Source organism: Paroedura picta, chromosome 14 (assembly GCF_049243985.1).
Source record: "Paroedura picta isolate Pp20150507F chromosome 14, Ppicta_v3.0, whole genome shotgun sequence".
Taxonomy (NCBI): domain Eukaryota; kingdom Metazoa; phylum Chordata; class Lepidosauria; order Squamata; family Gekkonidae; genus Paroedura; species Paroedura picta.
In genome coordinates this window covers 37,322,318-37,393,032 of record NC_135382.1, presented here as the reverse complement: position 1 = coordinate 37,393,032, position 70,715 = coordinate 37,322,318, and the positions used below count along the sequence as shown (strand labels likewise).

Here is a 70,715-nt window from a genome sequence, read left to right as displayed (position 1 = left end):
ATTTCCAGACCACAGAGGTCAGTTCCTCCGGAGAAGCCTCCAGGGATTCCCCAACCCTGAGTTGGCAGCCCGAGTCTCTTCTGTGGCTTGTCACCCGAGTAGAAAGTTTGGAGTTACAAGGCCAGAGCAACCTGTTGCAGCCAGCAGGAATTATAAGTGGACGAGTCTTGCTACAGTTGGGTGCTTCTGCTGCCGTGAATCACAGACCAGTCCCATCTCTTCCTCTTCTGAAATTAAACTTCTGGTGAGACCTAAGAGATGGAGCCCAGAACATGGTAAAGGGCAGAGAATTCGTTGGCAATATTTTAACAAGGCAATGCAGAGTGTGACAACAAAATCAGAGTCCGGCAGCACCTTGAAGGCCAACAGAGATTTATTCAAGGCGTGAGCTTTCGAGGGCAAGCACCCTTCCTCAGACCCACTCGAATACAGAGCGTGGTTCATCAAGGGCAGGGTCCCAGACACTATAATGTTATTATATTTTGAGTCCACCTTTCTTGTCCATGATGGGAGGTTCGGTAGCGAAGCTTTATTGGCACATGGTAGAATTGCAACATTCCAGTCCAGTAGCACCTTAGAGACCGGGAAGATTGTCCAGGTATCAACTTGGAGAGACAAATGGAAGGAGCGTGGTGTAGCGGTTAAAGCAGGGATTCCCAAGCAAGGTTCTGGGGGATCTCCAGGTCCCACCAGGACGTTGGCATCCCTGAACCTCAGTGGGGTACAATACCCCATAGTCACCAAAGCGCCCCTTTTCTGCAGGGGAGCTGATCCCTGTAGTCTGGGGATGAACTGGAGGTAATCCCAGGAGACCTCCAGGTCCCACCGGGAGGTTGGCATCCTTGGTGCATTGGGTCTCAGAACAGCTCTTCGCACGGGCAATGTATGCTGCGCGAGGCCATCTTGCTGTACGACCCGCCCGCTTTCTCCGAACGGATCGAAAGCCGCGCCGTTCGGAAGCACCGCTCGTGAGCGGCGCCATCTTGTCGTACGGAACAGCATGCAGGCTGCCGGAGGACGCCATGTTGGTACTACGGAACCTCGCGCAGTCCAAACCTCATCCCGACCGCCGGTGCGCCGCCAAGCGTCTCATTTGCAAAAGGGGGCCAAGTGTTCCTAAGGGCGGAGCAGGCGTGGGGTGAGGGGGCGGGGCCGGCAGGTTGCAAAAAGCTGCGAGATTGACAGGTGAGAGTTAGGGGGCTGGAGGCGAGGGCGGGCGGGGGGAGAGGGCTGCTGTTTTGCAAACTGCATTTCCACCCTTGCGGTTTGTTTGCTTGTTTTCTCCAACCTCAGAATCTGTGCTAAGAGGGCAGTTGCAAACTCCAGATTGGTGAGCGGGAGGAAGGAGAGAGAACTCCGCAGACTAAAAGGCCACAGAGTTCATCCTCCAAAAGCACTCTTTCCCACCCCCAGGGGCGTTCATCCCTGTCGTCTGCAGACCAGTTGAAATGATGGGAGATCTCCAGGCCCCACCTGGAGGTTGGCAACCGGTGGAATCAACAGTGGCTTGCTTTAGAACTGCACTTTCTGGAGTTTTACCCAGAATTTGCCTTCCTTGCACCTGAGCTCAGCCATCCTGTGAACTTCACTAGGAAAACAGCACACCTGAGCATGTGCAGAGAGATTTCCTTTCACCATAATGTTTAAAAGGACTGAGCCACAGAACGTGGGATTGAGAGCCGGAGGTGGTGTGTCCTAGGCAGCTCTGACCCCTGGCACTTCCCCTTAGGAACTGAGCAGGGAAAAATGGTTGTTCCCATTCAGGTGATCCAGAATCCTGGGCTAGATGGATCTTGGCCTCGTCCATCCAGACGATTTGTGTGTGTGTGTGTGTGTGTGTGCGCGTGTATCTATCCCATGTTTATTTCATTATTTCTTATAATTGTATTTGTTACCCAGCCTTTTTCTTTGGATTCATTAATTTTATTGCTTCTGTTAGTGGGATTGGATGTCTTTATAGGGACATCTTTCATTTATTTTATATTTTTTGTAAACCTCCTTGGGAACAACTTTTTGTAGAAAGAAGAACTACGGGAAAATTTAAAAAACAACAACACTCAAAGCATGTTATGTTTGCTTGACAAGAGAGGGAACCTTAAAAACCACGTTATGAATAAATAAAACCATAATGGTTCCGTTATGCTTTCTTTCTTTCTTTCTTTCTTTTATTTATAGACCCATTCGCTTAAGATAGCAACGAGAAGCCAAACATGGAGGCGGGAAACACTCTCAAGGAAACGGTCCTCATTACAGGCGGAGGCGGTTATTTTGGTTTCCGGTTAGTGCCCGTTACGTCAAGGACCAACGTTACTTTGCGACCGATGGCACGATGAAGCGGCAGCTATCTTTAACGGCGGTGCGGTCTGGGGGAGAGAAGGGGGAGGGCGTTTCAATTATTTTCAATTATTTTGGTGACTCCAAATTCTATTTGTCATGCTCGAAGTCGCAAAAGGACCGCTACATCTCCGACTTCATGAGATCTTGATAAGGGCCTGGGTTTTTGTGTCTTTGCAGTGGGGTGATATGATTCCAAACCAATGGCTGTATGAACTCGGGTTCACGGAGGAGGGGGGGGGGGATCATGGCTCTATGGCTGTGGGTAGAGACCCCAGGTTCACTCTCCAGGGAGATGAAACAGCCTAGGGCAGAGGTAGTCAACCTGTGGTCCTCCAGATGTCCATGGACTACAGTTCCCATGAGCCCCTAACAGCGTTGGCTGGCAGTCTGAGCTGGCGATACTGACTTCGAGGGATTGAGGTTCTGATTCAATAGAAGAACAGAGTTTGAGTCCAGGGGCACCTTTAAGACCAACAAAGTTGTATTCAAGATGTAAGCCAGGCTCTCTCAACCAGGGTTTCATGAAATCTTGGAGCATCTTGAAGCCCCTGGAAGGATTTTCCGAATGGGTGGGAGTTAATTAATTTTTAATATATACATTTTAGATGAGTTAAACATTTATCGGTTGATATGGCCATAAATGGTCATGTCAACCCACCCACCCCCTCCCAAAATGGCCCATGGTGGGCCTGGAGGGGGTGGGAAGGGGGACGGGCCCCGGTTAGGTGTGTCCACAGCTCTGCCAACCATATTCTGCACCATCATGCCCCTTCTGGCCCCCTCCCCACAAGCGGCCGTCCCTCAGATATGCAGGACCACAAACGGCCTTGAAGGATATTACCAGCGCCTTGAACTTGACCTGGAATTCTGACCACAACCTGTGTGGCTGTTATAGGGAAATTCGAATACGTGCCTTCCAAGGGCTCGTCATAAGGACCCACACAGCCACGTTCTGCACCAACTGTAACTTCTGGGTCAAGACTAAAGATAGACCCACATTGAGCGAGTTACAGTAATCTAGTCTAGAGTTGACCATCGCATGGATCATTCGGGCTAGGTCTTCCGGGATCAGGTAGGATCCTAGTAGCTTTGCCTGATGGAGATCGTCTTGGAATCACCGTGATTTGGTTGTGTCTTGATAGCACACCGTTATTATTAATGCAATGAGAACCGTGTGTCAAATCACTTCCGATGCCCTTCGTCCCATCAGCCAGTTCCCTTCTGTTCTGTAGTCCTTTGCTGCTAAGCATGTTCCCTATCGTCCTCTAGTTTAGGTTGTGCCTTGTCCAAAAGAGGAGTGGATGTAATTCTCTTCGATGCCTCCTTACCCGTCCGGCAGCCACCGGAAGGGGTGACGTTTGTCCGGGGCGATGTCCGGCATCTCTCTGATTTGGAAAGAGCTCTCCGGGGCGCGTCTTGCGTCTTCCACGTCGCCTCCTACGGAATGTCCGGCTGGGAGCAGCTGAACTGCAAACGGATCCAAGACGTCAACGTGAGAGGGACCGAGAACGTCATCCGAGCTTGTCGGGAAAACGGTGTCTTGAAGTTGGTTTACACCAGCACGTACAATGTCGTGTTTGGGGGCCAAGTGATCGAAAACGGGGACGAGTCCTTGCCTTACCTGCCTCTCCACCTCCACCCAGACCACTATTCGAGAACCAAAGCTCTCGCGGAGATGAAGGTTCTGGAAGCAAACGGGGCTCTCTGTGCCGATGGACAAGGGGTACTGCACACCTGTGCTCTGAGGCCCGCTGGCATCTTCGGACCTGGAGAACAGAGACACCTCCCGAGAATTGTTAGCTACATTGAACGGGGGTGGTTTTGGTTTGTGTACGGGGATCCCGGTAGTTTGGTGGACTTTGTCCACGTTGACAATCTGGTTCGGGCGCACATTTTAGCGGCGGAGGCGCTAGGAGCCCCTGGGGGGCACGTTGCTGAAGGGCAGGCGTACTTCATCTCAGATGGGCGCCCGGTGAACAACTTTGAGTTTTTCCGCCCCTTAGTAGAGGATTTAGGCTACGTGTTTCCGACTCTCCGCCTGCCCCTCTCGCTCATTTACTTCTTTGCCTTTCTCACCGAGTGGGTTCACTCTGTGGTAGGCCGGTTGTACAACTTCCAGCCCCTCCTGACTCGCACGGAAGTGTACAAAACCGGCGTCACTCACTACTTCAGTCTGAAGAAAGCCAAGGAGGAACTTGGCTACGAACCTGAGCAGTACAGCCTCACAGAAGCAGTGGAATGGTTTAAGGCCCGGGGCCATGGATGGAAGCCCCGAACATATGTGCTGAAACATCTGCTTAGGGATATGGCCCTTGTCCTGTTTTTTGTTGTGGCGTTCTTTTTGTGGTTGTCCAAAGCCGTGAGGGGATCTGAGGGGGAGATCTAAAAACAAGACTCTCAGGACTGTGATAGGAATCAGTTCGGTCTTGATTATCTTCTGACGTCGCAGAAAGAGCCACATCTGGAACTAGAAGAAGAAGAAGAGTTGGTTTTTATACCCCGCTTTTCACTGCCCAAAGAAGTCTCAAAGAGGCTTACGATCGCCTTCCCTTCCTCTCCCCACAACAGACATCCTGTGAGGTGGGTGAGGCAGAGAGAGCCCTGCTATTACGGAAGAAGAAGAAGAGTTGGTTCTTATATGCCGCTTTTCTCTACCCGAAGGAGTCTCCAAGCGGCTTCCAATCGCCTTCCCTTTCCTCTCCCTGCAACAGACACCCTGTGAGGGAGGTGAGGCTGAGAGAGCTCTGACAGGACTGCTCTTTGAGAGCAGCTGTATCAGGACTGCATGGTCAGGAGCAGGGAATCAAACCCGGCTCACGAGATCAGAAGACGCCACTCTTAACCACAAAACCTCTAGTCTCTGCATGCTACGTTTTGATTCCATCCTTTCTCCAAGGAGTTCAGGGTCTTGTTTTCCTACCTCTATGAGACTTGAGGGTGACTGGCCTGAGGTCCACCAATCACCTTTATGGCCCAGTTGGTGTCTTTGAATTCAGATTGTTCAGGTTCTGGTCAAACACCCTAACCACTAGGCCATACTGGCCTTCCAGCTGCCCTGACCTACTTGGCCCCAGACTCTGGAAAAGGAAGCAAAAAGAAGCTTCTGCTAAACTGGGCTTTTGCTTGTGGTCAGGGTTTCTTGTGTGTGTGTCTTTTAAGCTTTGTATTTCTCACTGCGCAGCACCTTCTGAGCTACTGAAACCAGCTTCACTGTAGGGCAATTTGAAGCAAACCTACAGGAGGAAAGCAAATCTGTGCAAAGGGAAATAATCAGTTTGAGGCTATCGTCTATGGCCGGGGTAGCCGGTAATGGCTCTCGAGATGCCCATGGACTACAATTCCCATGAGCCCCTGCCAGCTCATGGATTTCTGGAGAGCCACTATCTGGGCACCCCTGGGCTATTCTAAATAAGCATCAGATTCTCAATTTTGTTGATCATGTTGAGCAGTGTTGCTCAATGTTGAGCAATGTTGAGCAATGTTATGGGGAAAAGAAGGTTGTCGATCTAATTCTCCCAAGCTGTATCCAGCAGGCCTTGCTCGGCTCTCTTTCGCCTGATGTTTCTCTTTGTTTTCCGTCCAGGTCTTTTCTGGGCCGAATTCTTGCATTACCTACTTGGCTGGCTTCAATTCATGAAAGCCTAGGTCACTTACTTTGGCCGTCTCATGCGATCCAGCTCAGTGGAGAGAGCAGATGCTAGGACTGGTCAGTGGGGAAAGGAAACGAGGCCGACAAAAGACGCGGTGGGTAGACACGATCAAAATGGACACCGTCCAGAGCATTACGCGACTCAGTGAAGCCATGCAAGATTGGAAGACATGGAGACAGTTGACCCATTGAATTGCTAAGAGTCAGACACAAATGAATGGTTATCATAATCAATGACCAATAAGATCGTCGACGGTTCTCCCCCCCAGAAATATTGGCAGCTGCTTGGATACTATTGTAGCAATAGAATTGCCAAGATAGGTGTAGTGGTTTTTAATATTGCAATTGTGTCAAAGTTTTACCCTTTATGTAATTGTTACTATGTTGTTAATCACCCGGTGCCGGCTTGCCAGGAGGGGCGGCATATAAATCTAAATAATTAATAAAGAAATAAAATAATGCCAGGGAGTCCACACAGCCATTTTCTCCAGGGGGACTGATCTTGGTCAGCTCTGATATGGCCCAGATCTCCTCTGGGAGCTCATTCCACTGTGGTGGGGGGCAGGACATAGAATGATCTGGCCCAGGGATCACCAGCCAGTTGGAATTCGCTGAGCGTCCTGCTTTGAGGAGGGGGGCAAAGGCAGAGGCAGTCTCAAGTACGCTGGACCCAAACTGCATATGGTCTTAAAGTTAATTACCAAGACCTTAAGCTTGATCCAGGATTCAACTGGTAACCATTGCAGCTGTTGGAATCCAGGCTGATTATGATGTGGTAAGAAAGCTCTTAACAAATATAGAAAATATTCTGCTTTAGGATGCTTGAGGTTGATCCTGCGTTGAGCAGGGGGTTGGACTAGATGGCCTGTCTGGCCCCTTCCAACTCTAGGATTCTTTGATTCTGTGATTCTAGTTCAGCAGTGGAATAGGCTGCCTAAGGAGGTGGTGAGCTCCCCCTCACTGGCAGTCTTCAAGCAAAGGCTGGATACACACTTTTCTTGGATGCTTTAGGATGCTTTGGGCTGATCCTGCGTTGAGCAGGGGGTGGGACTAGATGGCCTGTATGGCCCCTTCCAACTCTATGATTCTATGAGTCTAGTTCAGCAGTGGAATAGGCTGCCTAAGGAGGTGGTGAACTCCCCCTCACTGGCAGTCTTCAAGCAAAGGTTGGATACACACTTTTCTTGGATGCTTTAGGATGCTTTGGGCTGATCCTGCATTGAGCAGGGGGTTGGACTAGATGGCCTGTATGGCCCCTTCCAAATCTAGGATTCTAAATGCCAGAAGATGCCTTTTGAATTAGGACAAAACTCCATCTTATCTCGCATTGCGTTCCCCTGGAGAGGTCAGAAAGCCCAGTTTGGGAGGCCCCTGCCATTGCCTCCCAGGTACTGCAAGGTATATTGCCTCTGAATATGGAGGTTCTCTTTGGCCAGCATCGCAAAATAGCCATTGATGGTGTTCACGAATTTCTCTAGCTCCCTCTCCTGGTCAGCATCTTTTTCTGAATGACCGTTTAGTTCTAGTCTCACTTGTTTCCTTCCTGGTGGAATATCGAATATTTACCAAACCGTTGCGCTTGGAAAATCTCAAGGTTTATTTTGTTCCCTCATCCTCCCCCAACTCCTTTTAATTATCAAAGTGCTTACTTACCGGCTAACACCCACGGGGGGACTGAGAAACTAATCACTTTCTCAGCAATTTGCAACTTCAAAGTTGCTACCTGGCATAATTCTTCTGAAGAACTGCTCTTTGCTTGTTTCATATTCCCATGTTTGCAATGTTCTTTTACCTACTGGAAATTTTTTAAAAAAAAATAAAACCACACAAAATAAAATTTTTTAAAAAGTTCCTGGCTGTATCGAGCGACCCAAAAGGGATTTGGATTTAATATTTGGATGAATGATTGTGGAGCTACCAGTTCCCGGTAGCTCTCCCAGAATCCCCCTTTCTCTCTCCCCCCTTCCCTATTCTGGTGCGTAGAGAAAATGCTAACAGATTTTTAAATTTATAATCTAGGGAGTCACGATTTAACTTTCGGAATTAATCTTTACATCGATGCATTAAATTCCAGAGTGCCTTAAGCAGCTTCGGCATTTCGGAATTTACAGCCGAAATAAAAACCCTGTTTTTGTTCTCCCTCTTGCACCCCTTAAATCTCCAAACCCCAGAAGTTTTGGATGGGAATTCAAATTAATGTGTGGAGCAAGATACTGTAACGGGATTTTCAGCACGCAGTTTGTATGGCTTTAAGGTGTTGCTTGGGTTCCTGATCAAAGAGCAGCAGCGCCATCTTAAGCTACAGCCTGTGCTTTCGAAATCTCTGGGACGCAATGGAGTTGCAAGGGAGTCACAGCTCAGGAGTTTGAGCCTGAGACGGGCAACCACGAAGGAGATTGAAAATCATTCTTGAGTGTAAAAATGTGACCAAGATCAAGATAATTCTTGCCATCGTTCCAGAGGTCATGAATTCACAGAATAAAAGGGATATTCTGTTGACCTCGGAACTACTACCACATCCGTATCTACGTAACGGCTGTCTCTACTCTTTGCAATGTGTCCTGCGGGGTCAGAACAAACACCCAGTTAATCCGGCATTCTGATTCCTCGGGACGGCCTACTAGATGAAGAAGAAGAGTTGGGTTTTAAGACCCTACTTTTCACGACCCAATGGAATCTCAAAGCGGCTTAAAGTTGCCTTCCCTTCCTCTCCCCACTATAGACACCCTGTGAGGTAGGTGGGTCTGAGAGAGCTCTGAGAGAACTGCAGTTACCCCAAGGTCACCCGGCTGGCTTCATGTAGAAGAGGAGTGAGCAATCAAACCCAGGTGTCCAGATTAGAGTTGGCCGTTCTTAACCATGAAACGTCCTTGAAATGGCTACAGGTAGGACAAGAAAGCCAAGTACACCTCCTTGCAGGAACAGAGAGAGATAGTTTGCTCTTGAACATGGAGGTGCTGTTTAGTCTAGAGTAGCCAATGACAGATCTTTCTGCTTTCAACTTAGTCCTCTATCTTCACCTTCTCCTTGTGGTCTGGACCCCAGTCCTGCATCCCATGCCCCCTTGCAGCAGGAGTCTTTCCCTGTCCATCATTAGTATACTCCTTATGGCAGAGGTGGCCAAATTCTGGCTCTCCAGATGCCCGTGGACTACAATTCCCATGAGCCCCTGCCAGCATGTTGCAGTCCATGCACATCTGGAGAGCTACAATTTAGCCGCCCCTGCCTCATGGGATAAATTAACTGAATATATCCATTGCCAGCTATAGAGAGGGAAGAAAGTGTTAAAGTGACATGACATCACAGCGAACTATAAGAGGGAAGGTGATACTTCTTCAGTTTCTGAGCGGAAAAATATCCACAAATGTCCCCATTTGGGAGGTTCAAGCCGAAAATTCTTTCGTCCCGTTCCCTGTGCGAGCCAAGATGGATGATGGAGATAATTATTTGAACTTGAATACTCTATCAGAATGTTTCCAAATTTCTGTGCGCTATTTAGTGCTAAAATACAAATTATCCAAAGCTTCATTGAACAGATTTTTTTTTAATTGGGAGGGGGGTGAGGGGAAAGTGATTGAAGTTGGTTCGCAGCTGCAAATAGGAACTGAAAGAAGTGGAAATTCTGCCATTTGAAACGTATTCTTCCCTTCTCCAAACACCTTTAAAGCTGCAAAGAGCAGGGCTTTGATATTTTTAAACCTTAAAGAAGGGAATGGATTCGGCAAGAATTGTAGGCAGCTGTCTAATCAGTCACAGAATTAGCAAATCGGATGGAAACTGAATTTCTTGGACCTCTCCTTTCATACGCTCTCTTTTTCATCTCCAGACGTATAATTTCTTGAAGACCATCTCATTTATTTTTAGCTTGCTCTATAAAATTAATGGCAGCCATACATCTTTCCTCCTTGAAACTGGATGGCAAAGGGACACCATTTCCCTTCACAATTACGGGCTTGCATGTCAAACTCAGCAAAAGTTTGCTCCTTTGCTCCTTTTCTGGGTGGCGGGGGCGGGTTCGATACTCTCTTTTGGTCCTCCCCGTCCCGGTGGTTGGTTTTGAGTGACCGTTGGACAGGCAGAATCCAGGGCCAGGAAGCAGCAAAGCATCAAAATAAAGAGTTGCACTTTTCAAGAGGCACAAGACAGAAGCAAAACCCCAAAAGAGTTTTGAGGGGTTGGGGTGGAAACGGCAACGCTGAGAAATTCAGGTTCATGCGTGGTTCACAATGCATTGTACTTTATTTGTTTAATTCATCAATGCCCCTTCTTCAAATATCTGAGGGGCTGTCATAGAGAAGATGGAGCAGAGTTGTTTTCTGTTGCCCTAAAGGGTCAGGCCAGAACCAATTAATTCAAAAGAAATTCCATCTAAACATCCAGAAGAAGTTCCTGACAGTTAGAGCGGTTCCTCGGTGGAACAGGCTTCCTCGGGAGGTGGAGGGTTCTCCATCTTTGGAAATTTTTAAGCAGAGGCTAGATAACTATCTATCAGAAATGCTGATTTAGGCAGCTTGTGAGTGGGTGGGCAGGAAGGGATGTGCCAGGGTCTCTTGTGGCCCTTCCTTGCATACCCAGCCTGGGATGGTAGGTGAATTTCCTCCAGGCCAGATTGGATTCTGGAGATTTTTGATGGTGGGGGAGGGATCACTTGGGCATGAAACTGGGGTCACTGTGGGTGGGCAGGTCGTTATGAGTTCCTGCACAGTGCAGGGGGTTGGACTAGATGACCCTGGAGGTCCCTTCCAACTCTATGATTCTGTGATTCTAAATGGGTGTTTCCCAGCCTGGATCAGTCAGTCTTAGGGGCCTGGAGAACTAGTGCTCATCAGGGTAGACCACGTAGGTCTAAAGTCCGACTTGGTACAGTAGCTTCCTGTGTTCCACACCTACGATCACGCAATTAGACATTTGGCTCGTAGACGACATTTCGCAAGAGCCCTCCTGCCGGATTTCATTCGATGCTGCAGGTTAGCCAAACAGCAAGAATAAATATCCTTCCCCACTTTCATGAGCTGAGAGTCTGCCAAAGGGAACGTCCCAGTCTCACTCCTGGGCCGGAGAAGGAAAATTAGATCACTGATCCCACCAGATCTGCTAGAGTAGGTGGACGTTACAGAATTAGCATAGCTATTTACAAAAAAGAAAGGGGGGACCACACACCCCCCCTCTTTCCTTGAAATAAAATAAGGAATCCAATAACACTTTGAATTTCGGTGACACATCTTCAAAGCGCTCGAACTTCAAAGCGTTTTAATGAGCACGATAAATGCATGCATGAGCCACAAAGGCGGCATTTTCATTTGCACCTGGAAAAAGTGCCGTTTCCCGAGAAGTCACCGTGGCAGATTTATTATTGTTTAAATAGAAATGTTTGAAACGTTGGCAAAAGCAATCCTGGACTGCAATTATCTTTACAAACCAGGCGGTTTTGCAAACCTTAGGAGCCAGCAACCTGGTTTTCTATATTCTGTTCTGGGGTCCTTGGTGTGGGGGAATCTCAGAGATCTCATCGCAGGTGAGGTCCAGTCTCAATCTATGGGGCTTCCCAGGGACAATCTGATTGTGCCTGCTTTTATTGTAAAGCTAGATCACCTGTGAGGATGGGCACAAACCACAAAAACGGGGTTCAGTTCTTCGTTCCTGGGGTAAACACCGTACCATACAAAGTCTCTCTCATCTCCCAGGGATGCCAAGTTTGGGTTGGAGAATTCCTGGAGATTTGAAAGTGGAGCTTGGGGAGTGAAGGGGGGGTTTGGGGACAGGACAAACCTTAATGGGGTATAATACCATCGCATCCACCTACCGAAGTGGCCATTTTTCCCCAGTGGAAACTCATCTTTGTTTGCCTGAGGACTGGTTACAATTCAAGGAGTTCACCAGGCCTTCCCTGGAGATTGGTGGTCCTGCAGCTCATCTAATTTTACTCACCTCTTGTTCCAGTCACCCCCCTCCGCAATTTTTCTCTCTTTAAAGCCTTTGTATGTTGAGGTGAGACTGGCATGGATCGGGGCCTTTTGGGGAGGGAGGTCAGGACCCTGCGGGACCTTAACCAGATCGCACAGGGCCTGATGGAGCTGCCCCAACCCAGCCCATAGTCAAGGCAATCTGAGAGAAGACCTACCTTCTTAAGATCTGACCTCCCCCCCTCACCTTAGCTAGTCGGGGGATACTGACCTAGAATGTTTTATTTAATGTATAGATGATTTTATATTTTGATTGACTGCTAACTCCTTGTGTTGCCCACCCTGAGCTTTCTCAGAGGGTGGGCTATAAAAATAAAAGATTTATTTATGTATGTTTTAAGGAGCCATTTGGAGAGCATCTCATGGGGGCCTTTCCTCGAAGAGGCTGGGGGAAATATTTAGCGAGGTTGGTTCCCTGCAGTGATTTTTCTCGCTAAGAACAGAAGCCTCTTCCATTTCCACCGGGTGCCAGAAGTCCTCCAGTCGTGTAATGTACAAATGATAAAGCGCTTTCTCGGAGTAAAGAAAAGAAAACACACACAGACACACACACGCGCAATTCCAAAAAAGATCAGACCCAAAATAGCTTTGTTTTTGTTTTTTCCTCTCTAGGTTTTGCTGCCGTGTCCCTCTTTACTGTAAATGCACATCGGACATGATTAATAAGCCTTTGGATCTACAAACCGAAATCTGATTTTTTCCCCCAAAGGCGAACTAAGGCGCTTCGTAAATTGAAATGCCTGAAATCCACCATCTTTCTTCCTGGCCACCCAGCTTGCCCCATTTTTCAAAGTCTCCTTTTAAACGTTGCTACCTTTTCTTTATTGCAACTGATAGCCGTTGAGGGGACGTATCCTCCATGAAGGCAGGCTGCTCTCTCTTGCGTTTCCCAGATGAGCAGAGGGGCTTGGCCATTGCCTCTCTATGCATACCCAGTTGTGCCACTTCAAAGATGACGATGCTGTAAGGTCACCTCCACATTTGAGAGGAGACAGAGCATAACAGGGTCTCAGTTAACCATTCAGTTAACGAAAAAGGCTACGTTTGGTTTTGCTATAGCATTTCCTCTCCCCCGGAATTAAACCCGAACCCATGGTGACCATCTAAGCTTGTTATACCTTTTTGGCCCTTGAACCTGTGAAATAGCTTCATTATGTTGCAGGCTAAATTACAGCCCCATTGGGCACAGTTCTGGTCCTTTGTGTATATGGGCTGGCAGCATCTGTTTTGTTGTATCTGAAGAAGGGGGCGTGCACACAGAAGCTTATGCCTGGAATAAAACTTTGTTGGTCTTAAAGGGAGCCAGCTTGGTGTAGCGGTTAAAGGCAGCCGACTCTAGCCTGGAGAACCAGGTTTGATTCCCCAATCGTCGTCCGCACGCAGCTGGCTGACTGACCATGGGCTAGTCACAGTTCTGTCAGGGCTCTCTCTGCCTCATCTGCCTAACAGGGTGCTTGTTGTGGGGAGAGGAGAGGAAGGAGATTGTAAGCCGCTTTGGGACTCCTTTGGGTAGTAAAAAGCAGGATACAAAAATGTAGTTCTTTTCCTCCTCTTTCTCTCCTCCTCCTTGCCACTGAACTTGAAATTGGCTCTATTGAGTTTGATATTGTCAATGACCATTTTCTATCGGAAGAAGAAGAGTTGGTTCTTATATGCCGCTTTTCCCTACCCGAAGGAGTCTCAAAGCGGCTTACATTCGCCTTCCCTTTCCTCTCCCCACAACAGACACCCTGTGGGGTGGGTGAGGCTGAGAGAGCCCTGATATCACTGCTCGGTCAGAACAGCTCTATCAGTGCTGTGGAAAGCCCAAGGTCACCCAGCTGGCTGCATGTGGGGGAGCGGGGAATCAAACCCAGCTCGCCAGATTAGAAGTCCGCACTCCTAACCACTACACCAAGCTGGTAAGGGCTTTGTCATCCTTTCCGGGCATGCAAGCCATTGCTCCCTTCCCTGCACCGTTCACCTCCCAGTCGGATCTTGAGGAAGCTCCACCGTAGAGAATGCAGGTCGCCATCCCCTTCACTCTGCTTCCTATTCCTCCTCCTGCTTCCTTCAAGATATTTTGAATCAAGGCTGGTCTCCGTGAAAGGTCACCTCGGGTCTTGGTTTGGCTTGGCTTGCAAGCTGTACAAGAGCCGGGTGGTCTATGGGGGGGGGTTTTAAGAGGGGCCAGGCGAGAGGGGTCAGCTAAGGGCCGCGATCGATGCTTCCTACTTTGAAAACAGAGGAAAGTGTAAAGGTGGGGAAGGGGACAGCGGACTCTGTTTTCCAAGCTGCCGCATCGCCAGCTGAGCGTTGAAAGACCTGCAGTGACATCTACTGGCGTAACACAATTTGAGTCCAATGGCACCTTAAAAGCCAACAACGCTTTATTCAAGGTGCAAGCACACGAAAGCTCACGCCTTGAATAAACCTTTGTTGGTCTTCAAGGTTCTACTGGACTCAGATTCTGTTGTGCTGCTTCAGACCAATACGGCGGCCCACTTGAATCTATCTACAGGCATCAATACTCAAGGGATTCATTAGTTGATCTAGAGCCACAAACAAGGCTGGGAGGAAGCGATGTTTTCTGTTTGGGCCACACGGTGGCAGAATAAACACAGAATTGGGAAACTGGCTGTCCAGGACTACAGGATACAAACACTTCAGAGACCGGCTGGATTTCTGGTGTGTAAGTTTTCGGGAATCAAAGCTCCCTTTGTTATTGAACCTCAAAAGCTTAGACCCTGGAAATCTTTTTGGTCCCTAAAGTGCTCCCGGACTCCGATCTAACTATTCCACCGCAGAATTTGTTGCATGAATCCATTGGCAAGTTGTATTCAAGGAATAAGCTTTTGTAGGCCCATGAAATGTATTGAAAGGGAAGGTTCTGGTCCATACTGGGCTCAAACATTGATCTGCGGCTTCAGACCAACTTGGCGACCCACCTGAACCTTGGATCTATGCAAACCCACATCTGCTCTATGAAAGAATCAGCTGGATTGGGGAACTGGGTGCTGCAGTTGGCCGTGGGCACTAGAGGGCAGCATGAAGAATAAGGACAGCCAGGAAAGGGAAGGGAAGGGTAGCTGGAAATTTTGCCTGATAAGATAGCGAATCGATTTGTCTTTAGTAATTCTGCTCCTGAATCAAAGTAGAGAATTGCAATTTGGCTAAAAACCTGGTTTAATATGATCGGAAGAATAATTGATCGGAAGAAAACCAAATCATCATTCATAGAATCATAGAATTGGAAGGGCCCTCCAGAGTCATCTAGTCCAACCCCCTGCACTATGCAGAAACTCACAACTATTCACAACATGTACATATCCTGCCCCCAAATGGATATCAGTTAACACCGCTGATGAAGGGTCTAATCAGGGGGAGTCAAACTGCGGCCCTCCAGATGTCCTGCGTCGCTGGCAGGGCTCATGGGAATTGTAGTCCATAGACATCTGGAGGGCCGCACTTTGACTATCCCTGGTCTAATCCACGCAGAACCTGATTGGCTGGCTGAGGCTTGTTGCTGCTCACAGCTGGCCACTAGTGGCCTTCTAGGGAAGTGTCTTACTGGGAATACTGAAATAGTGGCTCCCAGTCAGACAAAATGGGCATGCACATGAAAGCTTATATGCTGAATAAAACTTTGTTTGTCTTAAAGGTGTACATCCATACAGTGAGCCTCAGTGAAGATTAAGATCAGGGGTCGAGTGGGGTCAGTTCCCAAAATGTTGACCAACATGCTGCATGGGTTCTCTTGAGAGTCCAGCATCTGATCTCCCGTCCCGTTCCCCCCCCCTCCCCCCGCATCCACCCATTTACACGGCTCAGCTCAGGCCACCTCTCGGTCGGGTACAAGGTGCCCGGGAAGAACGCAAATTAAAGAAAATTGCATTGGCTTCAGAATGTGTTACTTTCCCATAATTATAGAGAGGAGGTAAAGGCTGTTCTCTCCCATTTGAAAGGAGGGTGGGAGAGAGAGACGCGGCCATCCCACCTTGCAAAAAGAAACAGAAGTCTCCATGCAATTTGGTGGAGTTCACTGAGGTTACAGGGAACAAACCCCCTCCCCTCCTAAAAAGCACTCAGCAATTAAAACTGAACCAGTCTCTGATTCAGGGGAAAGAGTTTAATTCCAGCTTGATTTTGGCACACCGGTTCTAACATGGACCATTCTGTGCTTACAATGATTTCTTTCCATTTTCTAGCCCTTTAATATTATTTGAGTTGTGTGTGTGTGTGCGTGTGGGGGGGGGTGACTTGTTTTCTTTGAAGGGTGCTGTGTGACATAGGATGCTGGACTAGATGGACTAGAAGCATCACATCGAAATCACCAGATGTCTTAGTCCCAGCTTGTGCTCAGCTTCCTTGCTTACTTAAACACCACCAACAGATATTGACCAACAGAGCAAGTGTGAATGTACATACATCCTACATATTTTTTGTTTAAACATATTACTTTGTACATTTGAACCCTGTCACCCTAGGATGACTTACCATCAGCGGTCGGCTGTATATCTTGAAATAGAACCCACTTCCCGGTGACTTTTGTGTTTTCTTAAAATACCAAGCCTCTTATGAGCCTCTTGTGGCGCAGAGTGGTAAGGCAGCCGTCTGAAAGCTTTGCCCATGAGGCTGGGAGTTCGATCCCAGCAGCCGGCTCAAGGTTGACTCAGCCTTCCATCCTTCTGAGGTCGGTAAAATGAGTACCCAGCTTGCTGCTGGGGGGTAAATGGTAATGACTGGGGAAGGCACTGGCAAACCACCCCGTATTGAGTGTGCCATGAAAACGCTAGAGGGCGTCACCCCAAGGGTCAGACATGACTCGGTGCTTGCACAGGGGGATACCTTTAGAGCCTCTTGTGGCGCAGAGTGGTAAGGCAGTGACATGCTGCCTGAAGCTGTCTGCCCATGAGGTTGGGAGTTCGATCCCAGCAGCCGGCTCAAGGTTGACTCAGCCTTCCATCCTTCCGAGGTCGGTAAAATGAGTACCCAGCTTGCTGGGGGGTAAACGGTCATGACTGGGGAAGGCACTGGCAAACCACCCCGTATTGAGTCTGCCAAGAAAACGCTAGAGGACGTCACCCCAAGGGTCAGACATGACTCTGTGCTTGCACAGGGGATACCTTTACCTTTACCTTTACCTAAAATACCAAGACTTCTTTTTCTATTGCATGAGGTCGCAGGGAGACAACCACCTGGAGGCATGGCGAGGGAGGGCTGGAAAAGAATTCTTCCGATCATATTAAACCAACTCTGGATTGTTTCTTGGTTTATCGGCTAGGCGGTTGTGGGGAAAGGAAGGGAAGGTGATTGTGAGCTGTTTTGTGACTCCTTAAGGCAGAGAAAAGCAGGGTAGAATATCTCCATTTTCTCCTCCTCCTCCTCCGAAGTCTGTAGTGAGAACTATGTACCAAAACTACATCGGATAGAGTAAAATGGAGCTTTGGTGGGAGCAAGCATGCACTTTAAGATTTGGTCTAGCTGATGGTTTCTTGAAAAGGAAGCGACCCATCTTAAAACCACCAGTGCCCCCCTGTTTTATAACAAAGGGTCTCTGAGGCTGCCGGTATTGGAACGCCGCCTGCGTTATCTAACAATTGGCCGACATTTTAAAAACAGTCAATAGTTGTCAACAGTTTCCACAGAGTTCTGACATTTTAATGATCAGTGTCGGAGCGTTCATGGGCTCTAAATGCATCGTTTTAAAGTCTGCAGGAAATTATCGGCAGCTTGGGCCTGTCTTTAAAAGCCTCGATGACTTTAGCTGATGGTCAGACTTTTGAGCTGTTTTGCTCCCCGTTTTGCTCCAAGGGCCCTGCTCATTTGCAAAGTCAGCCTGGAGAGCTACACTGAACGTGAAAGGGACCTCTGTCCAGGTCAGCAGTGTCTAATCCAAGAGCCTCAAACGCCCTGCCAACGCATTCTTGGTGCCCATCCAAGTATTTTTGAAAATAAGCCAGGCCAGGTAGGGCTTCTCCTTCCGATTGGCCATTGGGCACTGTTGGTTTTTAAAGTTGTCGCTTGCCACCACAGCACAAAGATCTTCACTGTGTGACTAGAGGGAAGCTGGGGCAGCCATTTTGTGGCTGGCTCCACCTACTCTGGCAGCCATTTTGTGGATGAGCCCACCGTGCTGGGTCCAAAGATTCACACAGTCTCAGAAAGGCTGGATCTAATATGATTGGCAACAGCTCTTCAAGGTCTCAGGCAGCAGGCTTTCACACCGCTTTATGGTTGCCAACCTCCAGGGGGCACCTGGAGATCTCCTGGGATTACAACAAGCTCTTTCAACAGAGATTCGTTCACTGGGAGAAAATGGCTGCTTTGGAAGGTGGCTTCTATTATATTCTATTTTAGTCCCTCTCATCTACTATCCCTACCCTCCTCACGCTCCTCACCCAAAATCTCTAGGTATTCCCCAACCTGGAACTGGTGTGGATCGAACCTGTGGCCTTTGCTGTGCTCTGCCATGGTCCCGTGGCCTCTTCCAGTCTATCTGGCAATCGCGATGGAATCTGGGGGCTCCCATAGGCCAAACATGTGACTTACCAGCGAGAGCCCCAAGGGTTCACCGTCAACTGCATTATGTACGTTGGAGCTGCTGAATTACGGGCAATTAGAAGCAGTGTAGCAAAGCAAACCAGGTTCTGAGAAAAGAGACTTCCTTGCCCCCAAATGATCCAGCGGTCCTCCTGACCTCTGCCATGGTGATCCATCAGAGCCAAGCAAGGTCATCTAGAATCCACTCCATGATGACCAGTCGAGGTGGCGGGACAGGGCATTTCCTTCCCCGGGGCTCGGCCAGCAATGTTTACAAAGGTGGCATTTGGTGCCAGTCCACGGAGCAAAGGGCAAGCAGATTTGGGATTTAGCCACTTACCTCCGAAGGGCTGGAGGGAGAAGCTGAAAATTCAAATTAGCAAAAATAAAAGCCGTTTCCTGCAGTGCCCTTGGGGGGGAAGTAGTAAGCACATCTATAATGTGATTACGCTGCATTAAAAAAATAGAAAAAAAGTTCTTTAGATGTTTATGTACCTCAAGGGTAAAGAGAGGGTGGATGTTTTCAATCACCGACATTTCTAACATGAAAGGGAAGGAGAGACAGAGGGAACTAAGTGGTATCCTTAAGAAGGCAAAGCAACTTGGGTTGTCAGGAGATTGTGGCCTTTTGGGGCTGGATTTAGGGAAAGGAGACATCCGGAATCTGTGCCTGATCCACAAAGGCAACTAATCACTGCATCCTTGTAACCAATTTATTTTATTTATTTATTTATTTAGATTTATATACCGCCCTCCCCGAAGGCTCAGTTACCCCGAATGCTCTGTTACTCAGCGGCTCCATTTTTCTGGAAGAACTCAAGGCCAAGTTTGGTCCTAAAGTCCCCAGAGCAACTCTTTCCCCATACTCAGCCAAACCCCCTTCCATTAGCAACAAAGCTGCATCTGTAAGTTGCAGCTAATGCAATTCCCTCTCTGTCTCTCTGCCACATGTGGGGACCTGGTCTTATCACCTGCTATTGAACAGAAGGCATAAAGCCATAAATGAAGGAAGACAGACTCACCGTCAACTGGGGTTTGCAGACAATTGGATTCCGAGCCGTCTTCCTTGCTGGACTGGAGGACACTTGGAGACCCGCAGGCTCCCTTCTTTAGCTTCACTCTGGTCTTTCCGAGAAAAATATTAGGGCCGTTGAGGCAGGAGGTCAGCCTGACCTGAAATGCCTGAAGAGGACCAGGCTTGGAAAACACAGGTTTGAGATGTTTCTTCCTAGAAAACCCTCCTCAGGAGAGGGACCTGGTAGAATGGGCTTCCGAAGGAGATGCAGACCCTCAGAGAGCTCATTGCTTTTCATAAGGCCTGCCAAATGGAGCTCTTCCGCCAGGTTTCCGGTTGGGGCTAGAGCTAGAACAGGTGATATGGGTCCCCTTTGGCATTGGTACCTGAACATCTGGTATCGCACATCTTGCTCCCTCCCCCCTATGCTGCCCTCGTAAAGGTCTTCCTGTTTTTAGGAAGGCCACAGGCTTTTTTTTGCCATCCGTTAAGAATTTTGTGTATTGTAATTGGGCTTTAACTGGGTTTTATTGAATGTTATTGTATGGATTTTCTTGTCTGTGTCCCGCCGCAAGCCGATTTTTGAGAGCGGTGGGCTATAAATAAATAAACAAACAAACAAACAAATAAATAAATAATTGAAACCTGTGAGTCGTAAGATTGGTCTACGGTGAGCAACAAAATGGCTGCCTCAGGAAGGAGAGCCATCTGCCACATAATTGCTGTGGCTGAATTTCAGCCATCCAATGTACATTCCCCCCCCAAAATCTGCACCACCAACCAAATCCCCAATAGTCGATCTGGAGCTTTTCTGAGAAAAAGCCCTACCTGACTCTACACTCAGTAGGAAAATGCGTCAGCAGGAGCCATGGTGCCTGTGGACCCCTCGTCTATGCATAGTTTTATGAAATTCTGTTTTTGCATTGTGTCTGAGAGCCACTAAGACTGCTGTCCTCCAATGCTCCATAAGCTGAGAGCGTTATAAAACAATAATGTTTGTTATGGAAGGACAGAGAAAAGATCTGGAACGTGTTGCAGTATCGATTTCTCCATCTTCTACAAATTGACAGGCTGTTGGGACATTTTATAACAGCTCTTTGATTGCATTCTGTAATACAGGATTAGGAGACAGGCTTTTAAAATTAGGTTAGCAATTAGGTATCGAAAAGTACTCTTTTTTTTTCCCCAGCCAAAGACTGTCAACACCAGGTTAGTCAAACTGCGGCCCTCCAGATGTCCATGGACTACAATTCCCATGAGCCCCTGCCTGCGAACGTGGGCAGGGGCTCATGGGAATTTTAGTCCGTGGACATCTGGAGGGCCGCAGTTTGACTACCCCTGGTCTACAGAAGAGGTGCTTTTACGCTCACTAAATTATGCACTTTGTAACTGGATTATCCTGTGTGACCCTAAGCAGGTAGATTCCAAGGGTAGCCGGGCTGGTTTGCAGTAGAATGGCTACATTCAAGTTGAGGAGCACCTTAAAGACCAACAAGACATTAGGTGTGTGAGCGTTCCAGAGTCAAATATACCCAGTGAAGGGAGCTGTGGCTCTTAAAAGATGCATCGCCTGAAGTTTTCGTTGGTCTCGGAGGTGCTAATGAATTTTCTGCACAATTAGGCCACTTCTGGGAATTCTAAAACCCCGAAGGAGGTTTCACAATGGCAAAAACACTGAGAAAGATTGTTCCAAGGGGAGCAGCTTGGCCGTTGTTTGGGCAGATTGTGGTTTCCTACTTCAATTTACAGCTTTAATTTTTATGCCTCCAAGAGATGGGCTCCTCTGTGATGGACAGGTATTATCTATCAATTCTGAATATCAATCTTTCAGGACGTGGCAGGTTAGCGGCGGTGTAGCTTCAGTCCACCACTGACCGGCTAGTCGGTGCTGGGGGAGAGGCCCAGAGTGGAGGATCCCCACCCTCCCAGCAGGGTCCCAGTAAACCTAGCTAATGTCCTTTTGTGTCTTGAGGTGCCAGAATAATGAATTCACCAGCAGGAAGGTGCCGATAAGGCAACAGCCCACTCTGTGTGTGAACAGCCAGCTTAACAATGTGGTTATGCGGCCAACAAAAACACACCCCAAGAGCCGGTCAAGACAGACTGGGGGCTTAGGTTCGTAAACTAGTCTATATTTTAGGATTTATCTGCCAAGCCGCCTGCGGTGATTAAAGACCACGTGATATCGTGTTGTCCTTTCAAAGGCTGATAGATGTCTTTGTTGTCTCGCCGCGAGTTCGCAAGAAGACACGGCTGTCAAAGTCCCATGTGGCCCAGTTGAGTGGCTAGTCCAGCGCAAAAGTGGGGAGACCTCTCTATGTTGACCGAAGCTCTCCTGTTGAGCTCTGCCATGGAAGATAAGCTTTATCGGGCGCCGAACGCCTGGCACAAACTCATCAGTGCAAACTCACTGCTGTCTTCAAGTTACAATGGGCGTTGAGGACGTGCAGTTCCAAAAACAAGCCCAGCATCAAATCACAAGGCTTATCAGAGTGATTAATGAGGGATGTGGTTCCCACAACTCACGGCCTGTTATGCTCCTGGCTTTGCTTCAGAGGGACCTGCCACTCTGTCCTGTGGCAAGTAGACAGATCTCTATGGTGTCTTTTCAAGAAATGAGTGATCCACTTGTAGACAAAGGTCTCCAGGCAGTGGAAAGCAGGTTATAAAAGACAATTCTTCTTCTTCTTCTTCTTCTTCTTCTTCTTCTTCTTCTGTTGAGAGCTCCATTGGCACTGCTGGCAGGGGATGGGGAGGGGAGCTTTCTGGGAATTATGTGACAAACCAAAGTCAACTGGAAGTGACATCAGGATGTCAGAGACATCGTGGGGCAACACAGTGGCTTTTGTGAAACCCTCTATGGTAGAATTTGCTTGGAACCATAGAGTTTCTCCCCATGACAAACCCAATGTGCCGACATCACTTCTGGGTGACACCAACACCAATATTAAAACATGATGTCCTTCCAGTTTGGGGAGAATTTGGGGGGGGGGGCAAGGTGTGTCCAGAAAGCAGGCAACCCCCCACTAGACCAGTGGATCTGGCAGCGTTAAGACCAACTCAGCTCCCCTGTGAAAGGAAGGTAAAATAAAATATATTCCACACGACAGGTCTTACCAATGCAGAGGGACAGCTGGTTTAAAGACAACGGTGGGAGTGAAGATGGGGTGGGTGGCTGCATTCTTCTCCCCTGGCAACCACAACCTGGGCAACACCCTCTCTCCCTCGCCTTGTGTGTGTGTGTGTTTTTATCAGAACTCGAAAATGCCACAAGAAAGTGCAATTTGTTGCAAAGTTCAGCCACAATTATTTATAATCAGAAACGACGATGCCGTTTTCAAAAGCTATGTGAGTTATTAGTGGTTGCTAAGTATGTTAATGATTGGGATTTTTTCTTCCCCTGGACCTTCAGCTTGCCAGTGAACGTGCTGAGCTGGCTGCAGGTGGAGGAGGAGTGGGGAATCAAACCTGGTTCTCCAGCTTAGAGGTCTCTGCTCTTAAAAGCCACACCAAGCTCCTATGTTTAATTTGACTTTGCCCCCTCTGTTTCCCTAACTCATCTCTAGCAAGGTCTTTATCTCATGTTAGGGCGAATCAAGAAGACGAGTTGTTTTTTATCCCCAGCTTTTCACTGCCTGAAGGAGTCTGAAAGTGGCTTCCAATGGCCTTCCCTTCCTCTCCCCACAACAGGCACCCTGCGAGGTAGGTGGGGCTGAGAGAGCTCAGTTTAAAAATAAAACTTCTGCATTTAAAATCTGTCCTTTCTGCACTCCTGTTTCATTTTGCTCTTAGGTAGCGTGTACATGCCTGATGCTAACAAAAAAATTGGATGGGCGGAGGGTGGGGTGGGGTGGGATGTTGGTTCTTATTGCAAGATGAGAATTCACTAGCAGGTTTTTTGAGGTTCTGAGAGTCAGTGCTTCCGTCCTCAGGGGGTTGGCTGTACAGAACTGAAACGGCTGGTTTTACCCTTCTTTAGAGAGCCCCGCCAGGAACTGCGGCTGCCTCATTTCTGTGAAATCAAACTCTCAAGGTACCCAGGAGGGGACAGTGTTTAGAACACAAACACACATTAGAGGCAACAGTTATTCTCAGCCCAGGTGCCCTTTGAGACTTTGTGTTTATATAGTCTTAAAAAATATTCCAATTGGATTAGGGGGCAAGGTTTTCTTTGACGAGGGTGGCTTTTAGCGCGGGGACGCGACGGATTAAGATCGCGCCAATTCGATTAGCCCCTGGTCTTGTCTGAATGAGTTTGCCATCCAAGCTGGCTCTCCAAAAAAACCTCTTTTCTTCCCCGGAATTGGATTAAGCTCTCGGAAAACCGCAGCGAACGAGGCGGAGTGTTGCGGTTGCTTTGCTGACTTTTATTGTTTAACCAAATTTGAAAGAATGTCGTGAGGTCTGACCTTTCTTAGCATCTGATAACAATGGGAGGTGAAAAGGGGGGGGAGAAGATGGAAGAAAAAGAGGCGGCCCGTCAAATGTCCAAATGCCAGGCCCTGCCACATCTGTGTCGACAAATTATATTCAAATTCCAGGAAAGCCTGAACGTTTGATCGCCTTAGGTTCATTGTCAGGTTGCTTCCCTAATAATATTAAGCCAAACAGGCTTGCCCCCTTTTTTTCTAGCCTGAAGGGCAGAGAATCTAGGGTTGCCAGCTCTGAGTTGGGAAACACCTGAAGACTTTGGGGATGGAGTCAGGAGTGGGATTTGGGGGCAGGAAGGCACCTCAGTGTTGTATGGAGTCCACCCTCCGAAACAGCCATTTGCTCCAGGGGAGCTGAGCTCTTTAGTCTGGAGATAATCTGTAAAGCCATAGATCTGCAGCGTTGGAAGAGGCCATACAGGCCATCTAGCCCAATCCCCTGCTCAGTGCAGGATCAGCTTAAAGCTAACTGGGGGATTTCCAGGTCCCACCTGGAAACTGGCACCCCAATAAACATACCGATTATCTCTGGCAACCTGTCTGATGGAATCTCTGTGGGGCTGCAAGGTTCTTCCAGGAGATGCTTTGGCTTTTCCAGCTGAACATTTTTACTTATGGGACCTCGAACCATCAGTCCCACATCTCTGACTTTAGGTAGGTTCAGGTGTGTCGCCACGTTGGTCTGAAGCAGCAGCAGAAGGTTGGAACCCAGCAGCACCTGGAAGGCCAACAGAGTTTCATTCAAGATATAATCTTTTGTGCGCAAGCACACATCTACAAAAATAACCAAACAGAATTTCATTAGAGTTGCAGGAGAGAGAGAGAGAGCAGTGGCAGTGACAATTGTGTGTGTTAATTGCTAGGAAAGTCTTGCTAGAGTTCAGATGCGCTCTTAACTGGGCTGTTAGAGCTGAGATAAAGAGCCTCTTGTGGCGCAGAGTGGCAAGGCAGCCATCTGAAAGCTTTGCCCATGAGGCTGGGAGTTCAATCCCAGCAGCTGGCTCAAGGTTGACTCAGCCTTCCATCCTTCCGAGGTCGGTAAAATGAGTACCCAGCTTGCTTGCTGGGGGGTAAACGGTCATGACTGGGGAAGGCACTGGCAAACCACCCCGTATTGAGTCTGCCATGAAAACGCTAGAGGGCATCACCCCAAGGGTCAGACATGACTCGGTGCTTGCACAGGGGATACCTTTACCTTTACCTTTAGAGCTGAGATAGGATCGAAGCCACTGGCCCTCAGTCAGCACACAAATACAGAAGCTGGAGTTCGGAGGATGCCTCAAGATCCACAACTTCAACCCCCAGGTGCAACGAGAAACTCAGAAACTCATGTGTGCAATTATGTAGATACTCTTGCAGTTACATTTGAAACAGCTTTCCTTAAATGTTACCAAAAGGGAAGGTTAATAAGAATAAAGATATATAAGTAACCACGCAATAAATGCATCAATCAATCAATCAATAGGGTTTTTAGGGTTAGCAACCTTGAGATCTCCTGGAATTACAACTGAACTCCAGTCAACACAGATCAGTTCCCCCGAAGAAAATGGCAAATGTGGAGGTTGGACTCATCACAACTCTAGCCATCTGAGGTTCCTCACCCTTCCCCAGGCTTCACCCCCCAAATCTCCTGGAATTCCCCAACATGCACCTGGCAACTTGTCAACAATCAGTGGGACAGATCCCAAAGGCTTGTGGTTTGAGCTGAACTGTGCATGAGGAGAATTGCCTTTTATCATCTCCTTTAGAAACCTATGGCCAAGAGTTTATCTAGTCAATACGGGTGGGTTATAATGAGATAGCCCGTAATGGGATACATTATGTCTGCAGTTCTCCTAGCTCTGTGTTTCGCATAAGCTCCGCCCCTTTAGCAAGGGGGAATTCTGGGTGAATTCTGGGAGTCCATGTCATTTGACTTAAGGAGCCATCCTAGAGGAAAACAATTTTGTATGGGGCCCAACCTGCTGCTCAAATCCAGACACTGGTGTTGGTTTAACTACTCTTCCTTGACTAGATTTAAACTGACGTTTAATAAAAGAGAGGACAATGAAACGGTCTGGGGAGTTAGGAGTTGTTTTCAAGAGAGTCATTTAATTAGTCAGTGAGCATGGACTTCCCTGAGTACATTTCTAAATTTCCCTTAATCCGTGACAGGAAAGAGCTCATATCACATATATCACCCGACCCTTTTAACAGGAGATGTTAGGGCTTGAACCCAGGGACATCGGTTTACATTTTGAAAGAGGGCGGGTGAGTTGACCTGATCATATATGGCCATAGCACCCAATAAATATTGAACAAATTTAAAATATGGAAAGGAGAACAGACCTGTGCATCTCTGGTCAAAATATAAGTTTTTTTCTTTTACTTTGCACTGAAAATTCAGCACGGGTCGAATGCCTGCGGGGAAGATATGGTGATTGGCTGATCTCACTTCCTGACTCAGTCCTGATTGGCTGGGGCTTCTGCCCTCATTTCCTGATTCAGTGCTGATTGGCTGGTCTCACTTCCTGATTCAGTGTTGATTGGTTGAGGTTTGTGGTCCCACTTCCTTACTCAGTGATGATTGGTTGAGGCTAGTGGTCTCACTTCCTGACTCAGTGTTGATTGGCTGAGGTTTGTGGTCCCACTTCCTGACTCAGTGTTGATTGGTTGAGGTTTGTGGTCCCACTTCCTGACTCAGTAATGATTGTTTGAGGCTAGTGGTCTCACTTCCTGACTCAGTGTTGATTGGCTGAGGTTTGTGGTCCCACTTCCTGACTCAGTGTTGATTGGCTGAGGTTTGTGGTCCCACTTCCTGACAGTGATGATTGGTTGAGGCTAGTGGTCTCACTTCCTGACTCAGTGTTGATTGGCTGAGGTTTGTGGTCCCACTTCCTGACTCAGTGTTGATTGGCTGAGGTTTGTGGTCCCACTTCCTGACAGTGATGATTGGTTGAGGCTAGTGGTCTCACTTCCTGACTCAGTGTTGATTGGCTGAGGTTTGTGGTCCCACTTCCTTACTCAGTGATGATTGGTTGAGGCTAGTGGTCTCACTTCCTGACTCAGTGTTGATTGGCTGAGGTTTGTGGTCCCACTTCCTGACTCAGTGTTGATTGGCTGAGGTTTGTGGTCCCACTTCCTGATTCAGTGTTGATTGGTTGAGGTTTGTGGTCCCACTTCCTTGATTGGCTGGGGCTTGTGAGCTCACTTCCTGACTTAGTGTTGATTGGCTGGTCTCACTTCTTGACTTAGTGTTGATTGGCTGGGTCTTCTTCTCTCACTTCCTGACTCAGTGCTGATTGGCTGATCTCACTTCCTGACTCAGTGTTGATTGGCTGAGGTTTGCGGTCCCACTTCCTGACTCAGTGTTGATTGGCTGGGGCTTCTGCCCTCACTTCCTGTCTCAGTGCTGATTGGTTGATCTCACTTCCTGACTCAGTGCTGATTGGCTGATCTCACTTCCTGACTCAGTGTTGATTGGATGGGGCTTGTGCTCTCGGGGGAAGATATGGTAAATATAAGACAATACAAGCAAAGAGATTTTTGCTGTGGCTCATTGCCCGTCAGCAGGTGGGAAAATTCTGAGTAGGGTATTTATGAATATGGACTTCAGTTCTGTCCCTGGTTCACCCTCCGGGATTGTGTTTTTCTTTATGGAGTTTCTGAATGAACTGAGCCATGCATGGAATTTATAGGAAAGTTGCAAGGGGAGGGGAAAGGCGGGTTAAAACAGATGTTTGGTGAGAAAAAGAGTGTGTGTGTGTATGTGTGTGTGTGTGTAGCAGGGTACTCTGCCTTGGCTGATGGGACTCTTCATCTGGTTGGGAAGAGACATTTCATAAAAGAGATAAACAGTGAGTAATGGGTAATTTATCTTATGGAGATAGTCAGTGGCCCTCTATTCCCCCCCCCCCCCGAGCACAGCTGCTGCAGCCCTTTTAAAGGTAATGCCAACCTGCATTTTTGTTTGTGTCCTCGATTATGGTTAAAGCTCTCCTGACATTCACCTTCTTTGAAGACCAATAAGCCAATAATAAAATCAACATTTACATTGTATCCATAAAGGCTGGTTAAATAAGAGAAAGACCCTCGGGGGGAATGAGAAAGGCTTTGCCGTGATGGGAAAGAAAGAGCTTGGCGAGATTTGCTGGCCTTTTCTGTAATGTGCACTTGCCTGTTGTATATGATCTTTCTTTCTTTCTTTCTTTCTTTCTTTCTTTCTTTCCTTCCTTCCTTCCTTCCTTCCTTCCTTCCTTCCTTCCTTCCTTCCTTCCTTCCTTCCTCCCTCCCTCCCTCCCTCCCTCCCTCCCTCCCTCCCTCCCTCCCTCCTTTCTTTCTTCCTTCCTTCCTTCCTTCCTTCCTTCCTTCCTTCCTTCCTTCCTTCCTTCTTTCTTTCTTTCTTTCTTGCTTTCTTGCTTTCTTGCTTTCTTGCTTTCTTTCTTTCTTTCTTTCTCTCTCTCTCTCTCTCTCTCTCTCTCTCTCTCTCTCCCTCCCTCCCTCCCTCCCTCCCTCCCTCCCTCCTTCCTTCCTTCCTTCCTTCCTTCCTTCCTTCCTTCCTCCCTCCCTTCCTTCTTTCCTTCCTTCCATGAAAAGTGGGGTATAAAAATCAACTCTTTTTCTTCCACATACATGGCAGGCTTGTTGATCTATTTATCTTTATGCAGGATGCCGTTCAGCTCTTACAAGAGCCACCAAGGTGACTAACAGTTTACAACATGCATGATAAAATTACATATTAAAATGGTCACAATCAACTCCCCTCCCAAATACACCCATTCAGCTATCATCTGTCTAGCTCTCTATATTTCATAGGCCTCCCCTTCCTCGCAGTTTCAGGGCAGCTTACAAAAACTCAACATCATCAACAACGAAAACATTGATTAGGAAGGAGAGATCACTGAGGGGAAGCCTAACCAAACCAAAACATCTTTACCAGCTGGTGGAAGATGGCAACGGAAGCAGATTGATGGATCTCCCGGGGGGCACACTGAAAAGACCCTGTCCCCTACTGCCACCTGCTTAATCTCAGAAGGTGGAGACATCCAAAGCAGGGCCTCAATATATGGCCAGAGTGGTTTGGCAGGTTTGTCACAAAGAAGTAGCACCCAGCCACATCTCTTGTTATCCAGGGCCTATTCTGCATGCAATAGATAATGCACTTTCAATGCACTTTAGAAGTAGATTTTCCAGTTCCACACAGGAAAATCCAGCTGCCAAAGCACATTGGAAGTGCATTATCCTATGAGTGCAGAATGAGCCCTGCTTTCCCCTCTTGTTTGCACACTATTTCTCCATCACACGCAGCTTATAGACAGAGATGCCAAAAAACTACCAGTCTTTTGAGGATGACCTATTTTGCTGTTGGAAGGGAGGGTTGGCATCTTCTTTTTCCATTGTGTTTTTAACTTGTTTTGGGAATTGCGTTTGCGTTGTGCACAATTATTTCATTCGTACTCCCCCTCCCAGCATCTTTCAATTGATGGGTACATTGCATTTCCCCCCAGTGCGTGGTTGCTACATTCTGTGGCTGTGTGTAACTGTAATGAGATCCATTTGCTGCCTTAATGAGAAAAGCCTTTTCATTAAGGGTGGGAGAGTAATCCCAACCACGCGTCTTACTCTTGACTTGCTACCAGGGTGTCTTCTTCAAATCTCACATTAGGCAGTCTCGGAAACATGCGCTCGTAATTACCAGTTTGTCATATGCAGGCGGTTTCTGGACTATTTTCCAAATAAAACAGACCGCTTGGAAGGGAGTCCGGCAGAGCTCAAGAAAGACGGGTTGAGTGGTGGGGTGATTGCCTAAGGAACAGCCTGTTCGTTTGCTGAGCTGCTGATAACAGTCAATTCACACAACTGTTTTGCTATGAGAAAGAATAGAAGAAGAAGAAGAAGAAGAAGAAGAAGAAGAAGAAGAAGAAGAAGAAGAAGAAGAAGAAGAAGAAGAAGAAGAAGAAGAAGAATTGGTTCTTATATGGCGCTTTTTTCTACCCAAAAGAGGCTCAAAGCGGCTTACAATCACCTTCCCTTTCCTCTCCCCACAACAGACACCCTGTGGGGTGGGTGAGGCTGAGAGAGCCCTGAGATTCCTGCTCGGTCAGAACAGTTTTAGCAGTGCCATGGCGAGCCCAAGGTCACCCAGCTGGCTGCATGTGGGGGAGCGCAGAATCTAACCTAGCTCTCAAGATTAGAGTCAGCTGCTCTTAACTGTTACACCAAGCTGGATCTTACCGCTGCCACTACAGCACACTGGCTTTCCAAATTTAACTAGGGAAGGAAATCCTAAACTGAATGTTTATATGTAATTTTGTCTTGTGTTCTGTCTAATCTGAGAGCTAGTTTCAAGTCTGGTAGCATGAGAAGCATCTAGGGGTATAAACTCTCAAGAGTCCAAGAGCTCCCTTCATCAAGGGATTTTTGACCCTGAACAGATTGCACCCCCAAAATCTTGTTGGGGTCCAAGGTGCTTCTGGTTTGTTGTGCCGCAGAACAAGATGGCAACTTTCTGAAATTGTTACAGGTGTGATTCCCTAACACATAGGAACAGTTAGATTTGAGCCCAAGAGCACCTTAGAGGCCAGTAAGAGTTTTGGGATGTAAGCTTTCAAGAATCAAAGCTTGCTCCATCAGTCACAGCAGCTGGGACAATCATAGAATCATAGAATCATAGAGTTGGAAGGGGCCATACAGGCCATCTAGTCCAACCCCCTGCTCAACGCAGGATTAGCCCTAAGCATCCTAAAGCATCCAAGAAAAGTGTGTATCCAACCTTTGCTTGAAGACTTCCAGTGAGGGGGCACTCACCACCTCCTTAGGCAGCCTATTCCACTGCTGAACGACTCTGACTGAGAAAAACTTTTTCCTGATATCTAGCCTATATCGTTGTACTTGAAGTTTAAACCCATTACTGCGTGTCCTTTCCTCTGCAGCCAGCAGAAACAGCATCCTGCCCTCCTCCAAGTGACAACCTTTCAAATACTTAAAGAGGGCTATCATGTCCCCTCTCAACCTCCTTTTCTCCAGGCTGAACATTCCCAAGTCCCTCAACCTATCTTCATAGGGCTTGGTCCCTTGGCCCCAGATCATCTTCGTCGCTCTCCTCTGTACCCTTTCAATTTTATCGATGTCCTTCTTGAAGTGAGGCCTCCAGAACTGCACACAGTACTCCAGGTGTGGTCAATCTAGTCCTTTTATCCAGGGACACATTTCTTGAACGGATGCTAAATTTTCTCTAGTATCCTCTACCAGGCTTGCAGAAGGCTCTCTCTATCTCTCTCTTCTCCACAGTATTATTTATGTCGTTCAACTCATACTTTATTTCTGTTCACTGTTGCTCAAGAATGACCGTGCGTCAACAGCTCTTTCCAGTGCTACAGTCACAAACGAAAACACACACACTTCACGTTCCCTAGGCCGCTGCGCCTATTGTACACATCTGCTTTTGAAAGTGCGGCTTCGAAATAACATTTTGAAAAAAAAAAAGGCATCCAGACAACGGAACAACTTTCCCCCGTTTACGCACAGAATTAAACTTCTTCTGGTGAGCTCCTGTAGCGTCCCCCAACTATTCATCTTCGAGGAGCCAAGATTGAGTGACGACCCATCAAAGTTCTCATTAGACCACTAATAACCAGTATGGAAGGCCCATACTTGGTGTCAAACTTTGCTGCGGTGATTGATGAGCCCATGCCAGGAATCTTCTCCCACAGCTGCTGTTGCCTATCAGACCTCCTTCCAGCTGACACCCTGCTAATTGCATTTCAGACTATGCTCATTTTCTGCATCTGCTGAAGTGGCCACTAACACCATCAGCACCTCCAGGGCACCTCTAAGAGCAACAAGGTTTTATTCAAGCTCTACCTGTAGGTAAAGGTAAAGGTATTCCCTGTGCAAGCACCGGGTCATGTCTGACCCTTGGGGGGATGCCCTCTAGCGTTTTCATGGCAGACTCAATACCTGTAGGTATGGACCCTCTATCAACCTTTCTCAACTTTGTTACCATTGAGAACCCCCTGAAACGTTCTTAAGGGGTTGAGAAACCCTAGAAGTGACGTGATCGTGCAGAATATAGTTGGGAAGCAGAGCTGTGGACATGCCCACCTGGGGCCCCTCCCCTCCCCTTCCCACCTCCTCCAGGCCCACCATGCACACAAAACAATCAAGATGCTGCCACCCATTGACTTGACTTGTCCACCAATCTTCACCCAGCCTTTGAAGGCTAATCTTTTTTTTTCATAATTAGCTGGACTCATAAAAGTTCTTCTGTGTCGTGGATTGATTAGATGATGATGATATGGGGCTATGAGGTCAGAACTGGGCAGGATTCCTATGAGCTACACGGATGAATTCTTGAAATTCAATATCTGAAATTTTATATTTGGTTTTTCCATAAGCGGACTTAGCAGATTCTCAGAATGAGCCTAAGGGTCTTCCAAAAGTCTTGATTTTATGTTCAGTGGTTTTTCTCCATTTGGATTCGGTTTCGTCAGCTTAGGGCTGATCCTGCGTTGAGCAGGGTGTTGGACTAGATGGCCTGTATGGCCCCTTCCAACTCTATGATTCTATGATTCTGTGGCCTGTATGGCCCCTTCCAACTCTATGATTCTATGAGCATTAAATAGGTAAGGCTAGTTGTATCCAGACTAAAAAGTAAGCAAAGCCAGAGCTGGATTGTTATCAGCCATGCTTTAATGGCCAATTGCTTCTGGCGACGTTCCAGACATAGAGCTGCACATGGCGCACGTCGGAATATCTTGTACAGAAGATTTGACTGGAAATGGAAATCTGCTTGATATTTAGCAAGACCACTGGTGCTTTTTCCTCAAGGCTATTCATGACATCTAGCGTCTGCTTCTCCTGGGTTTCAAGCAAGGGGAGGGGACCCCAACGGCTGCTACCTGAAATCCTTTAACTAGAGGTACCAGGGCTGGGACCTTCCGAATTGATTAGCATATGCCTTACTGTTGAGCCACAGCATCTCCTCCCCCTAATTTCATTCAGTAATGACTTGTGAAGCATGTCCTGTCTCCATTCTGCATTGAGAACGCTGGGGGAATGCAAATGATTAATAGTCTCATTAAAAAGTCATCTTTATCCATGGCTGGAATAGCCAGAAATAAATTTCAGGTCAGGCAGGTGAAGCAGACTTGGGAGTGACAGACACGCAAAAGGTTTTGCTATACCAGAATATCAATTTGGACTGTCTGTAGAACACGCCGAGCCCTAACCCGGAAGGCCAAGGTGAGCACAATATTATCTCAGGTGGAGAGCCGTGTTGGTCTGAAGCGGTGGAAGAGAATTTGAGTCCAATGGCAGGTTTAAGGCCCACAGAGTTCTATTCAAGGTGTGAGATTCCTCTGCTTGTGAAAACTCATACCTTGAATAAGACAGTAATGGTCTTAGAGGTGCCATTGGACTCAAATTTTGTTCCAGTAGTATCTTGGAAGCTAAGTAGGGTCAGCCCTGGTTGATGCTTGGATGGGAGACCACCTGCCAGGTTTGCTACACAAGCAATGGCCAACCACCACTGCTTGTTGCTTACCTTCTCCCACATTTTTAACCCCCCTAAATTAGGCAGAGGTGCCAAAGTAGAAGCTCCCCTGGCCTCAGCGTGGGTTTGTCATCCTCAGTATGGTCTGGTAGCTTGAGACTTTGACCAACCTGGTAATTTTCTCACAATGGTGAGGAAAACTCAGAACAAAAGGAAATACTTCTTTACACAGTAAGCGATTAAAATGTGGATTTTGTGGCTGGAAGATGCCATGATGGCCACAGGAATAAGCAGCTTTCAAAGGGGGTTAGACATGGAGGAGAGGTCAATCTGTGGCTACCAGCCATGATGACTGAAGGGAGCCTTCATGGTCAGTTAACCTCTGAATCTCAGTGCCAGGAGGCAGCATCAGGGGAAAGCCTCAGCCGCTATGCCCAGTTGTTGGTCCTCTAGAGCAGGGGCAGTCAAACTGCGGCCCTCCAGATGTCCATGGACTACAATTCCCAGGAGCCCCCGCCAGCGAACGCTGGCAAGGGGCTCCTGGGAATTGTAGTCCATGGACATCTGGAGGGCCACAGTTTGACTACCCCTGCTCTAGAGGAACAGATTGGCCACTTTGTGAGACAGGATGTTGGAATGGATGGACCACTGGGCTGATCCAGCAGGGTTCTTCATAGGTTCTTAAGAAGGTCTTGGCCTCCCTGCCCTGTTGCTGGCCCTCCAGAGGAACTGGCTGGCCACTTTGTGAGACAGGATGCTGGACTAGATGGATGACTGGTCTGAGCCAACAGGGCTCTTCTGATGTTCCTATGAAGGTCTTGGCTTCTCTGCCCTCCAGAGGAACTGGTTGGCAGCTGAGTGAGACAGGATGCTGGACCAGAGGGACCCTCAATGTTCTGATCCAGCAGGGCTCTTTTTTAAGTTTTTTAAAGAAATACTTTTTAAAAAAGACACCTATGCATTAAATGTTGGTACAGAAGATGTTCTTTATTGTATATAGTTTCTTCTAGTGCATATTTCTATGTCAACTTAAATTAGACTTTGTAACACAATAGTTGAGTAGAACCCAACACTTAATGGTGCACAAACTTAAACCAACTCTTATTTACATTGAACCACAAGAGGAGAGGGGGATGGGGTGGGGTGGGGTGAATGAAGACACTGTAGAGGTAACAACTTGACTGGCATTGTGAATATAAATCAGCCACGGCGTACATCACATTTAAGTCTGTATTTATAAGAAACACGACGTTTCCTGGTTTCATATTTAAGTACTTAGAAATGCCCTCTCTGCTAAGGCAGAGGGAAGGAACAGAGGGAGAAAAAACTATCCAATAAAATGCATTTCCCCCTTTTTCAGACACACAAACAACCAACCAAGCTGGACTGATCAAAAGAAACTGTCCAATAGACACCAATTCTGAAGTGGATCGGATTAATTGGAAGGTGCAAATTTCTCAAGAGCCAGGAGTGCCTTTTTTGATGGCTTCCCAAACCTTCCGTCTTCACAACAGCCCTGTGAGGTAGGTTAAGCCGAGAGTCAGCTGTTTTCTCAGGGCTGCCCCCTTGAGCATCATGGCCGAGCAGAGGACTGGATCTAGGGCATCTCCTCATCCGAAATGGACATCCTGATTCACTGGAATGCAATGGACACTTGGTTGAACACCTAAGAGGGTAACCTTTCAATGGAGGATTCTGATCCAGGTGGAAATACAGTTTATAGACATGTGGGGCTCACAAGGGATCTGTGCACATTTTGTGTGTACAGATGAGCATGTAGGGAAAACTAAATTGCAGGGGGGGGGTGTCTCAGTTGTGGTGGTTTCTCCTGACCCTTTTCCATTTTGCAGGCGGTTCTTTACAAAGAGCTTACAAATATTCTCTAATGTTTGAGACTCCAGACAATATCCACATGAGACTTGCTCTATGAAATTAAGGCAGTTTTGGAGAATGTCGTGCTACGGCCGATGCTGCTGTAGATGCGAACGACGCTTCATTCTCCTTTTGTCACGTTACAGAAATAAAGCCCCAAAAGCCGAACATCTCGATCGGCCGAAGGGACGCAGCTGAAGAACGGAGCGATGAGTTTGGTGCGAACAGTCCACACAAACGCTTAAATGCTTCACTGTACAATATGCATTTCTTCTCATCTTGTGAAAAATGTAAAACAAAACTGGTAAAAATAGTCATATACACGGAGGTACCCTTATTGAACCTTTTGCTGTTTTTTTTTAAGCCATTATAAATTAAGCAGAACCCTAAAAAAAAAAAAAACCCACAACCAAACTGTCGGCATTAACAGAGTAAATACAAATGATAAAGCTCTTGTCTGTAAGGCAAATTGTAAAAGATTATACGGTAAGGTACTCGTACAAAATTCGGAAAACGCTCTTTTGTAATAATCAAGTGTGCACAGCAGAGGAATTCCCAGGTAAGTTCAGGAGCTGGGATCCAAAACAAAAACCAGGTTTCTGTGCATCTTAGAGATTGATCAAGATACTCCTGTGGCTGCAGAAAAGAGCCAGGGTCCAGGAGCATCAAAGATGAACACAATTTGTGGTAGAGGAGGAACTTTCATGTGGTAGAGGAGGAGCTTTCACCGAAATTCTTACCCTGCCTCAAATTTCATTCATCTTTAAGGTGCTACTGGATCCTTAGCTCTTTTCTACTGGTCCATCTTGGGCGTGTTTAGGCATGGGTCTCCAACGGCACGTATTCTGTACTACATGATGTGTGTAGAGAAAGGGGTCATTCCAAAAAGGGTCCTGAAGGCATGTAGATGCTTTCTGAGTAGGGCTGCCAACTCTGGTTTGGAAATTCCTGGAGATTTGGGAGGGAGGTCTAGAGAGCGGAGGGAGGGGCGTCAGCAGTGGGCATCACCCTCCAAAGTAGCCATGTCCCCCGGGGACACTGAACTCTGTAGAGATTCAGCAGCTAGCAACTTTTAAAGCATGTATGTTTTCTAGGGGGAGGGCGGGATCATCCCCAAAAATACATTCTGCAGATTTTTTACCTGACAAAAAATGCAGAAAAAAACACAGGGAAAGGATTTTCCTACCCATAATGCCTTTTCTGCTCTGGTTCTTACTGTGTTTCTAGAGAATATGGGGTATTAATAGATATATTTTGGTTGGTGACAAAAATAAAAGGATCATTTCCTTTCTGGCTATTTGGCAGATTACTGGCCCTCCCTGATTACTTTTCAGTTTGTATAGGTCAAGCGCTGCACGGAATTGGATAATGCATTTTCAATGTGCTTTGGCAGCTGGATTTCCATGTGCGAAACAGGAAAATCTACTTCTAAAGTGCATTGGAAGCTCATTGAAAGTGCATTGTCCAATGAGCGCAGAATGGGCCAGTGAGGAAGCTTGGCTGTTCAAAGAGTCACAGTTACAGCTGTTACTTGATGGATATACAGGTAGGAACCTGCCTGGGCCATATTTCCACACCTCGCAAAGCTTGCTAACATGCACAGAATTCCATCCAACTGCAGGTGCTCACTACAGCCCAGATACCCCAGATGCAACATCCTTTGGTTAAACAAGTATTAAAAAAAAAAACCTTTCAATCTTTGCTTCAGCTACTGGCAAAAATGACACTTTGGGCTGAACATGGTCAGCATCCATCAACGTTGACACCTATGAGAAAGGAAGTCCACACAAAATCATCTGGGAATTTCATCGCAAAAGAAACCAAACCATCCAGCACTGGAAACAAAGAGCGGAAGATGTATCTTCACCCAAAGGAAATCTGGAGACGATTTTCCAAGCTTGCCCACTTACGAGCCAACCAAGACTGACCACAATCAAGAGATACGGAAGGGGCTTTTCAGCTATTCCCCATTTCGCTTAAAAAAAAAATGTATTGGCTTCACCATTCCGAACTCTCCGTCTTCATATAGATAACCAGTGCTGGAGCTGCAAGTTCAAAGAGATGTGAATGAGAAACACAGTGATCGAGTTCATTACGCTGGAGGTTTGTGAAAACGAACACAGATCCAAGAGAGTTTCGGGAGGCAGGCATTCTCGACCACATCGATCCTGAACCTTCCTAAGAAGCTAACAGGACTAAACATAGTTGGGTCATATTATGAAAAAGGCAAGAGTCAATAGACCAGGGGTAGCCAAAGTGTGGCTCTCCAGATGTCCATGGGCTCCAATGACCATGAGGCCCTGCCAGCTTGGGGCCACAGAGGTGGGCAACTGTGATGATGGGGGTCCCATCTTAGATTTCTGACCAGGGTTCAGAATTACTAAGGCCACCTCTGAGTTGCTTCGCTCAGCTCCAGCCGGGCAACCAGGAGGAGTGACGCACAAGCAGACACATCTCCGGAGCAAAAGCTTGGGTGATCATATTGCTTCCTAAAGAAATGGGAAGTTGGCTGCTCATTCTGTGCTCACCGGTTGATGCGATGCATTCTCCTGACCACTGAGAGCAGGCAGATTGTGACAGGAGTGGAGAAACATGAAATGGATGGGCAAAACAGCTCATTTTAAGACTAGGCCTCTAGAAGTAAAAGAAGTGTATGCACGTACCTTAAACTGTCTCACATTCCCTTGTGCCACCAGGTGATGCTCATTCTCTGGTGTGATGCAATAGGCTAGTCTCTGAAGAGGAACAGAGAGAGAAGAAGTGTAAGCCAGGGTTGGGAGAATTTTGTACACTGGGGATGGAAGGAATTGGGAGGGGGGTGTTACAAGGTAGTTCTGCATCCTGGGCCAACTCTGTTCAAGGTTGGATGGCCTTCTCCTTGTCAACCAGCCAACACGTTGAGATCCTCAGAGGCAGGGAGGCTAATTAAACCGTGCAGAATGTTTTTGGTGATTTCACGGAGGACCATGATGGCTGTTTCCCGACAGGCATTTGGAATCCGTTTTAAGTTACGCGGAAGGCATAGGTTTTAATGGCAAACATTCTATGACATCACAGCACGTCAACCAATAGCTGTGGAGACTCACATGTGGATAGACACCAGCCAATTTCAAGCCAGCTTTGCAATACGACAAGTTAGAATCACAGAGTTGGAAGGGACCTCCGGGGTCATCTAGTTGGACTATGAAAGCAGGAAAAGGGGAAGAAATGTCTTCTTGAATGGCTGAAATGGACCCAAAGCTTTGAACATACTCACTTTGTGAGGAAGATGGCCATTTTGGAGAGTCAAATCTATGGATTATACCCTCATGAGGTCACTCCCCAAATTTCCCCACGCTTTACCCTCAAAATCTACAGAGATTTCCCAGTCTGGACCTGGCAGCCCTATTTGGACATTTCTTGTCAATCAGAAGGAAGAAGAAAGAAGAAAGAAGAAAGAAGAAAGAAGAAGAAGAAGAGGAGGAGGAGGAGGAGGATTTTATACAATGCTTTTCTCTACCCAAAGGAGACTTTGGGGGTCGAACCTGCAGAGAACAGGGTTTGGTAGGGAAGGGGGCTCCAGCAAGATATAACGCCCTACTTTCCACCCTCTATGCAGCTTATTTCTCCAAGGGGAGCTGATCTCTGCTGCCCAGAGATGAGCTAAAATTCCGGGGGATCCCTGCTGGCCTTTCTCCCTCAACATTTGGTACTCTGGCTCTTCAGAAGCAACAATTATTTCCCCAAAACTGGCTCTCTGCGATCCTTTAATGGTTCCAGGGGGACTGACCCCGGGACCTTCTCCATGCCTAGCAGGCCCTCTACCGACTCACAGCCCCTCTCGGCTTCCAACTGAGGAATCTCCACGGCAGGAAGTGGAGAAGAGCGATAAATCCTTTCCCGAAATGGCAAACCACTTAAAAGTTGTCTCCGAAAGGTCATTCCTCTGCAAAGCGTTTGTGGGATTAAAGAAAGCAAACTCCTCCTTGAGCTCTGGTGATTTTCATTTCCAAAGAACATTTCCATGACATTTCCTTATGCGGCCACTCACTTGTTTGAAGCTCCCCCGTGTCGTCAGCAATTTATGGAGAATATAGGTGGGCACGAGGAACATCGAAGACAAGGCTATGCCCCATCCCACACGGTCGGCCCACAACGGGAACATGTAGTCGTCGTAGGTCAGGGGCTTGAAATTTACAATACTGACGATGACCACGAACTGCAAGGAGAAAGAGAGAGAGAGAAAGGAAACCTCTTTCGTTTCTTTTTCTAATTTCAACCACAGAAAATAACTTTTGACGTTATCGGGAGACCGGTCTCAGCACATGTCTAAAGCTTTGAGTGCTAATGGCCAAGAATGGTTATAATCTCCAGGCTGGCTACAGGCAGGGGAAGCTGATGGACTCTAGTGGGCCAGGATGGAGGAGACCCTCCAAAGGAGCTGTGAAGGTTCAAGGGGGTGGCAGGTGACAGTGGATGAGCGAGAGGGTTGTGAGTGTCCTGCAACAAGAGGTCCCTTCCAACTCTATGATTCTAAGTAGGGTTGAGTCTGACTCGTATTTGCTTGGGAGACCTTCAGGGGACGCTGGAGTCATGACATGGTGGTGGGCAATGGCAAGCCACCTCCGAATGTCCCTTGACAGGCTGTCTGACAACCCTTGCATCTCCTAGTATCTCCTGGCTGTGCTTTCCCTGCTGTATGATAAATAACCATAACAAATAGTAGCATAATCTGGATGTTGCATATATGAAATACCGGCATCCATCCATCCATCCATCCATCCAGGACTCCAGTGGGCTACGATGGAGTAGACCCTCCAAAGGAGCCCTTTTCTCCAGGGGAACTGATTTCTGTAGGCTGGAGATAACTGCAATTCAGAGGGGCCTCCAGGCTACAACTAGCCATTGGTATCTCCCCATCGCCCCCAAATTCCATCAGCTTCTGCTGCCTGCAATCAGCCTGGAGATTAGATGCATTCTTGGCCATTAACACTCAAAGCACAAGGACAATTGGCCGTATCTGGAGGTGAGAACTGCCCAGCCCGGACAATGGTTTAATATTGAGTGTCAGGTTCACTCTTGTCACAGTGAAAAAGAACCCCAAGGCTTTTGATTTGCCCATAATGTTAGTTATTAGGCTTGTCGCTCAAGTTTCGAGTTAAGGGGGATTACGTGCAGGAGAGAAAAATGGCATCGGGGCAAAGAGACGGTCCCATTGGCTGCGTCACCATTTCAGGACGGAGAAACAAACACTAAAGTTAGGGAACTGGTGGCGCTGCAGTGGAAAACCTCACGCCTGTTCAGGCACAATTACATGCTGGAGTCAGCTGCAATGAAGTGGTCTCTTGGTTTGTACTCAGGAGGAATGAATCATAGAATTATGGAATCACAGAGTCGGAAGGGGTCTCCGGGGTCATCTAGTCCAACCCTCTGCAGCATGGGTGGTCTTGTCTTTCTCCTGGAGGCAAACGAAGGTTGCCAACTCCAGGAGGTGTCTGGTGATCTCCTGGCATGACAACTGATCTTCAAGCAAGGGCATTCAGTTCCCCTGGAGCAAAGGGGTAACTTGGGAAGGTGGAGTGTATGGCGTTATACCCCATTCCCTTCCTCTCCCCACAAGTCATTCTGTGAGGCATCTGAGTGAGCTGTGATTGGCCCATGGTCGCCCAACAGGATTCAAGTGTCTCGAAGCAGCTTACAATCACCTCCCCTTCCTTTCCACAAAAGACATCTTGTGGGGCAAGGTGGGGCTGAGGGAGCTCTGAAAGAACTGTGCCTGGCCCAAGGTCACCCAGCTGGCTGCATGTGGAAGAGCGGGCAATCAAACCCACTGCTCCAGATGGGAGTCTGCTGCTGTTAACCACGACATCACATTGGCTCTCAAGATCCTGAAATTATCACTGCCACCTGCAATGCACAGTTTGGACACCCATCCTGCAGCAGAGAGGGGTAACCCGCCATGCTCCCGATCGGCGCATGGACAGAGATCTGGACCCATGCTAGGCACAACTGAAGAGGTGGATGAATGGGCATCTTACCAATAAAAAAGCAGGGCTAACAAACTTCCAACACAATCGCCAGTAAAGTCCCGGTTTGAAACCCATCATCTGCTGGATATCTTCGCTGAACCTGTCCACACCTGAAGATGGAGGACAAAAGAACAGACAGAAGCAGACCTTGAGGAAATGGGTACATTTGTCTGGAGTTTCTATGTTTAACCACTTGGTTACTGTTACAACTTGCAACTGTAAGCTTTGGAAATATTGAATTCCCTACTCTGTGCAAGTCCCCGTGCTTGTGGCCATCCTCCCCGTCCTTGCTCCCAATTGCCCGTGGGGCCCAAATTCAGTCGACAGAAGCTTAGCTTAATTACAATCAAAACATTTCAGGAATTGGTTTGGGTTGGTGCTGAAATGTCATGCCAGCCTTCCAGCTAAACAGAGGTCCGTGTGGATCGCCAAGGCAGACGGGGAAGGGTGAAGAGGGGACGGGGCAAAGCAGGTTAGAGGGCAAGAGGTGGATACAGCCACACCATCTTCAGCCAGGGATCAAGGTGAACTTTACCTGCGGCCATAACAAATGCTTCCTTATAGAGCAGCGGGTCGTATTATGTCAGCAGGGGAGTGTGGGGGAGGGGGACCGTTTGCAAACAAGACAGATGACTTGAATTTCTCTCTCCCTTTCATCTGTAGGAATGGAAGCATGAATGTATGGGGGGGAGGGGAAGGGGGGAGGGGTGGTAATTGGGGGGAGGGGAGAAAAGGAAAGATCTAAGGGATTAATCAGGTCCTGCTACCCGTGAAGAAAGCCAATTATGCCACCCACTTTGAGAGTGCAAATATTCCAAAGGGCAGCAAAATCCTGTTTTAATAGCAGCAGGTCACCTCTGGGTGCTAAGAAAACATTGGCGCTTGGAATATACTTAGACGGGCAAACGCAAACCTATGCGCTCAGAAAAGGACAGAGGGAGAACGAGAAGCAAGCCATCTTTTGAGAGAGAGAGAGAGAGAGACCTGGAATTGATTAGTGACAACCTACGTGCTTCGTTTCTTTTGTGGTCAGCCTCCTCTCTTCCCCAGCAAATCCCATTTTGGGTGCTGACGCTACTCTAAATGTTGGAATGGCCAAGGATGCATCAATGAGCCTTTAAGAGGACAACCAGATGGTTGGGGGAGGGGACTGTCGTTTTGAGCACACTTTCTGGAGCTTTAAGGCAGGGGTAGTCAACCTGTGGTCAACCTGTGGTCCTCCAGATGTCCATGGACTACAATTCCCATGAGCCCTTGCCAGCGTTTGCTGAATTGTAGTCCATGGACATCTGGAGGACCACAGGTTGACTACCCCTGCTCTATGGGATGCATCACTGGAATCTACCCAATCCCCCTCGAGGCCTTTGCAACCCTGGGAAAGTTTATCCCTGTGGTCCCAAGATCTGCATGGACTAATAGAAATCAATCTTCTTCTTCTTTTTCCATCAGTGAAAAGCAGGGTATCAAAACCAACTCTTTTTCTTCTTCATCTTCCATCCATCCATCTTCATCTAACTATGCACATCTCCTCCAATGCTCCCCACAGGATAGTCTTCGTATACGCTGTTGAATCTTGCACACTGTAGAGCTTGCATGTTCATAGAATCATAGAATCACAGAGTTGGAAGGGGCCATACAGGCCATCTAGTCCAACCCCCTGCTCAACGCAGGATCAGCCCTAAGCATCCTAAAGCATCCAAGAAAAGTGTGTATCCAACCTTTGCTTGAAGACTGCCAGTGAGGGGGAGCTCACCACCTCCTTAGGCAGCCTATTCACCTCCTTAGGCAGCCTAATATCGTTCCAAGAACGATATTGCCAGCTGCATCTCTGCCATGCCAACTTAGGCATCCTTTGGCTGCCATGAATCCTCCCACTGGCCAGCTGATTGGAGGTGAGGCATGGTGGTGGTGGTGGTGGTGTGGGGGTCTGGCCGCCCCTGCTCAAACCCTGGTCCTTCTTCATGCAAAGCCAATCCTCTCCACTCAGTGGCATTTCCCTCCCCGGCCGAATCCTCTCCTACCGCACAGAAGCAGAAGTTATCTGGACAGAACGTTCCGTCAAGGTGCTCGAGTGGAATAACCTTTCCCTGCCAAGCACCTTGCAGTCCCTCCTGCTTGTGCAGATGACAAACAAAGCAAAAAATCAGGATGCCAAGAGTGTAATTTGAGGGCCTAATGGGCATTCAGGTGGCCAGAAGCTTCCCCCACTTCTGCAACTTGGCAGAGGGAGGGGTGGTTAAACCAAAGCTTGTTATCATAAATACAGCTTTGGCGAGCTCTTCGCAGCTCAGGTTATCCGAGTGTGTTCCTTTTCATTTGCAGTCGGCGGAGGAGAAGAGGCATCTGGCTGCTTGCCTGCCTCTGTCATGAGACTCTGCACAGCAGGAAAGGGAGGGGGCTTAATTTCATTATGTCCCCTTTGCAATCCCAGCCTGGGTTTATGTCCCATAACCATTTGATGCACAGGAAGCATCAAATAGGCACAGAGGGGTTTTGGTGGGATGAGAACCTTCAGCCAGAGGGCACCCAAGTTACGTCTCCTGCATCATTGTGTTGGTCAATTCCAGAAATAAGCCAGCAAGACCTCAATTTGTAAAGAAGTTCAACAGTCATGGACTCTCTTTTCCCACACTCACCATAAAACCAGGCAACTCCAATGGCTTCCATTAAAACGGCAAATAAGATCGAGGTTCCAGCCGCAAACGTATCCAGTAGAGTCAGCACGTAGATTCCACCCTGAGCAATGAAAAGACAAACTATCAAATATCATGGACCACCCAGCATCTCCAGAACATTCTCACAGACCAAAGCTCCCAGTGGAGGGAAAGATAATCTGGTCAATTGTCTATGTACTTGGCTATTGAAACAGGGTAGCCCTGGGTATGAATCCCATCCGTCCGTCCATCCATCCATCCATCCGTTCATCCATCCGTCCGTCCGTCCGTCCATCCATCCATCAGTCCATCCATCCATCCATCCATCAGTCCATCCATCCATCCATCAGTCCATCCTCTGTAGTGATATCCCCATCTCAGCTTCTTCCAGCCGTGCCACATGAGAGCCACTGTGGCACCATTTTGGAGGAGCCAGGATCGGCACCCTCCTTCCCCCAAATGATATTTACGTTTGTGATGCAGCAGAGAGCCCCAAGAAAGGTGAGGAAGGCGACCCCAAAGGTGAACAGCTTTCTGTGCCTTTTCAGGATGTGGAAATCATCTGCCAAGCCAGTGATGATGGCTTCCATGCCCCCCATCTAAGGAGGAAGAAAAAGAGAGAGGCAGGTTAATAAGAATCCTCCCAGGAGGACTTCAGAGTGAGTTTGTTTGAAGAGATGAAGGTCTGTCTGGTCCAGCATTCTGTCTCCAACGATACCACGATGGGTGAGGGAGATGAATGCTTGGACCATGATGGTGAGGAGGAGGAGGAAGAGGAAGGTGATGAGGAGGAAGAGTAAGAGTTGGCTTTCGTACCACGCTTTTTACTACCCAAAGGAGTCCCTGAGTGTCTTACAATCACCTTCCCTTCCTCTTCCCACAATGGGCACCCTGTAAGGGCTGAGAGAGCTCTAAGAGAACTGTGACTGGTCCAGGGTCATCCAGCTGGCTACATGTGGAGGAGTGGGGAGTCACTCCTAACCAGTACACCAAATTATGCAATCCTGGAAGTTTAAGGGCATAAGCCTTCTTGGGGGGAGGGGGAAAGGAAATTCTACTTTTGATTTTGTTCAGAGTTCCCCCTTTTCCTCTCTGTGTGGTGGGGTCAGCGTAGGACAACGTAAGGGGCCAAGCAGGCAAAGAAAGCTCCAGAAATCACTGTCTCTCTTGCTGGAAAACCTAAGTGCCCTTAAATTTGCCCTAGCAGAATACCTTTCTGTTTTATAATTCCTTCTAAATGTCAGGGGGTCATTACTTTGGTCCACTTTAATTTCTTACTTCAGCTCTTCAGGACAGAAATATTCATGTGCCCCTATTCTCAACGTATCCATCCTTGCCCATCAAATGCAAGAAAAAGTGCCAAGAATGTCCTTCTTGATGTCAACCTAATTCCAATTTTCCAGGTCGGCCAAAGGGGTTTCATAGGTCCCTTCTCCTCTCACAACACCCCAAGGAAATGACTTTTAAGACAGCAAAATGTCGAGCTTCATATTGTTTAATAAAGAAGCACCTATTTAAATCTTTTCTACTATCATTATCTATGCACTGAACACGGACTTCAGCTTATCACAAACTCATGCTTTTACGATGTTGGTCTGTTTCCTTTTTATGTGCTGTTGACTGCAGATGTGATTGCTGATCGAGGAGAGTAATAAAATTAAGTAAGTGAAGCCGATGGGCAATAGATTCAGGACGGACATAGGAGATACCGCCTGACACAGAGCGTGATTAAATTGTGGAATTCGCTGCCAGAGGATGTTTACTGATGGCCACAGGAATAAACCACTTTCAAAGGGGACGAGATAGAGTCATGGGAGATCATTTGAAAAATAGCAGGAAGTTCCTGATCTAACTATGCAGAAAAAAACATCTCCTCTGACACCCCCTACAGGACACTCTTTATATGCTGCTCAATCATGCACACTGCTGGTCTTGCATGTTCCCATAAGGTAGTGGGTGCAAGAGTGGATTAGCCATGTAGGGCCAATCACAAGAGCCCATGGCCAATCAGAAATTGCCTGCTAGGCAGAAGCCCCACCCATCTCCCTTTGGCAGGTGCCAGGAAAAGGGTTCACTGGGGCCAAGGTGTCCACGGGTGCCAAGTTGGGGACCCCCAGAATACGCTGTAGGTCTTCTGAGTTGCTTGTTGCCAACAACTCTCACTTGTGCATTGGCTTTAAAGAAGATGCGCCAGCAACGGCATCTGCCAGACTAGTACGTGGAGCAGTTGGAAAAGGAAATCCGTCCGTAGAACTGCTCTCTGCAGTCTGCGATGAACTGCTTTCATTGTGCAGCCCCTAAACAGAGCCAATCCCAGGCTGGATTCTTGTCCCAAACTCCCAATTCTGACACTTCCAGTTAACGAGGCCATCTGTTCGGCTTTGTGCGCTTCCCCCCTTCGGCTGCAACCTGTGATTAAGCCGTCTTGCTCAAGTCGTTCTGAAACAATTTTCTCCGGAGGGCACTTCCCGACTGTGCCCCTCTTTTCCTTCTATTGAACGCTGGGGTCCAGATCACATTGTTTGATCTGCGAGGACTGGGAAAGTGTGTGTGGGGGGGTAGACAATCTTGTGTTTTTGGCAGAAAGAACACACACTGTGTTATCTGATCCTGCCCAGGGGCGGGGGCCAGAATGTTCATGTGCCTGCGCTTGTTAAAGTGTGGTTAAAAGAGAGATGTGTCTCTCCTTCTCCCTCGCAGAACCCTCTGTGGGAGAATGCATGTGAGAAAGACTCAATTCTTCTTGGGAAGGGAGACCAAAAAGGGCTTCCCTCTGTTCTCTGCCTTGTGGTACAGTTCCCCTTAAATTGGAGAGAGAAGAATAGAGTTGGTTTTTATACCCCTCTTTAAACCCTCCTAATAGAGCCTCTTGTGGCGCAGAGTGGTAAGGCAGCCGCCTGAAAGCTTTGCCCATGAGGCTGGGAGTTCAATCCCAGCAGCCGGCTCAAGGTTGACTCAGCCTTCCATCCTTCCGAGGTCGGTAAAATGAGTACCCAGCTTGCTGCTGGGGGGTAAACGGTAATGACTGGGGAAGGCACTGGCAAACCACCCCGTATTGAGTCTGCCATGAAAACGCTAGAGGGCATCACCCCAAGGGTAAGACATGTCTCGGTGCTTGCACAGGGGATACCTTTACCTTTTAAGGAGTCTCAAAGCAGCTGGCAATCACTTTCCCTACCTCTCCCCTGTGAGCTAGGTGAGGCAGAGAGAGCTCTGACAGAACTGCTCTGTGAAAACAGCTCTAACAGCTGTTATTAACCTGCACACCAAAAGGATATGAATATGAAGGAAAAGATTAAACCTTGGGGAAACATTTTTTTTAAATAATAGGGGACAGACTAACAGGAAGACAACAGAGGAGGGAATAACACAACTCAGGGGGGAAGAAAAGAAAGCCAATAATTGCCCCAAGGGAATCCAGAGAGAACTGATCCCTGTGGGATGCTTACCCCAGTGGGTTGGATCCCACAGAAAGTCTCTGGTGATGGAAGAGATTTCTGTCAGCAGAACATTCCTCACCTCCATTTTTCTTCTGAGACCTAAAAAACTATCCTGCCCTGGAGTCATAGGAGTCCTCAGCAAACAGCACAACTAGGTAAATTAGCCCCCCCAAATCCCCCTTTCTCTGCAGATTTCATGCCAAAGTAAAGGGGAATATGTATAATAGCTCTATGGATAAGGAAACACAGAAAGTAACATGAAGGGCCATAATAAACAAGGGAGAATACTCACTGCACTGTCGATGCCCAGCGTAAGCAGCATGATGAAAAATACCACGGCCCAAAAGGTGGATCCTTGAAGAGTTGAAATCGCTTCGGGATAAATGATGAAAACCAACCCAGGTCCTGAAGGATGAGGAGAGATTTGTTTCTTCATTCTTAACATTTAGCTCCTTTGATAGAATTTATGTTTGTTGCGTTGCAATGTTTATGCTTCAACAGTAGGTGTCACTATTGGGCTACATACATAGCTAGCAGAACTACAGCCCTGCCTAGTGATAAAACAGACCTTTGCAGGCAAGGAGAGAGTCATTGAAAATAACCAGGACTTAATTAGATCTCGTTTATGTGAGTGTGTGTTCCACAGGAATAGGCTATACCTGTTCTACATTGAGCAACCATGGGAGGAAGGCTGACCTAACTAGCAGGGAATCAAACCCTGCACTCCAGATTAGAAGCTGCCTCTCTTAACCACTGAGCCAAGCCGGCTCCGGAGACTTCTATTTGGGCTTGGGGGGGGGGTGAGCCTCTTACCTTCAGTGGCCACATCCTGGATTTTGACTTTGGACTTATGAGCCATGTAGCCTAAGATAGAAAAAATGGCAAAGCCCGAGATGAAGCTGGTGCAGCAGTTGACTGTACTGGTCAGCAGCGCGTCTCTGAGAGGGAGGGAAAAAGGAGAAGAGACGGCTTCAGGAGATGGGAGATCCCCGTGAGCCAATTGGGACACTGGAGGAAAGCATGTGAACAATTCCAGGAAGTTCTTATTCTAACTATGTGAAATATACATCTCCTCTGATGCCCCCTGCAGGATATTCTTTCTGTTCTGTTGAATCATGCACACCGCAGGTCTTGCATTTGCACTCCCCACTGGTCCTGGGAACCATATTTCCTTCCACTTTGGAAACCCAAAGATGCCCAAGTGATGCGGTCGCCATTGGCCTGGAGAACTGGAATTACAAACTTTCTCCAGGCTAGAGAGAGATCAGTTCCTTTAAAGAAAACAGTTGCTTTGGAGGATGGTCTTGAGGGTATTATAATCTCCTGAGATCCCCCCCTTCCCCAGATCCTGCCTTTTCAGGCTCTGTCCCTGAATCTCCAGGAATCTCCCATCCTGGAGTTGGCACCCTACCAAATGAAGACAGGAAGCATTAGAATTGTTCTGCTTTAGCCTCAGGAGGATGCTGTGTAGCCAATCAGATTTGGCATTGTGGTGCATCTGAAGCTGGCGCCAGGTTGAGGGCAATGCCTCCTGGGTCCTGTTGGGAGGATGGTGAACTGTTCTCTTTGGTTTGCAGTTTTCCCTACAGCAAGAGCGGAAGGTGGGGTGCCCTTTGTGGATGAGATGGGAAAACTGGGGAGCTTTTTCAACCCAGGCCCCTTCTGTGGCTTTTCCAGCTATACCCAACGGGAGCTGTGCCACCTCTTTCGTAAAGCGTACATCATTTCGCAGCTAGTGGAATTTCACTCCCATAATGGGTCTCCCGGAGTCATAAAACCGATGCCGACTCTCTTTTCCTCCTAAACCAGAGTCATTTAAATTCCAATTGTCTGGGCCCCAAACCTTGTTTCAGAAGATTAAAGATAAAAACGATATTTCAGAAACGGTACAAATTGCTCTTTACAGCCGAGAATAAACAACAGGAGCAAACAGCAGAAGACAAGTTTCATCATCTCCAAACAATTCAAAGCAATTAGGAATGTGGCCTCCAGCGACGTTTCTCTCTTCTCCTTCCTCCAGTTGTTTTTTTTTTTTTAAGAAAAGGTGCTCTTGAGTAAACTTCAGAACATAAGAAGAGATTTTCTGGATCAGACCGATGGCCCACCTAGTCCAGCATCCTGTCTCACACAGTGGCCAGCCAGCTCCTACGGATGGCCGGCCACATGGCAGAGAGGCTGAGGCCTTCTCCTGAGGTCACCTCCTGGCTCTGGCATTCGAAGCCTTAGAGCTTCTGAATGTGGAGGTTCCCCTCAGTCATCGGAGCTTGTAGCAGCAGCAGCCGTATCTCCAGGTGAAGGCTCTCAGGTGATAGAGAGCCAGTTTGGTGTAGTGGTTAGGAGTGCGGACTTCTAATCTGGCATGCCGGGTTCGATTCTGCACTCCCCCACATGCAGCCAGCTGGGTGACCTTGGGCTCGCCACAGCACTGATAAAACGGTTCTGACCGGGCAGTGATATCAGGGCTCTCTCAGCCTCACCCACCCCACAGGGTGTCTGTTGTGGGGAGATGAATGGGAAGGCGACTGTAAGCCGCTTTGAGCCTCCTTCGGGTAGGGAAAAGCGGCATATAAGAACCAACTCTTCTTCTTCTTCTTCTAGTTGTTCAGGAAAGACCCCTCTTTGCCTGGGACTATGGAGAGCTGTTACCAGAGGAAAGAGCTAGTGGACCACTTACATGGCTCCATGTGAGACATCCAGACATGATTTGGTTTCCCTACAAGGCAGCATTACACTATTTGTGGAGCTGAAGGTGAGAATCACAGTTATAAGACATTTACAGAACATCTGAAAGCGTTTCGATTCCCATGTACGATGCTGGGATGATCCTTACAACAACCCTGCAAGGAGGGCAAGCATTATTCTGGGTATAAGCTTCCGTGTGCACGTGCTCTTCAGGTATCTGAGAAAGTGAGCCTGCACAGGAAAGCTTCAACCCAGATTTAAACTTTGTTGGCTTTAAAGGTTCTCTGTTCTCCTGCTTCAGACCAACACAGCTCTCTACCTGAATCTATTGTCCTGTGTTGTTCGGCGACTGCATTGTGCATTCTTTTTTGCTTAGCTGCACATTGCTCTTTTTCTTCTACAGCAGGGGTAGGCAACCTGTGGTCCTCCAGATGTCCCTGGACTACAATTCCCATGAGCCCCTGCCAGCAGTTGCTGGCAGGGGCTCATGGGAATTGTAGTCCAGGGACATCTGGAGGACCACAGGTTGACTACCCCTGTCAGGACACCATTTCATTTTTTAACCGGCCTTATAAATCAATCGATAAACCTGCACTACAAATAGTTCCACTTGTGCAGGGCTTACCTGTAGCAATTGTTGTCAAATTGATTGTAGCTAGCAAATGCAATTAAGACACCAAAGCCAGCTCCTAAGGAGTAGAATATCTGTGTGGCTGCATCAATCCAGACCTGCAGAGAGAAAGAATCAAAACCCTTCCATTTAGCTTCTTTTCTTTTATTTAAGTGGTCGTGTCTTCCTAGGGTTGCCGGCCTCCAGGTGTTACCGTGTAACAAACAGGATAACCAAATCAAGGAACAAAACGCTGGGTTGGGACTCCCGAATAAGCTGGTGTCCAAAAGTGATTAAGATAAATTTTAAAGTAAGATCCATTCCTGCAGTACAAAGAATCTTAGGGGGGACTTGGTCTCTCAATGGAGCATCATCTTGGAAGTGACTTTTGGTCTACCCCAAAAAGATAATCAGCTACTTGGAAGTTTCTGCCTCACTCGCTTGTTCCCTGAACTACTTGGAATAGGATTTAATTATATAGATTTTTGGAAGAATTGTCTCTCAAACTATGGGGTTAAGATTGTTACTAATACCGGTCCTGTATGGAAATTGAAAAAAAAATGTCTTTGTAATATTTCGAGTTGATGGACCAGAGGTAAAGGGGAGGGGATCTAAAATGGCCACAGTGCGAGACAAGATGCAGGACTGGATGGACAAAACATTCTGCTCTGAGGTGACTTGGCAAACTACCCGCCTTGTTTTAAAGTGGGGGGAAAAAAGGCTTACCGTGGCTTCTTTCAATCTCCTGAAATCTATGTTGAGGTACGCTTTTATTCCGTCGAGGGCCCCAGGCAGAGTGAGTCCACGAATCAACAGGACGGACAGCACCACGTAAGGCAATGTGGCTGTTATCCACACCACCTGGAAGGGAACGATATCAACAGGAAGATTATTAACCCAGATGTGGAGGTGCAAAATGCTAATGAAACCTGTGATCTTTTTGGGTTGTGTTTTATCTAAATGCAAGCAATTTGCAACAAACAAAGCAATAAATAAACGGAGCATTCCTTTCCAACTTTGTTATGAGAAAAATATGAAAGATAATGATACATCAAAATGGAAATACCTCCAGTAATCACCTGACGGCTTTGGGTGGGCCACAATTCCACCTAGAAGAAGACCTTCCAGGTTGTCAGTCTCCTGCATACTCCCCAAGTCCCACTAATAATATTTGCCATTATTGCTACATTTAGTACATTTTGATCCCACCTTTCCTCCAAGGAGATGAGTTCAGCATACACAATTACCTCCTTTTCTTCATTTTATCCTCACAACACCCCTGCAAGGTGGGTAAGGCTGAGAGAGAACAACTGGCCATAGGTCACCCACTGTTTCATAGCGAGTGAGAACTTGGAACCTTCACAGACAAATACACACATACACAATCTAATAGTAGGCCGGCCAGAGGATGTGGTGATGGCCACCGGAATAAACAACTTTCAAAGGGGATTAGAGAGATTCATGGAGGGAAAGTCTATCAATGGCTACTCTCCCCTGGTGAATGACAGTAAACTTCACACTCAGAGGCACTAAGTCTCTCTGAATCCAAGGAGGCAACATCAGAGGAAGGCCTCAGTCTCCTTGCCCTGTTGTTGGCCCTCCAAAGGAACTGGCTGGCCCCTGTGTGAGACAGGATGCTGGACCAGATGGACCTGGTTTGATCCAACAGGGTTCTTCTGGTGTTCTTATGAAGACCTCAGCCTCTATGTCTGTAGCTGACCCTCCAGAAGAATTGGCTGGCCACTGAGTGAGAGAGGATGCTGAAACAGATGGACCACTGGTCTGACCCAGCAAGGCTTTTCTGGTGTTCCTAACTAACCATAAAGGTCAAGGGCCGGTGGCAGGACTCAGATCTCCAATGGTCCTCATACCTTTCCGGATGTCTTCACTCCTTTCCACAAGCTGAAGAAAATAATGATCATCACCAACAGGAGACACAGCAAGAGCTCCCATCTGGGAAAACCGATGTCCCCGATCCCACGACTTTCATGAAGATGCAAAACTTTCCGCCTAACCAAAAGACAGGGAGAAAAAGACACACGCCGTGCCATTAGACCGATCCAGTGCTGCGCATTTAGACCACACTTTCTGCAAATAATTTAGGGCAGCGAGCATTCATGGCTTCCCCAAAATTGCATCCCACAACAGGTTGGACAGGCCGAGAGCAAAAGTCTAGGCCAGCCTTTTCCAACCTTTTGAGCATGGAGGAGCCCCTGAAATAATTTTTCAGGCTTGGAGGAGCCTCAGAAGTGATGTCGGCTGGCCACGCCTCTCTGCCACACCCTCCAGAAGTGATGTCACCACCCGTGTCAACAGGCAGGCTTGAGGAGGACTGGGGGGAGAGAGAGAAGATGCACTCCGGAAGTGACATCACCGGAAGTGACATCACCACCCGTGCCAACAGGCAGGTTTGAGGAGGACTAGGGGGGAGAGACAAGAGGCAAAAGATGGGAATAGGCATGCAGGCTCCACCTCTGGAGTTCCCATGGGGGTCCATGGAGCCCTGGTTGGGAATCCCTGGTCTAGGCCAACAGGCTAACTAGCACTGGCTCTAGTCAGTGAACAGTTTTGAACTCCCTGGGAATTCCTCATCTAGTTAACTGAGAAGGGGGAACAGAAGCAAGATATATTCCTAAAGGGAATAGGATTCGTTATTACAGCTACAAACACCACGCCAGGAAAAGCAGGCAATTAGATCTCCTCTCTCTAGCAGAATTAAAAAAAAAAAAACCCCAACCAAATAAACTGCTCTTCTTGGAGTGGTTCAAGGATCTGAAGCCTAAACAGGAAAGAGAGTTTAACAGACCATGACGTACCTTGCTGAGATGCACCCAGATTGTTTTTCAGTCTGGGTCTTTAAGAGAGAGCCAGACCAAACAAACAGAATGCTCCAGTCCTAAGTACTTTGTGTGGATGGCCACACGCAGTTTATGGTTTGGGATGAAAACACGGCTGTAGGTAGGGTCGCTATTCTCCCCCAGTTTGGCGTCTTTCTCCCTGGGTGAAATCACCCCCCCACCTCCCCAGGCAAGAAGCCAGAACAAAATGTGACCTGGAAGTGAATTACTAGGAGAGGGTCCAGAGGGATGGAACCTGGGGAAAGCTGCTTCTATGACACCTGGAAGTGACAGGTACACTGGGGATGCTCTGGTCTCCTTTTGCTGCCGGTAATCCTCCCCCTCTCCTTTCCAGGTATCTTTCAACTCTAAAAATTAGCTTACTCCCAGGTCTCACATCTCTGGTGCTAATACCACAGGCACAGAAAGGAGCGATTTGCTAATTAGCTCTGTTAATCAAAAACCATGCTAATTTCTTGAGATGTGTGGAAAGAGTGCAAATTGGCTTTTTCTTGTTGGGGGGGGGGGACTTGGGAGGAATGGAAAGCTTTCATGGTTGGAATCCACTGGTGGTTTTGGGTTTTCTGGGCTGCGTGGTCACAGCCTGGTAGTTTTAGCCCTGACGCTTTGCTGGTAATTTAATGTTTGCCTAAAATTACAGTCATGCGCTTCCCAAATACCAAATCCCAATCTTTTAATGTTGCTTTTTAATATCACACTTTATCTCAAGGCTTTTATTTCATCGACAGCCGGAGCAGAAATGCTGTTTTTCAATGGGATTCTATTCCGATTAGCAGTGGGAGCAATCGTTCCCCCCCCCCGCCATTTGTTTTGATTACTAGGGTATCAATCCTTACGCATTTCAGAAATGGCAACCAAACAGCAGAAAGCGGGCGACTTCAACATAAAGAAATAAACCGAAACAGATCACTAAACAGGCGTCCTTTGCCAGAAGGAGAAATGAATCCTTGATTTTGTTCAGCTGCCAACTTGAATGGAGACAGACGGTTTCCGACCTTCCTTCTGGTGTTCCTTTTCTCCTACAACGAGAGTGGGATTGCTCCACTGTCGTTAATGGCTATCTAGAGCAGGGGTAGTCAACCGGTGGTCCTCCAGATGTTCGTGGACTACAATTCCCATGAGCCCCTGCCAGCAAACAGGGGCTCATGGGAATTGTAGTCCAAGGACATCTGGAGGACCACCGGTTGACTACCCCTGCTGTAGAGGAAAACAATTATGTCCTAAAATGACCAGGGTCTTTTTTGTCATGAGGACACCGAGAGCCTTACAACAAAGCTGGAACGAGAATTTGGGATTTGTTCGTCATGCCGGACGCCTGAGAACGCCCAGCTGTTTCTGGTGTCAACCAGTGAAGGAAACTTGAGAAAAGAGCAGTTGTTGCTATTGTGAACGGTCGGGGCTTGATTACACAGAGCGGAACGGCCTGTTCTTGACTATGTTGAGTGGTACGCAATTAAATCTCACTTAGTCCTTCCAGCAGTCCATGGCCCTTTGACCCTGCTAATATCCCCCTCTCATAACTCAAAAGTGAATGTTTGCCTAGGGAGGACTTAACACATCAGGGTGGACAGGCCTGGCAAGCAGAGGGAGACCAGGAACTGGGGATGTGCATGGCGGGCTGGCCATCACCGATGCCATGATAGGGTTACTATAAACCTGGCGGTCATTTTTAATTCTACCTTCTCCCCTCGGAGCTGAAGGCACGGCCCACAAGGGGACTGACACCCTACACCAAACACAGTTTGATATTCTGAATCAGACTGTGGGCTTCTGAACATCAGTACTGTCCATTCATCCTAGCAATGGCTCTCCGGAGGTCTCAGACAGAGGTCTTTCACATCCCCTGCTGCCTGGTCCATATAACTGGTGATGCCGGGACTTGAACCTGGGACCTTCTGCAATGAAAGCAGAGGCCCTACCCCTGAGCCACAGGCCCTTGTCCGCCAAAGCTGATGCTGCAATTCAGTCCCATTCCTCTTTAAAGATGGCATGGAACCCCATTTCTTCTATTTTGCTGCAGGAGCCTTAGCGGGGCTATCCCTCTGGAACCGGGGGGCCGAACTCACTCATAAAATTCCGCCGCAGGTGTGATCTTGTACTTGGAGTAAGCGGTCCCATTGGGAAACAGCGACATGTTGATGAGTCGGGGGTCTGTGCAGTTGACGCTGTTCCAGGGATGGCCGCACCTCGTCCAGGGAAGCTCCCCCAACGTGAAGGATGAAAACAGATAATACAGAGACCAAGCTATGATAACGTTGTAGTAGAAACCCACGTAAAGAGCTATGAGTATCACGGCATAGCCCGTACCTGAAGGCAAACAAAAAACGGAGGAAGGAAGTCACACGTCACACAGGAATCAGAACGTTCTATCCGAGAGGGACTTTGGGATGCTCGGAACGGAGATTTGCAACCCGTTTGAATCCATTATGTTTTCGAAGCAACGGGCAAAAATGCCACGCTAATCAATGCCATGTGAGCCCTTTGTGTTTAATTGACCCAGTGATCTCCTGAGCCAGGCCTTCAGAACATGGCCCATTAAACCTGGACACAACCTGCTATTTCCTTTAGCTGCAGGCCACTCAAGCGGCTCTGATCACTCCCTCAATCCAGTAATTTGAGCGATCGCTTCCCCTCTGATTGCTGAGTGCATTCTGCACGGCAAGCATTAAGAGAGGATGCAATTAGGACATTGGGATTCATTGCACCGTCCTTTAATGCTAAAATTAACCAATTATCTTTTAGTCTTTTTTTTTGGGGGGGGGTCTTCTCTTTTGTAGAGGTTATCATTTTTAATAATTAAACATAATAATCGTCAGGGGATCTGGAATGTCCGCCGGTCTCCCCAAACGGTGAACTCAGCCAAATAAACCCAGTTCTCTACGTTGTCAGAAATAATTTTGGCAAAGGGCGTCTTTTGAACTCAGGTGCCTAAAGTGCCCAAGCCGAAGTGGCAGAATTTGCACGCTGGGTCAGGCCCATCATTAACCAAGGTGAGATGCCAACACTGAATTGGGAGATTGATTTATTTAGGATATTTCTGTGGTGACTCTTCAGAGTCTTACACAAGGAGGATTACAATTAAATGGGGGGGTTGAGATTGGAGGGGGGATGCCAGCTAATGCTGGCAGGGGCTCATGGGAATTGTAGTCCATGAACATCTGGAGGACCACAGGTTGACTACCCCTGACCAACCTGCTGCACTATGCAGGACACTCACAACTCTATCGCTCATCCAAAAGATACATGTCCTGTATCAGTTGCCTTCCAAGCATCAGAGCAGGAAACCTGGAATTTACCTTTAAAAAGTGGGCAGATTTTCCATACCGTGGCAGCACCTTCTCTGTTATACTGGCCCAGAGCTAGTTCCATGTAGAACAAAGGCATCCCAGCAATGATGAGGAAGAGGGTATAAGGGATGAGGAAGGCACCTGGAAAGACAGAACCACAACACAGATCTCAGACCTTTCATAAGGTGGTTAGATGGATCCATGGACAGGAGGTCCACCAATGGCTACTGCTAGACATGGTGATTGAAGGGTCTCTGCATACCAGGGCTGGGAGGCAACACTACGAGAGGGTCTTGACCTCTACCCTTTGTTTGTTTGTGTGTTCGGAGCACCTGCTGCTGGCCAGTGGCCTTAGGCCAAGAGGAAACCAGCTACTGAAAATAAAAATTATGGTCCCAACTTTGTAACTACCCCAAAAGGCACAACGAACCATGAGCCACTGCCTAGCTATAATCATAGGTTTCCCCTACCTGTTTGCCCACGTGGAGGGTTCTGGCTGGCCGGTGGGCGTTTATTTTACTGAACAGTGTTTGGCCAAATCTGTATGGTGGGGTAGATTATTACAGCTAGATAGATTGCAGGGACGGCACTAGCACTCATTTCCGTGTTGCGGGTCTGCCCGACAAAACAAATGCATTCTCCCCATCAGGACAGAACTAATTTAAATATCAAAGTGGAACTAGACTTCACGGGGAATGTTCAAAAAGATCAGGGCAGAATGCACGAATGCTTTGGGGGGACTTCATAGAAGCTGCATCTCTCTCTCACACACACACACACACACACACACCCAAGAAAGGGTTGCCAATTTCCAAACGATAGAGATCATTTCCCCTGGAGAAAATAGCTGTTTCGAAGAGGGGATGATAAGGAATAGGATCCAACAGAGGTCCCTCCATAGCCCCTGGCCTCCTCAGGGTCCACCTCCCAAATCTCCAAGTATTTTCCAGCTGACAGCTGGCAACCCAAATCCAAGATGAACTGCTTTGAGATTTATGGGGAAAGGGGGGTATTTCTACATTACTGACTTGCCCACATGATTTCTGGCCAGCTCACCTGCCTAAGCATCTCTAGCCCAGTTTGCACATTACAGGGCACCTGCATGTACACGAATGTACCTGTTATAAGGAACAGCCACTCCAAGCCCACCTTATGAAAGCGGGGCCACTCCCTGGAGATACACGGGGCCACCGTTCAGCTGGATACGTACTGAAGGTAACGTGAGAATTAATCAATACGGATGGGTGATTCGGTTTGGACAGGCTGAAAAGTACCCAAATCAATGCTGCTTCTGGTACTTCTGGGGTCTATCCAGGCCGAATCACCCATCCCTGCAATTTAAATGGACCGAATCAACAGTGGCCGAATCATGATTCGGCAATTCAGCCAGTTTAAACACCTTCCCCTCTCGGCTTTCTGGGTTTCTTTCTTTTTTACCAGTGAATGCTGGCATGGGGCTCATGGGAATTGTAGTCCACGAGCATCTGGAGGGCCGCCGTTTGACTACCCCTGCATTCGGCAGAAAATGTGAATTCCTCTTTAAAGCCTCCGTCCATTCAGTTTTCAAAACAATAAACATACCAATGGCGGAACAGACTTCATCCCCATAGCCTTTCTCAACAAAAGCCTACTAAGGGCAGGGGAGGGGACAGCCCTTAAGACAAAAGGACCATCGAGCGCCATGGTGTCCAGGTGAAGTAAAATGCTTCAAACACTTTAAAACAGCTCTAGGCGGGAGCCAGGCTGCCGTTGGAGGAGGTTAATGCACAAGCCACATAGGAGGTCGGCAAATTAAAATTCTGCAGAGAACAGAGTCAAATACAGGCACAAGCTGCTCCAGATAGCACTTGAGGCTGGTCTTGCTGTGAGGCAACATCCGTCTTGCGTTAACTCATCAGTGGCGCTTCTGGAGCCGAGAGAACAGAGGGCAGAGCCTGTGTAATGTTGTGGAATCGGAGCTATGGCCTTCAATCTGAAGAACCGGGTTTGATTCCCCCCTTCTCCTCCACCTGCAGCTGGCTGGGTGACCTTGGGCCAGGCACGGTTCCCCTGGCACAGTGGGAGAATACTTCTATAAATCCACAGCATATAATATGCATTCCTTATTTCAGACATCACAACTTCAAAACAAGCTTCAGTTTGAAACCTTTTGTCCAGCAAAGGAAATCTCTTTTTTCGACAACTAAGTTTATAGGCCCCCAGGGAAAAGTTCTTGGGAGATACAATTCTGGACCTCTTTACAGAATCTCCTCTTTTCTTATGGTCTCCTTTGGCCATCTGCAAGGAACTTCAGCTTCATACGTCAAAGGCTGGAGCCCAAACATGCAAATTGCATCCAGCTGGCTTGCCTTTGATCCTCCACCCCCTCTGGAGTGCTTTGTCTGGCTACTTCCTACTCTTGTTATTACAAAACACGTGATTGTTGTTTTACATCAAAGTGTTCATTTACAAGTCTTCTCCTGAATGGCTCAAACGTGGACAAGGAGACCCTGGAAAGAACTTTTTCAGAGTTTGAAATGACTTCACAGAAGCAGAACCCAAAAAAGGTTAAATCTCCTAGATTTTAAGCAATAGTTTCAGTTAGTTTATTCCCTCCAGAAACCAGATCTGTCCGTGATGGTATCGCCGTTTATCATGTCAACGGATACATCAACCTAACATTCACTGAGCCTAATTCTCTTGTCATAAAAAAGAAACTCCCAAATTCCATATTACACAGAATTCTTCATCAGTATTTATTTATCATATGGCATGTATAGTGTAGGCAGGAGGCTGGCAAGGGATGTTCGGAGATGGTTTGCCATTGCCTGCCTCCGTGTCAAAGCCCCTAGCGTTCCTTTGGGGTCTCCCATCCAAACATTAGCTAGGGTTAACCCTGCTTAGCTTCCAAAATCTGGCAAGCTCAGACTAGCTTGGTCTATCCGGGTCAGGTAGTTAAACAAAAATAGACAGCTTTATATGCTAGCATGTACAGATCACTGTAAGCAGTATGCTGCTAGGTAATTTCAGTTCCGTCTTTCACATTCCTGGTTGGTTCTGGATGTCTGTGACCCTAACCTTGTTGGATTGTCATTCATTAGTTCATTAACCTTTATTGGCATTCCAGAATATTACAAAGGGTATAAAGAGCGAGAGCAAGAAAAATATAAATAAACAGCAAAACAGATAAAACAGTAATAAAAAGCTTAATTCTGGCTATGAATACTTGAACAAATTTTAGTGACCGTAGCCGTAATCTCAGGGGAATGATCATTTAATAAAAATTGGAGTGCACTTCTCCTTTTTTACAAGACTTTTGCAATGTAATGAAAGGAAAAGGAGTTCTTTACAGGGAAACCTCATGAAAATAACAATCTAGAACGTCGTACTGAGTTATAGCTGGTGAGATTGCAGAACAGAAATATAACCTCTCCTGAAATGGAACCAGCTGATATCTCCCGAATTAAAACACCTTTGAGGGGAGAACATTCATCCTGGCCAGTATAAAAAGTTCTGTGATGGAAAGGGTTATCTAAATTACAGAAGTAATGAGCCATGCTCCCGGGCTGAATTTATAAACCAGATTTCGCAGGAGAGCATAGATATGGTTAAGAGGGAAACCATTTTTCGGGGGGTCAAGGTCTAATAGTCTGTTTTATGACCTGAAAGATGGATGATTCATAAGAAAGTACAAAAGAATCTACTGACAGTCTATTTTGAGAGATTGAACGATTGGATGATTTATTGAACATCGATTGCACCAGCTCCCTCTGTGTAACCCGCCTTGCATCGCAGTAAGAAAGGTGGACAATATCTAAATAAGAACTAACCAGGATTGACCCTGTTTAGTAGCCAAAAACCTGGGCCAGTTAAGTCAGTGGAGAACACATCACTGCAGTTTACTATAAGGTGACCAGATTGTCCCACTTTTGGAGGGACATCTGGGGGCACCTGGCAAATTGTATTTATGTTGAAATTAAAATATAAATATTACAATACTAATTTTTGCATTCTATGCGTTCTATGAAACTTTTTGTTGCTCCATATAGACCAAATTTTTAATCAAGACCCCCCCCCCCCGGTCAACGGTGTCCCGCTTTACCAATGTTAAAATCTGGTCACCTTACTAGCAACCCCGTAAAATCGAGGCCAGATTAGGACAAGAGGTTAACGTGACTGTCTTTATACTGAGGAATGGGATCCTGTATTGCTCAGGGGGATTCCTTTCACAAACCCCCCCAAAGAACTTCTGCATGATGCGTGGGGGAAGTCTGTCTGCATCTGACTTAAAGCCCCATAAAGCTGCTTTATATTAATGATTGTAAAGTTTCACGGCTCCACCTGGTGGCCTGCGAAAAACTAAAGAAACCCAGAAAAGATGAAAGGCTTCCCCAAGCTCCTGGAAGGTCCAATGTTCTCTCTTGCACTTCACATTTTCCCTTGCTGAGCAATGTGCACTCCCTTCCTTCTCCAGCTAGTCAGCAAGGGGACCTTTGATTACTATTTCACTAGACTTTTCAAAGATGCAGGATGCGAGAAAAGGGATTGAGAGCAAGGCGGGTGTTCGGAGGAAAACACGGGCAGCCCGAGCTCAATTGCGAAGGCAGGGGGAAATGACCCTCGGGTGCCCCACCCTGTATTTTCTTATATTTATTTACTGTAGTGCGTTTTTTTCTCACCAAGAGAGGACCGAGGAGGACTGAGTTCCCTTCTTAAACAGTTTCCCCATTGCAAACCCCTTCCGGCTTCTCAACGTCAGTGGGCAAATTGGGGAAACCCCGCTGGGTGTGTTTGTGTGTGTGGAGGAGTATTTCCACTGTCCTGGATTTTATTGTCCTAAACCTCAAAGGCAGGACAAAAAAAAAAAACCAACGCTATTCTTCTAGGACGTGTCCCAGGACCTTCTGAGGCCTGAGTCAATCCAGTATTTTCAGTAGCTAGATTGGGATCCAGTGGCAAACAACACTTTGGGTGAAGAGAGTCAAAGAATCATAGAGTTGGAAGGTGCCATAGAGGCCATCTAGTCCAACCCCCTCCTTTCGAGAATCACAGCTCACTTTGTCAGTTGAAGAAGAAGAGTTGGTTTTCATACCCCACTTTTCACTACCTGAAAGAGTCTCAAAGCGGCTGACAATCGGCTTCCCTCCCTCTCCCCACAACAGACACCCTGTGGGGTGGGTGAGGCTGAGAGATCCCTGAGATTTTTTCTCATTCAGAACAGCTTTATCGGTGCTGTGGTGAGCCCAAGGTCACCCAGCTGGCTGCAGGTGGAGGAGGAGCGGGGAATCAAACCCGGCTTGTCAGATTTAGAAGTTGCCACTCTTAACCACGACACCATGTTGGTCTCAAAGGTTTACTAGACTTGTATCTAGCTGTCCTTCTACAGACCAACACAACTGTCCCCAGAAACTATGAACAGTTCTCACAGCAAGAAAGAAATCCTACCCTCCAAATCCCATGGGATCACCCATGTTTCAGTTCTTTTTTTTGTTAAGGCAGGGATTTCTATTTTCTGCTTTTGTTATACCAAAATCTATAGGGAGGAACAGTTCTGTCTGGGGACGTGGCGTTCTCTCCTCTCCGACCTTCGCCACGCAAACCGTAAATAAATAAACAGACTGAGAACAAAGCCCTGAACAAAGTGTGTGAACAATCCTTACGACTTGGGGATTGTGAGGACAAATCTTTCAAAACCCGAAAGTTAACTGCAGCTAATCCGGCATTTGTGCACGTCAAGGAAAGCTCTTAGATTTGTGGCCAGAGGTTTGCAGTCACCTGCACGGGTCGCCAGGTGTTTCAATGCCACCAGCACAAGATGGACGAGGGATGAGCAAGGTAGCAGTGTTCTGGGCGTGGAGAGGAGTACTATGATGTGCCAATGTCACCCAGAAGTGATGTCAGCATGTTGGAGATATGGAGGAGGGCGACGCCCTAGCTTTTGGGCAAAACTCTATGGTAGAATTCACTTCAGACCATAGAGTTTTGCCCCAAACCCAGAAATCAACACACTTGGATGTCAGGCCTCATCATCCAAGCCCTTGCACCTAAAAGAGATCCGTGATACACTTTTTTGGGGTAAATCCGCAGATTAACGTGAAGTTTCCTGTGTCATCTGCCATCACCAGGCAACCAAGATGGGCCTCTGCTGCTGAGTTCTTTCTTAGCCGCCCTCCTTCCTCTACCCTTCCCTCCTCATGCCAAGCAATCTCCATCTGTCTCCCATGCTCCGCGCCACCAATACGGGGCTGGCCGGGGCCCCAAAGAGGCTTCCAGATGGTTTCCCTTTCAGCAAACAAGCACAAGACGTTGTGTTGTCAGCAGCAAGTCAAACTCCACAGAGACCAGAAGGGCCGGACCTGAATACATGAAGCCGCCTTTCCTGTCCCTGCACTGACACATGGTGTGTCTATGTGTGTATGTTGGGGGCAGGGCAGAAATCACACTGGCCCCGCCCCCACCTCATTCACCAGGTTGTCCACATGATGTATGTTAGAATATGCAAGATGTGCAGTGCGCGTGATTCTGACTCCAATAGATTGGTTGTCCCCAGCCCAAGAGAAGTCCGCCTGGCCTCCACCAGGGACGGGGCCTTTTTGGTCCTGGCCCCATCCAGGTGGAATGAGCTCCCGGAAGGTATCCCCTGTGCAAGTCTGACCCTTGGGGTGACGTCCTCCAGTGTTTTCATGGCAGACTCAATACGGGGTGGTTTGCCTTCCCCAGTCATTACCGTTTACCCCCCAGCAAGCTGGGTACTCATTTTACCGACCTCGGAAGGATGGAAGGCAGAGCCAACCTTGAGCCAGCTGCTGGGATCGAACTCCCAGCCTCATGGGCAGAGCTTCAGACTGCATGTCTGCTGCCTTACCACTCTGCACCACAAGAGGCTCTTACATGGTCATATCACTCGATAAATTAACTCCCACCCATTAGGGAAATCATTCCAGGGGTTTTCATGAAAGCCTGGTTGAAAAAGCCTGTTCTGTTCGACACAATGTCCCCGGGAAGACCCTGCCTTTGGAGGCAAGAAGCGCTAATAAATCACCAGATCATGGCCGTCCAGCTATCACTTGCACCACATTCCTTTTAGCATCAGCCCGTCTTTTCCACGACAAAGTATGCAGAGCAGCATGAACGGCTTACCGACACATCACAAATCACACACACGCACACACAACGGATCTCCACCGTCTAATCAGGAATCCGGCTAAAAGACGCTGCCCGACCCTTATCCTCACGTGCCTCCACAATCTCTCGTTCAAAGTTCTGCTGGGCGGCGTGTCCTAAAACCCAGGTTGTGGGTCGGGGAAAGACCTGCTTGGCACGCAAGAAGGTTCCGGTGGGGTCAATCCTCGGCATCTTCCGTTCAAAGACCCCAGCCTGAGACCCTGGAGAACAGCTGCTGGGCTGAGTAGACCATATTGACCTTGATGGACCAGGGGTTTGATTCCGTCTAAGACAGTTTCACGTGGGTTTAGGTCTGGTGCTTCTCTGACGCCACCTGGTTCTACAGTGATGGGAACAGCCACCCAAAAAATCTGGAACCAGGAGCAATTCCCTTTCCTCTCCCCACAACAGACCCTCCTGTGAGGGAGGTGGGGCTGAGAGAGCTCTGGCAGAACAGTTCTAAGAGAACAGCTCTGACTAGCCCAAGGTCATGTGAAGGAGTGGGGAATCAAACCCATCTCTCGAGACTAGAAACCACCACTCTTCTTAACCACTACATGGCTCTGGCTGTTTTGCAGTAAAGAGAAATGGCTTCTAACCTTCAGAACCGGGTTTGATGGCCTACTCCTCCACACGTAGCCAGCTGGGTGACCTTGGGCATCGGGTGACTTCTGGGATATGACCCCAAGAGAAGAGACAAGCTATCCCATCTCTGACAGAACTCATGCTAGAAAGTTCGCCACAAAGCATGAGTACCACGTGTCAAACATAGAAGAAGAAGAGCTGGTTTTTGTGGCCAAAGGAGTCTCAAAGCCTTCCCGTCCTCTCCTCACAACCCTGGGAGGTAAGTGAGGCTGAGAGAGCTCTGAGAGAACTGTAACTGGCTCAAGGTAGCTGGATGCATGTGGATGAGAGGAGCAGGGAATCAAACCCAGTTCTCCAAATTAGAGGCTGCCGCTCTTAACCACTCCACCAAGCTGGCTGTCCCATCCTATGTGTACATGTGCAGAGCACCTTGTTTTTAAAAAAAGAAACAGCCAATGTGCATGCACTTTGCAAATGTAACCAGGGACTAGCCCCTGGATACATGGGGGGGTTGCACCACATGCTCAACTGTACATGCATCAAATAGAACATGAGGCTCAATACAGAATAATAACTAAATACACTTGACAAAAATAAGAAAGAGCAACTCAAGCGCACCCTGCACCTAGACCGCGCATGCCTTCAATGTGAGTTGTGAACAGAGCTTTCTCCCTCACAGGGTGGGCGCCAGAGCAAAACAGAGAAGGGGAGCACCCAAGGGCAGTGTGTATTTAATTCCATGGGGCCTGAAGGCGCTTCCCTCATTCTCCCGCCCTTCTCTTTAGCCACACAACAACCCTGCCAGGTGGGACAGGCCGAGAGGCTTGCCAGCGGCACCAGCGAGCTTCGAACCAGAGACCCTCGGAAGTGCTGCCCTACCATGGCTGCCCAGGGGTCCGACCCAACAGCAGACGTGGCCAAAGGACGGCCGACCCCTTCCCTTTCCCTTTCCCTTTCCCTTCCCCTTCCCTTCCCCCCGGCCAGCGGGCGACCCGTCCTCCCCGTCCCGTCCCGTCGCAGTCCCCGTCCCCGTCGCGCCCGCTCACCCACCTCCTCCGTTTTTGTAGCAGAGGTAAGGGAAGCGCCAGACGTTGGCCAGGTCGACGGAGAAGCCGATGACGGAGAGGAGGAAGTCGACCTTCTTGCCCCACGTCTCCCGCGGGGGCTCGGCGCTGGGTCCGGGTCCGGGTCCGGGGCTGTAGCGCGGGCTGGCGGGCTCCAGGAGGTTGGTGCTGGTGTACTGGACGCCGTTCTGCTCCTTGACCAGGCGCAGCTCCACGTCTCTCTTGGGCGGCTGCCCCGTCGAGGAGCGCCTCCGCTCGGCCTGCGGCGGGCACTGGGGCTGGTTCATGCTCACCTGGAGCGCGGGGGAGGAAACCACACCGGGAGGAGACGAGGGCAAGGCTGGCGCCGAGCGGGCGACGCGCGAGTAGGAGGCGAGGCGAGGCGGCCGGGGATGGGATGGGGGGGCGGGGGGGGGGGAGAAGGGGACTCGGCCGCAGCAGCAGCGCCCCCCCTCGGCTGCCTGCGAGCGCTCAAGGCGCTGGATTGCCGCCGGTGCCCTTGGAGAGGGTGCCCAAGAGCGCAGCGCAAAGACGCGCCGGGGGAGCGCACCGAAAGAGGGGCTCCCGCTGCCTCCCCGGACCCTTGCTCGAACGGAGCCCCTCGTCGTCGCCGCCGCCGAGCCCCCACTTCTCCTCTCCCGTCTCGTCCCCTCCCCTCCGTGCGCGCTCGCTGACTCCCACCGCTGCCCTATTCGACGATCCCGTTCCTTGTGAGCGCACGGGTGGACTGGCAGAAACCCGCTTCTGAACTCCCGGGGAAGAACGAATTCGGGTAAGTAGCTCAACCTGACCAGCCCTTCGCTGCCCGGGGACCTTCAGGGCTCCTTCACCCCCGCCCCTCAAGAGAAAGTTTCTCCCCAAAGATGTGGCGTAGAGGGCCAGTTTCTCCTGGCATGTAACTGACTCCCGCGGTTCTCTAAGGACCGCCTGAATAATGCACTTTCAGTCCACTTCCAATGCACTGGGATCTTTGCACGCAAAATCCAGATGCACAACGGATTGAGAAGGCCTTATTCAGCCGTTGTGAAAGTAATCTGCCACTCCTTGACAACGCAGGCATCTCCTCTCCAGAAAAGATTTCTGGCGGTGGGGGCTTCCTGATACCTGATATCTGGGGCACAAACTCTCAAAAGTCAACGTTTCCTCTGTCAGATCTGATGAAAGGCACTCTAACTCTGGAAACCTTGTTTTGTTGCACAGGGATTTCAGAAACAGACTAGAATGGAGATTGCCACATTACATGTTATTACAACACTCAGGGCAATGGAACCCCCAGGGCTTAACAGAGATATCAGGTTCTTATCACACTACAGGTTAACACTTTTATTATCTATATATATATGCTAATTTGCTGCTGTTTACAAGTCTTACTAACTGCTTTAAGCCAGGCTTAGCTATATTTATGCTCAGTAACTTATGTGTCTTAACTCTAAGTATCCCTTCCTGTCAACTAACACACACACAAACACGCACAATATGGAATAGCTGGCAAAATAAGTTTCAATGTAGCTGGAGAATCTATCTGAGTAGTGATTCTCAAAAGTGCAAATGTTGTTAAGTCTTTAAAGTGCTGCTCTGGAAACTGTGTGTCTGCGTGTGTGAAGTGCTATCTGGTTGATTCTGACTTATGGCTACCCCCTTAAGCCCCTTAAAGCCTTTTATCTTTTGTTTTGCTGCATAATATTTTATAGAAGCGTCTGCCCAGCGAGGACCCAACATGTGGACCGGCCAGATTGTAGGCCACCAATACTTATGCTGGAATCAAAATGGGCTCCTCTTCAAAGCTATTCCGGAGTGAGCCGTCTCCTCCAGCGAATGGATATTATACAGTCCCGTCCCCCTGTGCTCCCCATCCACTCATCCTCGCTTGACTCACTGCTAGGGTTTCAGTTGCGTCTCTGTATTCCACCCACCCACACGCATCCTTATAACCACTGGGCAGTTGCTCGAGAAGCACATCTGCACACAAACACACACCCAGAGATCTTCTTTCTTCTCGGCCTGACCGAGCAGGTCCCAGAAAGTGTAAGCCGCCCACCTCCCCATGCGTACCGGTCCATTTGCAGAGGCCCGCAAGGAAACTCACCTGAAGTCAGGTCAAGTCCTCTCACCAGAAGACGGCCCCAAAGTGAGAACAACGTCCCAGCCCCCGAGGTTCATGGGTGGGGTCCCCAGAGCCTCCCTTTCTCTCTCGTAGACCTTCGCTCCTTCGGGACAGGAAGCTGAGTTGCAGGCCAAGGACCGGGGAGCTGTTTTAAACCCGTCTCTCTTCTTTCCGCGTGATTGAATTACTGTATTAATAAAACCTCACAGATGTTCTGCCCCGAAGCATTCGGCTCACTCCTTTGGCGGAGAGGCTCGGGGTAGCCTACGGCAGCCGGGAAGGGAAGAACCTCCCCTCCGCCCTCCCTTGGAGGCCCTGGAGACTTGGGAAGGGGAGGGAGGGTCAGGGGGCTTGAGGGGGATCTAGGAACGCCCCTCTTCCTTCTCTTCCCGCTTTTGTACCCGAGAGAGCTGGATCGCTGTCCCCTCTCTTTCGGGAGCCCTTGAGTGGCTGGTTGGGAAGGCGCTGCCTGTCTGGCTAATGTAATATCAGTTGCCCCCTCGAGGTAAGCCAAGTCCTCAATTGCATTTCGCACACAAAAAAAAAAGGCTTAATCTTGAATCGGTCTGGGCCACGTTGTGCTTAATGGGGCCTGACAGCAGGGTCGAGGCAAGGGAAGGGAGAAGCGACAACATCCAAGTTGCATCTGTTTCCTGGCCAGGTCGACCCATTACATTTTCGTTGGCTTCAACGAGTGGGTGTGGTCATTTGGTCGCTGTCCGCGGTGGATTGTCTAGTCAGTGGAATTTTGGCGCCCCCCCCATGGGGGGTCCAAGGCAACAGACATAAAGAGGGGGGGGTTGCCGTTGCCAGCCTCTGCGTACCAACCCTGGCCTTCCTTACCAGTGCCCCACCTAACCAGGGTCAGCCCTGCTTATCTTCTCCAATGAGGTCAGTTATCCAGGTCAGGGCGTTTGGAGACTATAAATGCCAACTATTGAACTGCGCTAGGCCAATCCTGAGGGTCTTGCGTCTTTTCAGCTGGGTGACCTTGAGCTAGTCCCAGTCCTCTCAGAGCGGCTGTTGCAGAGCAGTTCTCCTCGAGCTCCCTCGGACGCACCTACCTCACAGGGTGTATGTTGTGGGGAGAGGGAGGGAATGGTGTTTGCAAACCACTTTGGGACTCCTTCGGGGGGGTGAAAAGCAGGATGCTAAAAAAGCAGCTGCTTTGCCATCTTCTCATTTGGGCATCAAAAACCCATCTCCTTTGTCTTTTAGAGTTTGGGGAAAGTGTTCACCTGGCCAAGTCAGCTAAACCGTCAGGGATCCTGGACGGATGAAGCCGAGGGTAGTGGCCACATTCAGGTTTGGCTCCCGTTGAAGTCCTTTAGGAGTCTTAAAGCTGCTTACTATCACCTTTCCTTCCTCTCTCCACAACAAGTAGGTGACGCCGAGAGAGCTCTGATAGAACTGCTCTGTGAGAACAGCTCTAACAGGACAGTGATTAGCCCAAGCTGGCTGCATGTGGAGGCTTCAGGAATCAAACCTGGCTCGCCGGATGATGAGAAATGCAGCATGTGCACACAACCAACACAACCACTCTTGTGGAAAAACCCTGAGTGTCTGTCTGCATGGGTAGAAGAGGAGAATAAAACCACAATGAGAATCATATCTGGGAGGAGGGGCCTGGCGAGAGGTGGAATCATCTCCCCAGTTTGGTCCTGTTTGCACCTTCCAGTTGAGCCTTGGTCTTCTTCAGCGGATGCCTCTTAGGAGTGAACAACCTTTATTTCTGAACAAGAAAAGGGAACCTTGCAACCCTGATGTGGAGAGATTTGCTCCCAGTTCCTGATTCCTCTCTGCCATTATTTTTTTTAAAAGTTATGTTTGATAAATACGTTGGGATTCTTCTTTATGGGCGGCAGACTTTCGTTAGGAGTCCAGCCAGCTTGCTATATGAAAAAGTCAGATTTAGACAAAGGAGCCACCTTATGGCAATAGCTGGTATTTTATCATGAGAGGAAGCCCATTGGTTCTCAGGAGTTTCCCCTAAAACAAATGTAAGAAGAGACTTGCTGGATCAGACAAGTGATCTGTTGAGTCCCGCATCCTGTCTCACCCACTGGCCAACTAGTTATTCTGAATTGTAGTCCATGGACATCTGGAGGACCACAGGTTGACCACCCCTGGTCTAGGCAGTCAATCACTACCATCAGCAAATTTTTGCGTGCTAGAATTGGGCTGGAATCCTAGAGAGGGGCAGAAAGGCTTCTTGACTGACTGATCCAATGATGACTTCATTGACTCAATTCTCTCGGGATCACTAGCAAAGCTGCTGCTAACCTTACAGCATTTACAAGATTTTTTTTTGGGGGGGGGAGGGGCTGGGTGTGTGTGCCAAAACCACAATCTTAAATCTAACGTAATTGGTTCCAGGAATACCTAGTCACCACTGGATGATGGGTTTGGGGAAATCATGACCAGAAGGATTTCAAAACTGCAGAGTCAACTTAAAACCAAAACCCATGGCTTTGATGTCAACTACATTCATCCGAAGAGTGCTTGCACTCGAAAGCTCACGCCCTGAATAAATCTTTGCTGGTCTTAAAGGACTCTGGTTTTATTTCTCCAATGGTGTATGATAATGAAAAGATACGGGGTGTTTGTGTGTGTGTGTGGGGGGGGGAGTGCTTATTCCAATATATCCCTGTTTTCTTTGGATCACACTCTTTGCCATTCAAGGATAAGCAATATATTTTCTCTCCCCATCTTGGAAGACACCCAGATTTTTCGGAAGGCTTCTTCCGTGCTTGACGCTGGCCTCTCATTATCTCAAAATCGCAATAGATCTCAAGGTACAGTACCTAAGGCTTGCAAACGCGAAATGACACCGGGGATAAATTTCAGCTACCCTCTGGGCTGGAAGGGCAGCAGCTGTCTAAACAGAATCTGGGTCTTTAAAATCACGCATGCAAGCCCTTGAATGGGTGGCACAAAAGAAGGAAAGATGTGACCCTTTAGAGGAGTCGTTGGGTGTCGGGGAAAACCTGCTGAGGCAGAACTTCCAGTGACAGGGGAGC

At 48.1% G+C, this 70,715-nt stretch overlaps 2 protein-coding genes across 7 annotated transcripts in view; one reads left to right on the top strand and one right to left on the bottom strand.

The window, feature by feature from the left end:
* SDR42E1 (short chain dehydrogenase/reductase family 42E, member 1) overlaps positions 1-7,823 on the top strand; it is a 56,698-nt gene extending 48,875 nt beyond the window's left edge. For 2 of the 5 annotated variants that reach the window (XM_077310493.1, XM_077310494.1), the window contains 2 exons: positions 2,176-2,278; positions 3,607-7,823. In XM_077310493.1, the coding sequence (XP_077166608.1) occupies positions 2,211-2,278; positions 3,607-4,723 (1,185 nt within the window). In that variant the 5' untranslated portion in view covers positions 2,176-2,210 and the 3' untranslated portion in view covers positions 4,724-7,823. The other 3 variants (XM_077310495.1, XM_077310497.1, XM_077310496.1) reach the window with 3 other exon arrangements.
* A 27,712-nt stretch (positions 7,824-35,535) lies between these two features.
* SLC6A2 (solute carrier family 6 member 2) lies at positions 35,536-67,948 on the bottom strand. Of its 2 annotated transcripts, XM_077310491.1 has the most exons (15): positions 67,678-67,948; positions 65,578-65,884; positions 56,809-56,940; positions 55,579-55,819; positions 52,526-52,664; positions 51,381-51,515; positions 50,670-50,773; positions 48,176-48,300; positions 47,655-47,767; positions 44,393-44,521; positions 43,905-44,004; positions 41,278-41,378; positions 39,291-39,458; positions 37,924-37,995; positions 35,536-37,305 (listed from the first exon to the last, which is right to left on the bottom strand). In XM_077310491.1, exons 2-15 carry the CDS (start codon positions 65,876-65,878, stop codon positions 37,282-37,284), a joined length of 1,884 nt encoding a protein of 627 aa, XP_077166606.1. In that variant the 5' UTR covers positions 65,879-65,884; positions 67,678-67,948; the 3' UTR covers positions 35,536-37,281. The 2 variants fall into 2 exon arrangements, with proteins under 2 accessions (XP_077166606.1, XP_077166605.1); XM_077310490.1 differs by lacking the exon at positions 67,678-67,948 and having other exon boundaries at positions 65,578-66,398.
* Positions 67,949-70,715: the final 2,767 nt, after the last annotated feature.

Excerpts from the sequence above, each read along its gene's own strand:
- SLC6A2 (XM_077310491.1), bottom strand. The coding sequence starts at position 65,878 with ATGAACCAGCCCCAGTGCCCGCCGCAGGCCGAGCGGAGGCGCTCCTCG. Across the intron at positions 56,941-65,577 it reads CTGCTACAAAAACGGAGGAG|GTGCCTTCCTCATCCCTTAT; the intron begins GTGGGTGAGCGG and ends CTGTCTTTCCAG. Across the intron at positions 55,820-56,808 it reads AATCTGCCCACTTTTTAAAG|GTACGGGCTATGCCGTGATA; the intron begins GTAAATTCCAGG and ends GTTTGCCTTCAG.